General features: G+C 50.3%; 5 protein-coding genes across 7 annotated transcripts in view; 3 read left to right on the forward strand and 2 right to left on the reverse strand.

Annotated features, from left to right (window-relative positions):
* Window positions 1-2,564: 2,564 nt before the first annotated feature.
* On the reverse strand, window positions 2,565-17,827 carry Rgs14 (regulator of G protein signaling 14). 2 transcript variants are annotated; one of them, XM_021180855.3, is made up of 16 exons: window positions 17,780-17,827; window positions 17,364-17,579; window positions 9,254-9,275; window positions 8,885-9,063; window positions 8,489-8,581; window positions 8,264-8,407; window positions 7,835-7,978; window positions 7,590-7,701; window positions 7,166-7,278; window positions 6,171-6,374; window positions 4,326-4,402; window positions 4,003-4,129; window positions 3,831-3,912; window positions 3,676-3,722; window positions 3,480-3,594; window positions 2,565-3,252 (listed from the first exon to the last, which is right to left on the reverse strand). In XM_021180855.3, exons 2-16 carry the CDS (start codon window positions 17,406-17,408, stop codon window positions 3,113-3,115), a joined length of 1,644 nt encoding a protein of 547 aa, XP_021036514.1. In that variant the 5' UTR covers window positions 17,409-17,579; window positions 17,780-17,827; the 3' UTR covers window positions 2,565-3,112. The 2 variants fall into 2 exon arrangements, with proteins under 2 accessions (XP_021036514.1, XP_029340878.1); XM_029485018.2 differs by lacking the exon at window positions 3,676-3,722.
* An 8,640-nt stretch (window positions 17,828-26,467) lies between these two features.
* Window positions 26,468-44,793, forward strand: Lman2 (lectin, mannose binding 2). Its single transcript, XM_021179994.3, has 8 exons — window positions 26,468-26,884; window positions 27,021-27,139; window positions 35,974-36,091; window positions 37,257-37,336; window positions 37,507-37,668; window positions 37,778-37,892; window positions 40,223-40,342; window positions 41,632-44,793. The coding sequence occupies exons 1-8, from the start codon at window positions 26,683-26,685 to the stop codon at window positions 41,790-41,792; spliced, it is 1,077 nt and encodes a 358-aa protein (XP_021035653.1). The 5' UTR covers window positions 26,468-26,682; the 3' UTR covers window positions 41,793-44,793.
* Window positions 44,794-59,457: 14,664 nt separating this feature from the next.
* On the forward strand, window positions 59,458-63,297 carry Mxd3 (MAX dimerization protein 3). Its single transcript, XM_021180120.2, has 6 exons — window positions 59,458-59,570; window positions 59,794-59,899; window positions 60,421-60,450; window positions 60,580-60,694; window positions 62,582-62,771; window positions 62,876-63,297. The coding sequence occupies exons 1-6, from the start codon at window positions 59,501-59,503 to the stop codon at window positions 62,989-62,991; spliced, it is 627 nt and encodes a 208-aa protein (XP_021035779.1). The 5' UTR covers window positions 59,458-59,500; the 3' UTR covers window positions 62,992-63,297.
* A 211-nt stretch (window positions 63,298-63,508) lies between these two features.
* Window positions 63,509-66,915, reverse strand: Prelid1 (PRELI domain containing 1). Its single transcript, XM_021180119.3, has 5 exons — window positions 66,642-66,915; window positions 65,844-66,069; window positions 64,347-64,460; window positions 64,185-64,263; window positions 63,509-63,950 (listed from the first exon to the last, which is right to left on the reverse strand). Exons 1-5 carry the CDS (start codon window positions 66,731-66,733, stop codon window positions 63,808-63,810), a joined length of 654 nt encoding a protein of 217 aa, XP_021035778.1. The 5' UTR covers window positions 66,734-66,915; the 3' UTR covers window positions 63,509-63,807.
* A 63-nt stretch (window positions 66,916-66,978) lies between these two features.
* Window positions 66,979-68,182, forward strand: part of Rab24 (RAB24, member RAS oncogene family) — a 2,081-nt gene continuing 877 nt past the window's right edge. The window contains exons 1-5 of one of the 2 annotated variants that reach the window (XM_029468510.2): window positions 66,979-67,396; window positions 67,476-67,544; window positions 67,753-67,831; window positions 67,939-68,006; window positions 68,089-68,182. The exon at window positions 68,089-68,182 is cut by the window's right edge and continues 6 nt beyond it. In XM_029468510.2, coding sequence (XP_029324370.1) covers window positions 67,280-67,396; window positions 67,476-67,544; window positions 67,753-67,831; window positions 67,939-68,006; window positions 68,089-68,182 — 427 coding nt within the window. In that variant the 5' untranslated portion in view covers window positions 66,979-67,279. The remainder of the gene's footprint in view (window positions 67,397-67,475; window positions 67,545-67,752; window positions 67,832-67,938; window positions 68,007-68,088) is intronic. The other variant, XM_021180121.3, reaches the window with a different exon arrangement.

Genomic DNA, 68,182 nt, shown 5'->3' on the forward strand with positions numbered 1-68,182 from the left:
TCAGGTTGTTTAGATTAAAAAAAAAAAAAAAAAGATACAAAGGTAGCTAACCAGGGACCTCAGCAAGTTTAAGCTTCCCCCAGCAGGAGAAGAGCTGTTCTCCTGGCTCCTTCAGCTTTTACCCGGCCCAAAGTGTACAATGTATCATTGCGAAGACTCAGGGTTTTCTCGCAGGGAAACTTGGCCTGTAGGGTCCACCAGCTTTGGGGAGACTGCCCATCTCACCCTGCTCTCTCTCTGGAGCAAATGTCAGAGTCTTTTCCTGTATGTCCAAGGAAATTGGAGCAAAGTTCTGTGGCTGATAGGGAAAAGATAAAGATTGTCGAATGAGGATTGTCATTCAAGACTGTCCTGTGAGCCAAACAGCCAGTGTCTTCAGGAGTTCTGCTAAGCCTGCTTGGAAAATGTTATGGCTGGGCCTACTGGTTGCTTACTTTCCTCACAGGAGGGCCAAGGGAGGTCATGGGGGCTCTCAACTGAGTTTCCGGTCACCCCTCCAACTAGATGTATGGAATTCTTTCCTGACTGTGTGGCTCTAGGGGAGAAGCTAGAAGACAAAGGTGCTTATAGCATGAGAGGTTTGAGTCTCCATCTACACAGCCATGGTTAAGCCATCTGTGGTGGTTTGAATATGCTTGGACCAGGGAGTGGCACTATTAGGAGGTGTGGCCTTGATGGAGGAAGTGTGTCACCGTGGGCATGGCCTGCCTGGAAGCCAGTCTTCTCTGGTCTGCCTTTGGATGAAGATTAGAATTCTCGGCTCCTCCAGCCCCATGTCTGCCTGGATGCTGCCATGCATATATAGATGCATATATAGATGATAATGGACTGAACTTCTGAACCTGTAAGCCAGCCCCAGTTAAATGTTGTCCTTATAAGACTTGCTGTGGTCATGGTGTCTGATCAAAACAATAAAACCCTAACCAAGATACCATTGTTCCTTCAGGGTGCTAACTTCCCTGTGTGGATGATTAAATGACCCACGTTCCTGGGGGAATTTTGGGGAATTGTTCTTTGTTCTTGTTGGGACTTTAGGAGGATGGTGGATGCTGTTTACATCTTTCCCAGGGAAGCTATTTTAGCAACAGCAGTTTCTCTCCCTCCTCCACTCCTAACACCACACGCATACCCTAGCACTACACAGTCCCTCAATGCCTCTTGTTCCCCCATGCTTCCTTGAGCCTATTCCTGCCTACCAAGCTGGTCAGGGAAGCAGAGTTCTTGTAGTTGTGGGTTTTAGAAACCCACCTCACTGTAACAACCTCACGCTCCCAGGAAGAACTTACTGGCTTGCCTAAGGTAAAAGTCAGGAAGTGGCCACTTCAGGCATGGGTGAAGTGACAGGATGGCAACCACCTCAATCCTGCTTTCCTGTGTTGCTTTCTGTGCAAAGGCCTTTGTGCAGATGCTCAGAAGGTGGTAGAAGATAAGCCAATAGAATTGGGATTAAGATAAAATGATTCACTTATTTTTTATTTTATGTGTCTGGGTGTTTTGCCTGCATGTATGTCTGGGTACTATGCATGTATTTATGAAGTCTTTATGAAGGCCACAAGAGGATGTTGGTTGTTAGCTGCCAAGGTGGGTGCTGAGAATCAACCTCAGGCCCCTCTGTGAGAGGGGTCAGTGCTCTTAACCACTGAGCCACCTCTCCAGTCCCGGGGGATTAGGATTCTTATCAGAGTAGCTTTCGACAACAACCTCTGAGCCAAACTCTGCCCACGTGGAACGGAATATGTGGCTGGCCAGTCCTACGTCATCAGCTCACCCCAGAGCTCACCCTAGAAGCCTAGGAGCCCATTAAACAGTCAGATAAACTGAGGGGCTAGTTACCAGATGACTGAAACCCCCAGTGGAAGGCAGGGTGGGTCAGCAAACCCTGCTGCTCTAGCCCACAGATATTAGAGATAACAAGGAGCCAGTCAGATGAACAGGGAGAGTAGGAGAGGTCCTGGAGGAGGGACCAGCACAAATTCACCTGCATGCATGGCTCTGCCCTACCCCTCAAGCCATGTAGCTTCCTTCACACTTACTGCCCTAGGTGGGAACAGGTTGGGCTTCTCTCCTGGAGGCTGAGACTTTCTGAAAAGTCCTCCTTCCTTCCCTCCCTGCCTTACCAGGCTGAACCTAGAGATGGGCTACCTACCAGCCAAAGCAGAAGAGGAAAAGAATACACAGCCCAGCCTAGTTCCATCCAGGAGCTTTCCATGCCGCCTAAGGAGCCCTCCGTAGTGTACATGGAGATAACATTGTATCCCTGACAGAAACAGAACAGCAACAAAAAGGATACATTCATGTCCCACGTTTACTGTGGAGCAGCTGGGTGATGGCAAAGGCGCAGAGGTGGTGGCGAGAGGCTCATACCCTCTCCTCTCCATTCCATTCTGCACGCTCCCCCCCTCCCCCCGCCCAATCCTCCCTGTCTTCTCTAGCCTATGCCTTGAGAAGAGAGATTCTGAAAACAGGAAGTCAGGAGGTATACACTAAGGCTCCCCAGAACTTCCTGGCCTGACACAGAGGCAGTGGGGTAGTGAGAGTGGCATACAAGAAACACACCTCATGGCTGAATAATAATAATAATTATTATTATATAACAGTACCATATATCCAGGACAAACCCAGCTGCCCCAAGCCAACCATAAAATCCATATGTACAGTAGAGTCTGTGCATGGAGGGAGGGGTTGCTCACTATCACACCCAGGTCTTACTTATATTAACTCTTTAAGGAGGGGCCAGCCCCTCCTTCCTGCCCCCTGCTAAAGCCTAGAACAAGTTTAGGAGGCTGGCACTGCCAAAGTCACCCCTTCATGTTCACTATGCTTACGCCAAGGAACTAGGCCCACCTCCTCTTGATGGCCTACTGGGAGGAATGGGTAGGCAAACCTATGAGAGAACAGTTAGCTGCCCCCTCCTGGCCCTTTCTGGGGCCTGCCCATAGCAGAAAGGAGCCAAAGACACTCATGGTACAGACAGGGCATGCAGCGCAGACCCGTGGCATGCTTGGTTTGCCCAGGCACCATGCAGATAGCCTGGATTGTTACACAGGTGCCAGAGGACTGGGTGGGTGGTGGAGTCTGAAGGGCCCTCCCTGGGCCAAATAGTTGATACAGTCTATGGTGGAGCCTCCCGAGAGCCTGGTCTTTGGGAAGGAAGCTGCAGAAATTCTGGAAGGACCAGGTCCTCTTTGCGAAGAAGTCCTCTCTGGTCGTGGGCCCCGCTGCTCTGCACCCGATTCAGCAGCTCCACCAGGCCTGGAGGGAGCCACAGAGTCAGGGGCCCATACGGCCAAAGCACCTACACCAATGCTTCACCATTCTGCTGCCTGCTATGACGACAGCTTCCTGACTCCAGACTATCACTATACTCCAGGGTTTATGGTCTTTAGCCCCAGCCTTAGCTCAGGCCTCTCTGATGCCACCCTCCATGATCCTCAACCCACTTCTCTCATCCCATAACTCCCATTGTCCTCACAGGGTACCTTCAATGTCGCAGGTCTGCCGGTTCCCAGTAGAACTACTGGCATCTTCTACCAGCAAACTGGAGGACGATGGGGGAAGGTGACTGTCCTTGGTCTGGGTTCTTGGGAGGCATCCCTGCAAGAAAGTGGGGTCAGGGGCACAACTAGGAGGGGAGAAGCAGAGAGAAGGAAAGGAGACCCCAAGGCTCTCAGTTACCTGACTGCGGCAGGGGGATATGCTTCTGGCTTCACTCATCTTTGCATCTATAACGGACAGCACCACTGTTGGGTTTGACCTTCCTCTCAGAAGCCCCTCCTCCTGTGCCAGAGGCACACTGGGGAACCAAGTCCCAGGGTATAAACATCACTTACCTGGAGGAGTGTCCAAAACCAGTGTCTGTGAGGCCACTGAGCTCACTGGAGTCTCCAAATCCATGGACTGCATCTCTCCTGGCTACAGAAAGATGTTATCAACTTGAGGGCTTGACCACCAAACCTTCCCTACTGCTCTGGCTCTTTCTTGACCTCCAGCTCCATCACTTACCCTGTGCAGTACCACCTGATCCAGGCTCAGGCCATGCTTAGCCAGGATGGGCTGCAGCGCCTCTTGCAGACGCTTGGTGGGCTTAGCTGAGATCCGGACCACTCGCTCCAGGCCGACCAACTCCAGCCTGCACGGGACCCTAGAGCTGCAGACTGACAGAGACCCAGGCCCCTTTCCCCCAAATAAGTCCAGAGGGGACAAAGCTAAATGGGAGAGTGCAACAGTTTAGGGGTGGGGCTTTAGCCTAGGGGCAGAGCTCCTTGCCCAGAATGAGATCTGAGATTTGGGGACCAGTAGACTGAGATTTAGGGTAGGGCACTCACTGGAAGGTGATCCTGTTTTCCAGTCGCACTTCCTGATCTGCCAGCACGGTGCAATCCTGATCCAGGACCAGGGCTTTCTGCAGATGCCAGGCAGGGTCTAAGAATCCCCTCCCTCCACCCCAAACCACCCCCTGAGGATACCACCTTCATTTCCTCCTATGGCCACAGGTACCCTAAAGGTCAGAAGGACCAGCCCATGAATAACAGAAGGTGGAAGAGGCAGATGGGGTAAGAACCAGTAGGGTTTAAGCCTAATCAGACCAAAGCTAAGGGATCCTAAGAATGGAAGATGCTCTGGGCATGGTGGCATGGGCGTATATGCCTTTATCACCAGCACTTAGGAGGAAGAGGCTGATGGAGTTTAAGGCCAGCCTGGGCTACATAGCAAGTTTCGGGACAGCCAGGGTTACGTGGTAAGACCCTGTTGAAAAGAATGAAGAAGAAAGAAACGAGCAGAAGATGCTTGGGAATGCTAGATGAAGTTGGGAAAGAATATGGTTCAGGGAAATACAGGGATGTGGGCATGCAAGTTACTGGGGATTCTTAAAAAGGATGAAGCGTGGGTCCTGGTTCACAGAGTGTGTGCCCTTCCTTCAGGTATGGGAAACTCAAGCAGACCGTCTGCATACACTTCCCCTCAGCACTGGCCTTTGTTAGCCACTTGACTTTGTCTCTTGCCTCCTTCATGCCTAGGTCAGCCCCACCCACAATGCGCACATCAGACCAGAAAGATGTAAAGCATTTGGTATAGTCCCGACACATAGTAGGTATACAGACAAGCCTACTACGGTCTGTACCAGCATAGAAAGGGGGGGTGCTTAAAAGGGAGCGTGGAGACTCTCCCAGACAGTAGGCTGTGCTGAGCCACAGGCACAGGTGGGAGGTGGGTGGTGGAATTATATTTAGCAGGCACAGAAACCCATCTGGGCTGTTGGCAGCTGTTCCGGTGGTCTGAGAAAGTGGGCAGAGCGCCTCCCATTGCTGCCCTAACACCCCCACACCCCAGCTCCCTAAGCCTGTCCTGCAGACACCTCCTCCCCCCACCCTCTGCCAGGAATGTCCTCTCCTTACAGTTCCCCTTAGCTACAGTTCTCCAAGCCTTCTGGCCAGACGCACCACCTTCCCTGGAAGGGAATCTCCAGAGCTGTCACTTGTAATTGCCTCCTGCCTGGCTTACCTGCAGCCTGGGCTTAGCAAAACCCAGCCTCCCAGCCAGTTCTCCTCATAGACCTTGGCTGCCTCTTGGGGCTTGAATGACTTCCTGTCACTTCCCCTGGAGCAGCATTGCTCCCCTGGGGGCCCCTTACATGGTGGCACCCCCCTGGGGGGCCCCTTACATGGTGGCACCCCTTGGGGGCCCCTTACATGGTGGCACCCCCTTGCATGATTTTCCCTGGACCTTACAAGCTCCATGCTCATTCACACTCGGGGATTAGGTTCAGTGGATACTTCTGATGGCAGAGGTGAGGGAATCACCCAGTGGCAACCTCAGGGGTGGGGCCTGTGAGGATGGCAGTGTGAAGTGTGGGGGCAGGGGTGGAGGACCCTAGCTTTACCTCCTGGAAGCCATCAGAGAAGGATGATGGGGAAAGCTGGGAACCAGGATGGCGGGGTGGGTTTGTGTGTGCGTGGGATTCTTGTGGGATATGGATGAGTGTCTGAGAATGAATGAGGGGTTGGTACTGGAACCCCCGCAGACTTGGACACAGAAGGAATAGGTATATAAACAAGGTAGGAAGGGGTAGGTGATAGAGAATGGACTTAGAAATAGGGGCGCAGAGGATTAGGAAAAGAACCAGGTCATGATCAGAAAGGAGACAAGAGCTGGGGAGTCCGTGCTCGCACCTGTTCATTGCCCACCAGGTAGACCTTAATGTCAGGCAGAGAGAGGCCTCTCTTCTCACAGATGCCTGCCAGCATGTCTCGGATGGTGAGGCCAGGTCGAGCCAGGGCCAAGGAGGCCGTGCCATCAGGTAGATACACGCAGCAATACTTCCCCGGCCGACTTTCGCTCTCGCTCTCTCCACTTCCAAGGCTCTTCCGGTGACTCTGGTTGTAGGCAAGAATGGGCAGAGGCTGTACGTGAGGGCATGCTGGGACACAGGCATGTCCACTTGGAAGCAGGTAAAGACATGTCTTGCTCCGCAAACACACGTCCACTCAAATGTGCAGACACTCCACCAGGCATGGTGGCACATGCCTTTGATCCTAGTCCTTGGAAGCAGAAGTGGACAGATCTCTGAGTTCAAAGCATGCCTGGACTACAGAGTGAGTTCCAGGACAGACAGGGCTACCCAGAGAAATCCTAGTTCAAAAAACTAAAAACTAGGGGTGGGATGGAGGTACTGGGAAAGGGGATAACATTTGAAATGTAAATAAAGAAAATATCCAATTAAAAAAAAAACCTGTCTCAAAAAAAACAAAAACAAAAAACAAAATAAAAAACCAAACAAACAAATCAACGCTCCCTGCCACCTCCCAAAACCCAACCAAATCAACAAACAAACAAAAAACATTGGACACTCAAAGATAGGTCCCCTAACTAACCACACACATACAGGATACCCCGAGACCCCCCACGCACGCACACACACACACATACACACACACACACACACGCACACACACACAGAGTCAACACACAAATACACTCGCACACACACTTCTCCCAGATGAGCATGTGCATCCATGGTATATACAGAGACCACTCTATCTGGCACAGAGAGAAAGGGTGTGTGTGTGAGGGGATGGCTTTGTGGAGCAAGCTATGAGTGGAAGTGTAGCTGTCCACTGTGAATGCTGGAACCCATGAAGAAAGCGTCTCTCAAAGGCCGGCTCACCTCAGATTTGCTGCTCACAAAGGCAAGGAAACCCAGGTCCAGACTGGCAGAAGAATTCAGGGACCCTTGAGACTCTCGTCGCAGGGCCGAATTCATGGCTCCACCTGTCATCTCTAAGGGAAAGTCAGCCATGAAGAGACTTTCTTTCTCTCACCATCCCGCTGACTAGGCCCTCCCTTTGGATGGGCCTTGTTTGGAGCCATCCTTCCAGGACTTAAAGTGTGTGGGTCCCTGGGTGTGTCTCCGTGTAGCCAACTTCACGGGAGCACAATCTCCTTGAGAAACTAGGTGGTCTCAAGAGCCTACGTTTTGGGATTTGGGTTTTGCCTTATTGCAGACTGGGTCAGATAGGAAGAAAAGGGCGGTCCCAAAATTAGCCCAAATTTCCTGGCGGCATCATTCTAGGGCCAGCGCCTGGTCTCACCTCTACGAAAGGACTTGCGGAGAGGGCGGCCACAAGGGCCCTCAGCGAGTGGCAGCTGCCCCAACTCTTCCACGCCCAGCGGCAGTGACTTCCCAGGCTTCAGCTTTGGCTTCTGGAGACACAGGGACGACTCTAGTGCGGAGCAGCGCCCCAGCCCCCAACACGGATCTAGGTCTGAGGAAGACCCTTCCTGAGACTGTCCGCAGCCTTTGTCCCATCCCGTCCCCTGCCACCCCTGTCCGCACCTTCCTCGCTGTGTCCGGGCTCCCGAGGTGTGAGGAGCCAGGTTCCCGCAGGGGGCGTCCCTCGGCCTCCGCCAGCAGGCACTCTTGGTACAGCGGGGATTTGACGAAGCGCGCATAGCTGTCGAACTTCATCAAATTGAAGATCTGCTTGGCCAGCGAGTTTGAGTGGTGATTGGTATACCAGGAGAGGACAGTGGAGGGCTGGATGTTGGGTTCTGCCTGCATTTCTCCTGTCCCAGGTCCCACCCTAGGCAGTTCAAGCAGGGAAACCCCAATCCCTGCCTCCCCAAAACCTGTCATTTACCTGGCGTCTGAGACCCGCCCCTACTCTTGACTCCGCCCTTCAAGGCATTTGCCCCTTCCCTTTTGACTTGGATTCCGCCCCTGAGTCTGGGCCTGTTGAGTCTTCGTTCCCTTTGGTCCCCTCACCTGAAGCTGCTGTGCTCGAAACATATCTGGCCGGGGCTGGGCCAGCACCTCCTCACTAAGCCAGGCCTGCCGGTCGATGTTCACTGGGCTCAGCGCCTGGCTGGACAGGAACTCGTGGTAGATGTTGTGGGCCTCCTGAGCTAGCTAGGGATGAGGGACCAGAAGAGGTCAGGGGGTATGCCCCAGGCCCTAGTCCCTACCCATCTGTCCCATCTTTCTCTGCACCTGCTTGGTGTCACTGGCTGGGATCTGCTGGAAACGTTCGCAGGCTTTCCAGAAAGTTACGTTCTCTGCGCTGAATTCCTTCTTCAGGAACTCCTGACATGAGGAGAAGGGGAAGGAAGGCCTTCAGACACAGACTGGTTGAGGGACGCGTTCAAAGACTGGGACAGACATGGAGGCCAAGAGACCAGACAAGACAGACAGATGGTGCCAGCTCTGGGGTACCGGAAGAAAATAAGAAACAGAGATGAGGACAAGAAAGGAGAGTTCCCAGCTTGGTGATGAAGGAAAGGATGCCAAAGACAGGGACCACAGAGAGAAGCAGCACTCTGGCCAACCTGAACCCCCTTCCTGCAGTGGCACCCGCCCTCCCCCATTCCACCCTACCCCAGGGCTTACAGTGAAGTAAGCCAGACCCCGTGGGTCTTGCAGCAGCCGCTCAAAGGACTGGGCCCAGCTGGCCACAGGCTGCTCCTCGGTGGAGAAGGGGCTGCTGGGGCCACTGGGGAGGCTGTGGATGCTGAGAGAGCTGCCTCTGCCCTCACCCTGGGCCTGGGAACCTGCAGTGCTGGTCAGTTCTGCAGAGAGATGGATAAGTTAGGGTGAGCCTTTTGCTTCCTCAGGTGGGGCCCAATCCCCCTTGCAGGCAGGCATCTACTCTGCAGGTATGATTACCTGAGAGATCAACAAGTGGATGGGAGTGCCCACACAGTTCCACCTCCCTGTGGCTCCCTCCCTTGCTCCCTCATCCACAAATCTGTCACTCACCTCCATCTGAGACAGCCAGAACCTAGGAGAGACCCAAGGTAGAAGATCAGAGTAGAGCCCTATAAGCCCTATAACAAGTTGTTTTGTTGTTGTTTTGTTTTTGGTTTTTGTTTTGTTTTTTAGAGGCAGGGTTTCTCTGTGTAGCCCTGGCTGTCCTGGAACTCACTTTGTAGATCAGGCTGGCCTCAAACTCAGAAATCCACTTGCCTCTGCCTCCTGAGTGCTGAGATTAAAGGTATGCGCCACCACGCCGGGCTCCTATAATGAGTTTTAAGGAGCCACACTGGGCAGATCTCCAGTGAGCTGGGACTGTATTTTCTCCCTAGAGAGTATGGCTGACTGCCTCCAGATAGCCATTATTGCCTAGGGTTTTGTTCAGGTTGCCCTGGTCCCTTTCCATCATGTGGCAACCACTGTGTGCTGGGACTTACTCGGGGTTCTTTCTAGTGGCTCCTGGTTCCCTTCTTTCTCTTTCAGTCCCTGCAAGGTAAGCCCAGGTATGCTTGGACTTCAGACGTGCGTCTTCCAGTGGATACCGTCTGTAAGGATTTGGACACAGCAGCTCACTTGCTATGCCAATCTTGTGTTTGAGGGAGGAGAGATGTTTCTGTAGCTAGTGACCTCATTGAACTGTTTCTCTGTGGAATGCTCATCCCACCCTACCGTGGACACGGCATGGGATACTGGTTTTTGTGGCACAGAACAGAGCCCATCAGACTTTGATAGAGTGACCAGGAGGACCCTCCTGACGTCCAGGTTCAGTAGATCCAGAATGGGACTCGAGGCTCTCTCTCTCTCTCTCTCTTTCTTTCTTTTTCTTTTTTCTTTTTTTAATAAGGCAATAGCATTTTGTTCATTGAAAATATTTATAAAGGAAAACTTGAGATTAATTTGTAAGACTGCTCAGTGATAGTCTTTGTAACTAATATAACCAATGATGGAGTTTTTAATATGCTGGAATTTTTTTTCACAGAATAAACTACTTTTTGTAAAATATTATCATACATTACTGTGTGTGTCTTAAATGACAATTCTAAGACAGATTTCTGAATTTCTTATGTACATAGGCACACCTTAGATATCACAATTCTAAAGTTTAGGCACACAAACAGATTTCATGCCTCCACACCTGGACTTTCACTCTTTAATTGAAATTGCTTATATATTAACAAAGACAGCCAGCGTCCCTTTCCTTAAAAACAAAGAGGCAGGGGTTGAGTGTAACCATCCACCAGCTGGTTTCCTGGACTACTTACAGGGAGAGCCAGAGGCCAGCACATGTTGACTTTGGCTGCTATGCAAATATCTAAAAGCAGTTTTCAAACTTCAAAGGCTTTCCAGGAAATAAACATTCACAGGCAACTTGAGGGAAAAAACTCCCAGCCCCTCAACGTTCATATGGGGTCTGTGACTGAGTCAATATAACCTGTCACCTGACTCCATTACACCTGTTATACACCTGTACAGTGTGTGTGTGTGTGTGTGTCCACGGGTACTCAAGAGCTACCATCAAAATCCCACTGTGAGGTACAGACTCTACTTGGCCAGCGCTCATTTTTAGTTTGTAAAGTATTTAATAATTTTACAAAGAGAGAGAGAGAGAGAGGAAGAAGAAGAAGAAGAAGAAGGAGGAGGAGGAGGAGGAGGAGGAGGAGAAGGAGAAGGAGAAGGAGAAGGAGAAGGAGAAGGAGAAGGAGAAGAAGAAGAAGAAGAAGAAGAAGAAGAAGAAGAAGAAGAAGAAGAAGAAGAAGAAGAAGAAGAAGAAGTAGTTGAAATTTGATTTGAAAACCTTTTGGATATTAATTTTATAATGACGGGTGATTTCAGGACATGTGGACATACACCCAGGCTCACTGCACTCAGAGAAGCCCGAAAAGCCCCAGCAGATGCTACAGGGCAGCTGAGGATGGCTGTGAACCAAGTTGATGTGTTGCAGGAGTCAGCACAGGACACAGCCCCCAACCAGGCAGGCGAAGGCTCTCCATTTCTAACAGGCTTCTGGGTCACTCCGTTGCTGGTCCAGGGGCCTCAGTGTGAGTATCACTGTCATTCACACCAAGTCCATTCATTCTCTGCTACAATATACTATACTAACCCTGCCTTCTCTAAGAACCCGAGTCATTGGTGAAACAGAACTCCTCACCATCACCTTGAAGGCGTTCTTGCAATAGTTTCTCTTGGTTCCTTTCCTGCCTCCCAAGAAGCTTCCCTGTTCCGCTGTAGACCCCTGCCCACACAGGGTGGGCTGTCCCCTTTCCTGGATCTTTCTATTCTGGGTCCTTTGTGCCCCTCTAACATCTAGCCCCAACCAAACTCAGCTGGCTTCTGGCCAATACCTGTCTCCAGATACCCCATAGGCCATTCAAACTTATCCAGTCTCAAATAGACACTCCTCTGTCCCCACTGTAAACGTCCTGAAACAGCTTCCCTGTATCCTGTCTTCCTTCCATCATTTAGATACCTGCACCTCCACTCTCCTTACCTCCTACATTTTGCTAGGTCCTGTCATAGAAACTACCGTCATGTCCCTTCTTTCCATCCCACTGGAAGCAAGCATGAGAAAGCCTCCCCTTCCCTGCTCTCCACTCTCCACTCCTACCCTCGGAGCACCTGGGTCATGTGGGAGTCAGGGCTGGCCTGCGGGATACTGTAGGATATTATTTGGCCTTCAGGGGGAAAAATAAGTTTAAAGGGGTCTCGTATGTTTAAAAATGAAGAGATTCCCACAGGTTCCATTTCTCTCTCTCCTCTTTAGGAGTGATGTGAAAAGTATTGTGAGCATCTTCTCAGAGTCGAATCCTTGGCCGGCCCTGAGCAGCCAGTGGCCGCCCCTACAGGGTATTCTCATTCCCCTCAAGGGATTCTGGGGCCAGTCAGATACATCTATGTTTGTTTGTTTGGTTGGTTTTTGGGTTTTGGTTGTTTGGGAGGCAATGGGAAGCAATCAATGCCTAGATTGTGTGACTTTAAATTTTGGGCTCTGTGACCCTGGGAAGGACCCAGGCATGCTTTTTACTTTAGTCTGTCCTCTCTAAAAGTTGGGCAAACAATGATCCTGAAAAGGACTGCTTCGCTCCAGTGAGTTAAACACACAGAGGACGTTCAGAAACACTTTGTGGTGTCTAGTAAATGTTCTAGAACATTCCAGATGCTGTTGCTGCATCAATACCCATGGCCAATGCCACTAGGTGTTTGGGTTTATTACCGTGGCAGAGGACAAAGGGCACAATTGTCTGAACTCGCAAGATAAAGATTCAGATCCTAGCTCTGCCTTTTTCTTGTTTTACAACCTTGCACGGGGGTTGAGCAAGAGAAAAAGTTTGCAATTGCCTGAGCTGGGTGTAGGACTAGCTCCCAGCACATCACGCTCTGGGAGCCCGCCCCCCTCCCCACACTGAGTCTCGCACTCCTCCAGATGTTCCTCATCATTACAGCCTCTCCCCTCCAAGGTCTTCACTTCTCTCAGCCGAGGGAAGCAAGTCCTGATTCCTAGGGTAGGAGGTCTTCACAATGCCTGAGGTCCCTAGGCAGCCTGCTATTTTCTTCCCCAACACCTGCCTGCACCCCACTGCTGCCTTCCCCCAACCCCAGCTGCTCCAGAGCTGCAGCTGTGCTCCTAGCTTCAGAGCCTGAGCTGTGGTGCCCCAAGCTTTCTGGTGCAGTTCCCCATCTCAGTGCAGGACTCTCTTCAAGGATCCTTAGGCTTTATAAAGCTGGCCTCCCATCCCAAGTCAGCCTGGCCTTTGTAGGTAGCTCGCTCTGGGCAGGAGTCCTTGACAGCCAAAGGCACTGGAATTGAAGCCAGCCGCACTAGGATTTTGTTTGGCTTTCAGATTTATTTCTATATTATCTTTAATTAACTATGTTCTTCAGTAGGGCTGGCTTCAGGTTTTCTCTGGGCCCTTCCCTCCCCACTGTTCCACCCTGGATTCAATTCCTTGCCTGCCTCAGTAGGATTGCTGTTGCCAAGTTACAGCTACACCCCTACCTGTACCTGACTAATGCACCACCCCTCCATCATCATTTGCCTCCTCCTCGCCTCCACCCTACACTTTATCAAACTTCTATTTTTCCCCACCCCCCTGCTTCCTGTTTTGCTGTTTCCTCTACCTGGGTACCTGCTTCTGTAGCCTCCTGGCACTGCTCCTGGATTCCTATCCATCATCAGTTGTCCCCAAATGCTGGTCTTCACCATTCCCTTTATACCTACTCACCCCTGAGCCCCTCATCCCTGGTAGGTAGCTCCTGGAGGGGAGGTCTTGTTGGGAAGGGAGTCTATCTGAAATCCCTGCTCCAGGGGCGCCCTCTATGACCCTATGCTTAAGCAGTCTTGACTAAGATGCTGGCCCAGGCACCAGGTTCTTTGTTCCAGCTTCTTTTGTTGAAAATGGAACTGGGACAGAACTGGAAGAGGGATAGGAATCTCGAGCCGGGGGAAAAGGAGCCTGATTCCTGCTCAGTCATTTGGGAATCTGAAATAGCTGGTTTTACTTGAGCCCATTTCTCCCAGGGGAGTGCTAGGTTCCGATTCCCAGCCTCTGGGGGCTGCTGGGAGGCTAAAGAGGGCAACCTTAGTCAGAGCACCATCTATGGCAAAGTGGGGTCTAGAGCCACAGCTATGACTTACACAGGCTACAAGGCAAGGAGAAGTGAGGTTCAGTGGTGACCCTGATTCTCACCTCTGCTCGAGGAGCCTTGCTGAGTGAATGAAGGAAAAGGGGAAGAAAGGATGAGGAAGGGTGTGGTGGCCGGTGACAGTCCCAACCCATACTGGGCTCTGGCTTTAGTTTGTCACGCTTTATTCTTAGGAAGTGGCTCCAAGGGGACTTCTGGTACCTGAGGACACTGGGGAGGCCACCTCGAGTTTCCTGATCCAGCTGTGTTACAGGCCACATGTATTCTACCTTTTTACTCCACCTTCAACATCTCTGTCTCCTGCAGCCGAAATCAATGACCCTGCTTTACAGGCAAGGAACCTGAAGCCCAGACAAGTTATAGAGTTGAAAGGGGGCAGAGATACTATTAGATGCCAAGCTTGCCTGTCAGTGATGAATCTGAAGATTTTACCATGTTTCTCTATGCTGCTTCCATACACGTATTTGAAACAGGATCTCCCTCTGTAGCCCTGGTTGGCCTGGCACCCCCTCTGTAGCCCTGGCTGGCCTCTAATCTCCAGTGGCTCCACCTGCCTCTGCCTTCAGAGCATCGGTATTAAGGGCACATGTCACCACGCCCAGCCTTGTCACTTCCCTTATAGACAGGAGAGCTTGGAGGTCCAGGGCTTGTAGCCCTTGGGCACAAATGGGTGAAGTCAATGGAGGCGAGGCCCAGGAATGCCCTAGAGGATTCAGATCTCAAGGAGAGAACAATCTACTATCAGGCTATCTCTCTCCCTTATCTCGACTCTTCCTCAAACCAAAACTTTATTCCAGATTTGTCACCCACGTGCTGGGTGCCTTCCCAGAAGTGAGCATGTGACCTGTGGTCTTGTTTCACTCTGGGGATGTCTATACAACCCTAGGTACCGGATCACTTCAGCCTGAGCCAGCTCTGTAGAGCTTTCTCCACCACATGCCCTTCTATAATGTACCCCCACACTGCCATCCCTGACCCTGAGTTGGACACCAGGAGCGTGCAGGCACATGGATCTACTCATAGGTCTCTTTGCCAGAGTGTGTCGGGGGACCAACTCTGAGTGTCCAGAAAGAACTATGACTAACCCAAAGTTAAACTCACAGACTCCCTTGGGGCATAGCCCTCCACCACCTCTGTACATTTTCCTATGTGCAAGTATCCCCCCGGACCACTGCCCCTGTAGCTTGTATGTGTTTTAAAGACCATCTTCTACAGCATTAGATGTTAATGGAGAAGATGGTTTTCCTTACCAGCCTCTTATCAGCCTTTCTCCACTCATGACCTACAGCTCTTCCAAACCAGAAGTGTGTTTCAGTACTCTTCACTCATGTCTGTCATGCCTCGCTGACTGGTGCTAACTGGGGACTGGGACCTGGGTCTTAAGGGCTCAGGGTGGGACGACCCAGAGGAGCCCCTGAGTGAATGCACAAGCCAAGTGACAGCTGGTACCGAGAGACGATTTCTCTGGGAGGGGTTAGGAGCCTCTCTAAGTGACAGCTGACTGCCAGAAGGATGAGGCTCATGATTGACAGCGCCTCAGCAAGGAATGGTGGGGGATGGGAAGTAACCAAAGCAGGGCAGTGCTGGGGGGGACTCAGCGGGTGTGTGCAAATGGTGACCCTTCTGCTCGACAGCATATTGGTTTTGTTCCTCCGAGCCTCCCCTGTGAGATAACAGCCGGACACCTTGCCCACAGGCCCCTCTCCGTTCACATCTACACCATTGTTGCCAATGCCTGTCTTCCCATCTCTGCCCCAGCCAAGTATGGCCTCACAAAGCTGCCCATTGTCCAGCAAGTGGACATCTGTGAACCATGAGGTTTCAGGGATCATACAGAGGATTCAAAACGGATCCAAACAGGACAGAAATAAACATATGGGACAATTGCCACGAGGTTCTAGGGCAGCTGTGGGCTTGGCAGGACTCAGCTTGTACTGTCCTCTTTATTCTGAATGACTTGGATAGAGAAGCCACCAGCTGACACAGGAAGGACAAGCTGGGTCTATCTCCAGCCTTCTCAGCTGGCGTGTGGTTCTGGGTTCTGTCCCAGAAGCATCAATCCATCTACTCTTTGGGGGAGGGCCTGGGCTATTTCTCCTTGACCCTGTGGCCAAGTCACCTAGAGAGGAGCAAGCCAAGTGCCATGCCCACCCAGCGTGGGTGCAAGGGGGGTGGGCTCTCCAAGGACTTTCTAAGTTGGGTTGGTGACAGAGGAAGTAGGGTGGGGGCTGAGCCAACTTTTGGAATTAGTCCCCCTTCCACCCAAACAGCATGGGGCTGTCAGCAAAGGGCTTCTCGACAAAACATGAGAACTAACCTTGGGAACTGGAAGGCAGAGGTGGGAACTGTTTAATGAGATAGAAGATTCTTAAAGAGGGGATGAAAGTACAGGGGCTATCTGGATGAGAGTACAGGGGCTATCGGGATAACCCTTCCATGGCCTTTACAATGCTCAAGTGTCTCATATTCATTATGGCACTCAGCAAACAGGACATTGATCCGTTTCTATTTCATTGTACAGATGACGAAACAGGACAGGATCTTTCTTGGAAAAAGACAGCAGAGCTAAGACTGGATCCTCGGTCTCTCTGGATCCCGGGTGATTCTGAACCCACTGGCTTTCTCCCATGGTTCCAGGCTGGGGCCTTAAGATAGAGGCTGCCAGGACACTGTTTGGTCCCCCTGGACTTAGTGATCCTGCTAGGTGAGCCAGGTCCCTAAGGAGAAAGGGGAGGCTCAACACAGCCTGTCCCATTTGGTGAATGAAAGAAGAGCCAGAAACTTAGAGACAACTCTAGTCAGGAGTTAAACAGCCTGGAGAAGGTCTAATGGGTTAGGGCTGCAAGCAGGGCATCCTATACTAAGTTGCACACACACACACAGACACACACACACACACACACACACACACACACACACACACCTTTCCTGGAAGCTAGGAATAGAACAGACAGAGCTGATCTTCCCGTCCTGCCCTAACTGATCCGTCCTGGGCTGCCCAAAGAGCACTAGTTCTGGCAGGCTGCCTCTGGAGCAGGTTGATGTAGTGATCCAGCAAGGGCTGCTCTTAAAACCTTATCTTGGGCACTTAGAGCGTGAGGTGAAGAGAGGAGGGCTGAGGGCCAGAGACATAGGGCTTGGGAAGTTTTAGGAGTGGCCACTGGATCTCCAGGCTACTCTCTAAGCAGCTTCAGCAATCCCAGGAGCGGATGAGGGAGCAGCAAGTCCAACCTGCATGTGGAACCAGAGACCTACACCTGCTGTGTTCTGGACTAATCCCTGGGGTTGCACCAGACTCCTAGCAGGGCATCTGGAAGGGTCCTAGGGTGACAGCACCAGGTCCCAGTGCCAGCAGCTGTCTGTACCCAACTTCTCCAGCCTGCTCCTCTGCAACCCTGCCGGGTGTGCCTCCTGGACTCCACCCTGGGTGTGCCCACCCCCCTCCTTGTGGCTTTGGCTCAGAGCCCACACTCACCATGCGCCCGTTGGGGACACCCAAGTGCTTGGGCTTCCCTGGCATACCGTCGTTGAGCACAGGTCCCCTCCACGGGGGGCCACCCACCACAAGGATCTCGGAAGCACTCTCTTGGGGTGGCAAGCAGGCAGTGGAGAGAGAGAGCTCTGCTCCTCCGGGCCCTTACATCCTGAAACACCAGCTCACTACCTCTTTTCTCTGCCACAGGAAGTGTCTCTATAGAAACCAAACCACAGAAAGAAGCAAGGTCTAAGAGAGCGAATGTCTCTTCCTACTCTCATACACAGACACACACACACACACACACACACACACACGCACGTTCATGCACACACACATGCCGCCAACGCACCCTCGGTTGCACCCCATGCAAGCATCAACAGCCAGCAGGAGCCTCCTTTTGCCCAGCGAGGTACCTGGAGTGTTCAGTCTGAAGGCTCCAAGGATGTGTCAGCATACTGAAGTGCATGCTCATACAACTAGACACTTGTGGAGCAGGCAGTCTGGTGGGGGGGGGGGATGCGGTGTTCCATGGACATGGGGCATGTGTTCCGAGTCCTAGGCATCCACAAAAGTGCATTGTTCACTACTCATTTACCTTCTATGTCCCAGGCTTATACATGCTTAACAACCCTAGCTCAGGCAGTTTGCATGCGGAGACTACTGTCCCTAGGCTGTCATCTGATGGCCAGGTGAGCAAAGAGGTAATCACATCACCTGTGTGACCATGCATGTGGGCATGCTGTGTCACGAGGGCACCTGAATCTTCAGATGTACACACTCAAAGCTGGGCAGGGTAGCACATGTATGTAATGCCAGCCCTTGTGAGGCAGAGGCAAGAATAACATAGTTTGAGGTCAAACTTAGTTACAAGAAACTCAATCTGGATCTATACTATGTCTGTATCTATATCTAAATGTAAACAAAATAAGATAGATAGTGTATAGTGCCTTGGATGGGTGCATTTGATAGGCATGCCTATGTATAGTCAGACATCCCAGGGGCTGGGTATGCACACATGCACTGAAGGGTAGGAGAATGGATTGGGTATATCCATACCAAAGAGGTAAATAAGCCATACTCAGTAGAAAGCCCACCTCTGTGCAGAATTGTCTTAGCTCAGACTCTATAAGAAAAATACCATGTCCAAAAAGCAGGTGGAGCTCTTTGAGTGCAAGGCCAGCCTCATTTACATATCAGCCAGGACTACATAATGATACCAGGTCAACAAACAAACAAACAAAGGAAAACAAACCAGGCTATAGAGATGGCTCAGTGGATAGAGCACTGGCTACTCTTCCAGAGGTCCATTCCTAGTCACCACATGGTGGCTCACAAGAGGACCGGATGCCCTCTTCTGGCCTCTGAGGGTACCAGGTATGCAGGTGGTACACAGACACCCAGGCAGGCAAAACGGTCATACATAAAAATAGTTTTTAAATTATTAAGAAAAAAAAAATGCCGGGGGCTGGTGAGATGGCTCAGTGGGTAAGAGCACCCGACTGCTCTTCCAAAGGTCCAGAGTTCAAATCCCAGCAACCACATGGTGGCTAACAACCATCCGTAAGGAGATCTGGCGCCCTCTTCTGGAGTGTCTGAAGACAGCTACAGTGTACTTACATATAATAAATAAATAAATCAAAAAAAAAAAAAATGCCATGAGCTGGGTGGCCGGGACAACAGATGCTCGGTTCTCACCATTCCAGAGGTGGCACGTCCAGGCTCAAGCCCTGACACTCTTGTGCTCTGACGAGTCATGGCTTGCAGACGGCCATCTTTTTGCTGTGCCCACGTGTCAGAAAGCAGAGAGTCAGGGAGCATACTGTGTCCTGTCCTGTTTTATAAAGGACACTTGTCTCATCATATCCGGTCCCTCTCCTGCGTGATATACTTTCCGACCAAAGGTTCTACCTCCAACATTTCTGAATATTAATAAAATGAGTGGTTAGCCTTTCAATATGTGTAAAGGGAAGCATTCTTTGAAAAAGTTTGTTCCTGGGCTGGAGAGATGGCTCAGTGGTTAAGAGCACTGACTGCTCTTCCAGAGGATCCTGAGTTCAATTCCTAGCAACCACATGGTGGCTCACAACCATCAGTAATGGTGTCTGATGCCCTCTTCTGGTGTGTCTGAAGACAACAATGGTGATGCACTCATATGCATAAAATAAGTAAATCTGAAAGAAAGAAAGAAAGAAAGAAAGAAAGAAAGAAGGAAAGAAGGAAGAAAGAAAGAAAGAAAGAAAGAAAGAAAGAAAGAAAGAAAGAAAGAAAGAAAGAAAGAAAGAAAGAGTTTATTCCCTAATTAGCTTACTGTATATAGGTACATGATCATGCTGTGGCCCAGAGGCCAGAGGTTAACTTTTAGGACTTGGTCCTCTCCTCTCACTACCTGGGTCCCAGGGATAAAATGCAGAGACCATCAGGCTTGATAGCCTAAGGATGTGTGTCCTGGCTGGATATGGAAGATGGTGAGACCCTAGAGGATCTTGGAGCCACAGGAGGAGAGAAGCAGGGTCTATGCTCTTGTGCATGGGGACGTGACATCCATCAATCTGGATCGCCGGCTTTGGATGATTCAGAGAGCCCTCAGAAGTGAATGTGGGACCAGTGTCCATACCAGAGTCCATCTGTTATATAGCATCGACCACAACTGTAGTTTATTTACCTCTTTCTGGATACTTTGCTCCTGCCCCCCCCTCACCCCAGGGAGGAATTTGAATTGTGTAAGGTTGGGGTTGCGTTAAGGGCTGAAGAGTAGCAAAGATAATCTTATTGAGGCTCATATGGACTGGGGGTGTAGTTCATTTGGTAGAGTGCTTGCCTAACATGTATGAAGCCCTAGGTTCGGTCCCCAGCACTGCAGAAAACTAAAGTATGATGATGCATGACTGTAATCACAGCAATAGAGGGTATTTGTTACATAGCCAACTTAGGCTAGTTAGGCTACAAGTGACCTTGTCTCAAACAAACAAACAACTGCTCATCTACAGCAGTTCATTCCTACAATCCCAGCACTCAGGAGGCTGAGGCAGTAGGATTGTCAAGATTGCCAGTCTGGGTTACTAAATTGTTCATGAAACTAGAGAGGAAGCTTGGGCTTGTGTAGAGATGTGTCAAGCGCTGGATTTGATACCTGTGATGGTTTGTATGTGCTTGGCTCAGGGTGTGGCCTTGTTGGAGTAGGTGTGTCACTGTGGGTTTAAGACCCTCACCCTAGCTGCCTGGAAGTTAGTGTTCTGCTAGCAGCCTTCAGATGAAGATGTAGAACTCTCAGCCCAGCCTGCATCATGCCTGCCTGGATGTTGTCATGCTCCTGCCTTGATAATGGACTGAACCTCTGAACCTGTAAGCCAGCCCCAACTAAATGTTGTTTTTATAAGAGTTGCCTTGAAACACAAAAATCCCTTAAAGAATTATAGGAAAACACAATCAAACAGGTGATGGAATTGAACAAAACCATCCAGGATCTAAAAAGGGAAGTAGAAACAATGAAGAAAACCCAAAGGGAGACAACTCTGAAGATAGAAATCCTAGGAAGAAATCAGGAACCATAGATGGGAGCATCAGCAACAAAATACAAGAGATGGAAGAGAGAATCTCAGGTGCAGAAGATTCCATAGAAAACATTGACACAACAGTGAAAAAAAAAAAAACACAAAAAGGAAAAAGGTCCTAACCCACAAATTATTAGGAAATCCAGGATACAATGAGAAGATGAAACCTAAGGATAATAGGTATAGAACAGAGCGAAGACTTCCCAACTTAAAGGGCCAGTAAATATCTTCAGTAAAATTATAGAAGAAAATTTCCCTAACCTAAAGAAAGAGGTGCCCATGAACATACAAGAAGCCTTCAGAGCCAGGTGTGGTGGTACACGCCTTTAATCCTAGCACTTGGGAGGCAGAGGCAGGTGGATTTCTGAGTTCGAGGCCAGCCTGGTCTACAAAGTGAGTTCCAGGACAGCCAAGGCTACACAGAGAAACCCTGTCCAAAGGGAAAAAAAAAAAAAAGCCTTCAGAACTCCAAATAGACTGGACCAGAGAAGAAATTCCTCTGTCACATAATTATTATCAAAACACCAAATACACTAAGCAAAGAAAGAATTTTTAAAGCAGACCTACCAGAATTACACCAGACTTCTCTCCAGAGACTATGAAAGCTAGAAGATCCTGGGCAGATGTCATACAGGCCCTAAGAGAACACAAATGCCCGCTCAGGCTACTATACCCAACAAAACTCTCAATTACCAAAGATGGAAAAAACAAGATATTTCACGACAAAACCAAATTTACACAGTATCTTTCCAGTTCTACAAAGGATAATAGATGGAAAACACCAACACAAGGAGTGAAACTACACCCTAGAAGAAGCAAGAAAATAATCTTTCAACAAACCCACACAAATGTAATTCCACCTCTTCCAAGAAATATAACAGGAAGTAACAATCACTTTCCTTAATATCTCTTAATATGAAAATTAATATTACCAACATATCCTAATCCATTGAAATTCAAAAATATGAGGAATTAGAAATTTGTGGGCTGTCATCCCGTGGTCTCTCTAATTTGGTAAGTGGAGAAATAGGTCCAATATTGTACAATCCATATACACTTTCTGCTTGTTTGTATGTGACAGTGTCTTGCTGTGTACTGCATGATGGTCTTGAAATCATGCTTCCCCCATCTCAGTCTCTCTATTAGTAGGATTGTTTATTTGATGTTTTCACACTATACTATGGTTTTCAGAACAGTTTCCATATTTCAAAATTATTTATACAGCCAAAAGAAGCGTGAAAAATTAATTTGGGAGGTGGCTTGTAAGAGAACAACAAAGAGTGAGACTGAATATTTTGTTTGATATTTATAATTATTGTATCAATTTTGAAGAAGAGGACCTTATAAGTTACTCTTTTCCTGAGATGAATACTTTTCAACATCATCACAGCCAATGAATCAGAATCTTACCCTCACCTAACGTCTGTGCCACCTTCCAAGCAGAACCATTGTTCATTGAAACAGTTGATGAATGACTTGATGGCTAGACCATCTTAATACACACACCATTTCTTGTTTGTTTGTTTGTTTTTCCGGTTTTTTGAGACAGGGTTTCTCTGTGTAGCTCTGGCTGTCCTGGAACTCACTCTGTAGACCAGGCTGGTCTTGAACTCAGAAATCCGCTGTCTCTGCCTCCCAAGTGCTGGGATTAAAGGCATGCGCCACCACTGCCCGGCCCACACACCAGTTTTTAAATGACTGTAACCTGTTCCCTGCAGGCTGAGAATGATGACAATCACTAAAGTCAAATAGCTTTGACCATAGCAGGAAATCTGTATCCAAATAATCGTGCCTACAATTCATTCCTTGGCACAGCAGAACTGTCAGCTCTTAGCTTAGCTACTATGGAGGTAAAATCCTTTGGTGATGTGAGGGACATTGAAGTACAGCCTTATTACAATGAACTCCAATGTCCAAAAATTGTTCTTATTTTGGGTTTGTACCACAGTAAGAGCCAAGATTGTAAAGCTCTACTAAAAACAAAACAAACAAACAAACAGACTTTATCTATTTATGTTCATTTAATAACATGTCCATCATTTTTTTTAGATTTATTTATTTATTATATATAAGTACACTGGAGCTGTCTTCAGACACCAGAAGAGGGCATCAGATCTCATTACAGATGGTTGTGAGCCACCATGTGGTTGCTGGGATTTGAACTCAAGACCTCTGGAAGTGCAGTCAGTACTCTTAACCGCTGAGCCATCTCTCCAGCCCCCATCATTTTTATGATTGGTATAAAATATATATTGTGTTGAATATAATAAAAAATTAGTTCAATTAAAAAAAAGTTGCCTTGGTCATGGTGTCTGTTCGCAGTAGTAAAACCCTAACTAAGACACTGCCCAGCCCTAGAATAAATGAGTGAATAGCATGCCTGTGAGAGAGCTTATGTGACCTGCCCCCAGTCTGCCCATCTGCTGTGCCACGGACCCAGGCTGCATTCAGATTTCATGGGGTGCTTTACGGTATACAAGGTCCTCTCCTAACAAAACTTGCTTTGGTCTTCGTGACCATTATATGAATGCTGCTGCTCATGGCTCCCGTTTGATGGATCAGAGGACAGCGCGCTGTCTGTCCATCTTCTTATATGGCACCCTGCTCACCTTTCTTCTGTGGACAGGAAGCAGACAAACATGAGTTCTGTTGCATAGCTTGCTTTGTCCTTTTTCTTCAGTTCAGGACTCCAGCACTTGGAATAAGCCTTCCATATTCACTTACACCTCACAGACATGCCTAGCGATCTGTCTCAAAGGTTACTGTAAATCCAGCCAAGTTGGCCGTGAAGAGCAACCATTATACCATCTATCCACCACACTTCCCAATTCCACAGTGTTGCTTGTTTGATTGAGACGGAGTCTCCAACAGCCCTCAGGTAATCTCAAGATCCTTATGTATCAGAGGATGACTGTGGATTCCTGACCCTCCTGCTTCTGCTTCCCAAGGATGACAGGAATATGCTACCATGCTCAGATACCACAAACTCCTCGTCTGTTCCATTGTGCTTCTTTTTCAGTTCCCACCCTAGCTCTGCTGCCTCTGCTGAGAGAGACTTCTCAGACAAACCCTGGATGAGCTCTTCCTTGTTCTTCACGACCCAATGACAGGTTCTAGAACAAATAGACTTTCACCAGCCAATTATGTTCCAGGTGCACTTCTCTACATTCTTGGGACTCGGCTGGGACTGTACCTGACAAGCTCAGCCCTCAAGTGAAGTTTAGTGCAATGCGGTATGAGTGCAGGGAAATCTCTGAAGAGGGTGCTCGTTAGGAGACAAGAAGCAGGGGGGCCTTTGTTGTACAGGTATGTTCTCTTTCTATATATTTATGTGCACACACATGCACACAATATATATTTATAAACATAACCCTCATATCAACAGGATCTAGATCTGTGTTTTCAACTAATCATAGATGGGAGATATTCAGAAAAAAATGTTTCTTGTCTTAAATAGGGTTACTATTGCTGTAACCAAAAACAACTTTGAGAAGATTGGGTTTATTTGGGTTACAGTTCTACATCACTGACTGTTTATCACTAAAGAAAGTCAGGGGGCTGGTGAGATGGCTCAGTGGGTAAGAGCACCCGACTGCTCTTCCGAAGGTCACATGGTGGCTCACTACCATCCGTAATGAGATCTGACTCCCTCTTCTGGAGTTTCTGAAGACAGCTACAGTGTACTTACATATAATAAATAAATAAATCTTAAAAAAAAAGAAAGAAAGTCAGGACAGGAACTCAAACAGGACAGGAACTTGGAGGAGGCAGGAGCTGATACAGAGACTGTTGAAGAGTGCTGTTCACTGGTTTGCTCAGCTTTTTAATAGAACCCAGGACTACCAGCCCAGAGATTGCACTACCCACCGTGGAGTGGGCCTTACTGCAGCATCAATCACTAATTAAGGAAATGCCCTATAGCCAGATCTTTTTTTAAAGATTTATTTATTTTATATGAGGACACTAACACTATCTTCAGACACACCAGAAAAGGGCATCAGATCTCATTACAGATGGTTGTGAGCCACCATGTGGTTGTTGGGAATTGAACTCAGGACCTCTTAACCATTGAGCCATCTCTCCAGCCCTATAGCCAGATCTTATGGAGGCATTTTCTCAACTCAAATGCTCCTTCCTTTCAAAAGACTCTAGCTTGTGTCACGTTGACATAAAACTAGCCAGCACACTTCTGCCGGGCGGTGGTGGCACACGCCTTTAATCCCAACACTTGGGAGGCAGAGGCAGACAGATTTCTGATTTTGAGGCCAGCCTGGTTTACCGAGTGAGTTCCAGTACAGACAGGGTTATACAGAGAAACCCTGTCTCAAAAAAACAAACACAAAAACAAAAACAAAAACACAAACAAAAACAAAACTAGCCAGCACACTTCTTACTGAACCCAAACTTTTTTGGGGGTTTTCTATCAGCATCACTATTACATAAGTGTTACACGTAATCTAGAGATGATTTAAAGTATATTGGAAGCCATGCATGGGCTGGAGAGATGGCTCAGCGGTTAAGAGCACTGAGTGCTCTTCTGTAGGTCCTGAGTTCAAATCCCAGCAACCACATGGTGGCTCACAACCATTAGTAATGAGATCTGGTGCCCTTTTCTGGTGTTTCTGAAGACAGCTAGAGTGTACGTAGATTGTAATAATAAATAAATCTTTAATAAAAAGTCATGCATAAATAGCACATGTCTTTAATTCCAGTGCTTAGAAAGGAGAGGTGAGTAGATCTCTGTGAGTTCAAGGGCAGCCTGGTGCAGTAAGTACTCCTTCTAATCCTTGGTCCATCTCTGCAGCCCCTGAAATCAGGATTTCTAAGGTAAATTTAACTTCCTTTTTTTTTTTTTTTTTTAATAAAAAAAGTCCTGGCAACTAAACTTTTTCCTAAGTAGATTAACAGGTACAATAGAATGCTGTCTGGGTTAGAGACCACAATGTTCGACTATCCGGAGCCAGCTGTCCTGAGTCCCTCCACAGACACTTGGTGTGTCAACAAGAACTGACACTTTTTGGAGCCAGATGACTTCTGGCCTTCCCTGAGGTTCCAGGTCAGAATCTGATCTGCTCCTCCTGCTTCTGACTGTGGAGTCACTGCTGGGGGGGGGGGGGGGTAAGGGGGGGAGGGGAGGTAGAGGAGGGGGGGTTAGAGGAGGTCCTCAAATAACTGGCCTCTTTTAAGTCTCCAGAGGTGTGGTACTAGCTTGAGGTGGCCTAAAGGATTTGCCCCACCCACCGAGTCCAGCCAGGGTGGCGGTGAGAATGGATTCCAGGCTTTCTATTTCACTCCAGTGAGGCTTTCCCACTGTACTGGAAAGGTCACTTCAAAGTCACCATCTTTTCAGTAGCTTAGGACTGAGGGTGCTCGGGTTGCACAAGCAGCCCGCGAAACTACAAGTTCCAGCATGCTCCGCTTCGAAGACGCCGCTCGCTTTCCCCAGTCCCAGGAGAGACCTCTGCTTTTCGTTGGCCTGCGAACCTAACGTGCTGCTCCATGATTGGTTGGATCCCCTTGTCGCTCATGAGAACCCTCGGCCGTGGCCGGCTGTCAGGCGACCAGGAACCTCCAAAGTTATGGAGCCGCGCTCTACTGGGATAGGAGGCTGGCCAGCCAATAAGGCTGCCATCCCGCTGGCGGCGAGGCTTTCCTTCTTAACTCTCCGGTGATCCTAGTTTGGAGGGCTTCCGGCCGGAGACCATTAGAGAAGACACCCGGAAGGCGGAAGTCTTAGGGCGGAAGTGGCCGAGAGAACAAGGAGAATGGCGGCCGAGGCCTGGCTTTGGCGCTGGGGCTGGGGCTGGGGTCAGCGGTGCCCAGGGAGGCCTGGGCTTCCTGGCCCCGGCCCGGGCCCCACGACATTTCTACATTTACTTCTGTTGCTGGGGCCGGTGGCTGCGGATATCACCGACGGCAACAGCGAACACCTCAAGCGGGAGCACTCGCTCATCAAGCCCTACCAAGGTGAGGGAGGCCTGTAGCGGAGGGTGAGGACGCGGGCCGGAGTGGGATGGAGGAGGACATGGCCCCTTCTATCGCGCCGCGCAGCGCAGTAGATTTCTGGCGCGGCCCTCTGAGCCATGTCCGTCTCTGCCCACAGGGGTTGGTTCCAGTTCCATGCCGCTCTGGGACTTCCAAGGCAGCACGATGCTGACGAGCCAGTACGTGCGCCTGACCCCGGACGAGCGCAGCAAAGAGGGCTCGATCTGGAACCACCAGGTGAGGCTCTCCCAAGAGGTTGAACATGACCGTTCACTGACACAGTAGTCCCTGCCTCGTAAGCAGCCAAGTTTAGTAGATACACGTGCCCCCTTTTTTTTCTTGCCCTGCCGATTTTTCTGTCCTGGTCGCACAGATCGTTCAGAGCGACTTGTATAGTTACTGTGTGTCAGAAACTGTGCGTGAATCAGATTTAGTTCTCAAACAAGGTGTTTGGAATGGTTAGATTTCGTGACTTTATGCTGAGGTAGTATATAGCCACTGAATAGAATAAACAGTATTTCAACTGATCTTTCCTATCTCCACTCTTATCAATTCCCTTGATACACCCGATGCCTCCTGATTAGCAATGGGAGAACCCCCTTCAAGATATTAAACAATCCTAGTTATCTTTCTCTGTGCTAGGTTGAGAGTCTTGTTCGCTATATCTACACTGGACTTACTGGCTGTGGCCTTTGCCTTTAGAGAGCAGGGACCCAGAGACGTTATTGCCTTGGTGTGGTAGCAGTGTTGTGCAATGTCTACACCAAGGAGTGTAGGTTGGCCAAGGAGAGAAAAGAAGTGATTTAGGGATAGGCCATGGCTTGAAAAGAAACCTGCTTCTCTCTAGCCTGCTTGGTCTAACCCTCCCTTCTCCCTCTACTGTCAGCAGTGGCCTAGTTTTCTCCATCACTGTATCCTCTTGGTCCTTCTGGTTGATTTTGCCATTAGTTCTGGGAAACTATGCTGTCCTTGTGTTGCCTCACTGGCTCGTCCCCACAGCACCTCCTCTCTCCCTGCCTCCTGCCTCCACAGTGCTGCTAGGGGCACCTGTGGTTACCCTCTTCCTTCAGCTTTGGCTCTGTCCTTAGAGCCTGAGCTCTCTCATGAATGGAAAACTACATTCTCTCAGCACAGCGTGTCCCTCGGTGACTGACATCTCCAGTCATCCTGTCAGTTTGTTCCAGCCTGTCTGTATGGTTGCCTACTTCCCTCAGGGGCTTTGGTCTTGCTCACTCTGTCTGGGACAGTGCCTCCTGGTTTTTCGTGACTGCTTCTTGGTTACTTCCCAATCTGTTACGTCTGCGTTCAACTGCCACGCACACCAAGTGCTCAATTAAACTTCATGTCCCCAAGTCGCAGTCTGTCACATCATTCTGGCTAGGCTTTTCAGATACTTTTTTTGTTCTTCCCTTTTTATTTTATTCTGTGGTGCCATAGGTTTAACCCAGGACCTATGCATGCCAGGCAAGGCACGCGTTTCACTCCTGAACTGCACGGATAACTGGGATGCTACTTTTCTAGGTGGTGATGTAGCCTTGTGCTTTTCACATAAATGAGTTAAATATAGCATTACATTTTGTTTTGTAAAAAGCAAGATAAAAATATTGGCCAGGTGATGGTGGAGCGCGCCTTTAATCCCAGCACTTGGGAGGCAGAGGCAGGCGGATTTCTGAGTTTCAGGACAGCCTGGTCTACAGAGTGAGTTCTAGGACAGCCTGGGCTATACAGAGAAACCCTGTCTGGAAAAAAACAAAAAACAAAAACAAAACAAAACAAAGTGGATGGAGAGCATTTATAGTTCTTGAGAGAAATTGCTTGGAACTCTTAGAAGTTTCTATTTAATGTTTTCAAAGAAATACATCCTACTGACAGAACAGCAAAGGTGATTTCTCCAGTTTTGTTTGTTTGAGTCTCCCTCACTTGTATTCCATCTGGGAGAAGCACTGGCTGAGCAAACATTTCACGAGTACCCCCTGCCTTCTGAGCTTCCAAGTGCCTAATGTCTGGAACACAGGGCACGGAAGGCTGAAGAGGCCACTCTGCTTGTGTCGGAGTGTGTTTTGTGTGAAAGGCAGCAGCGTGGGTCTTAAGCTTCTGAATTGTTGTTACTGTGCCGGTTCAAAATTGTGTATCCCCTTCCTCTTTTTTTTTTTTTTTTTTTTTTGGTTTTTCGAGACAGGGTTTTTCTGTGTAGCCCTGGCTGTCCTGGCACTCACTTTGTAGACCAGGCTGGCCTCGAACTCAGAAATCCGCCTGCCTCTGCCTCCCGAGTGCTGGGATTAAAGGCGTGCGCCACCACGCCCGGCTCCCCTTCCTCTTTTTAAAAGTCGATGCAGAGGCTGGGGATGTAGCTCAGACTGAGGAGGCAGCCCAAGGCTGAGGAGGTAGCCCAGACTGAGGAGGCAGCCCAAGGCTGGGGAGGCAGCTCAGACTGAGGAGGCAGCCCAAGGCTGGGGAGGTAGCTGAGTGGGTATATAGTGTTGGCAGCACAAGTGTGGGGACCTGAGCTCAGGTCCCTTGAACTTAGGTGAAGAGCCTGGTGCCTGGCTGGCTGTAATCCCAGCCCTGAAGAGACAGAGACCAGAGGCTCCTGGAGCTTGCTGGCCAGCCTGTTAAGGAACTCAAGGTTTAGAGAGAGGGGGAAACTTTCTTTAAAATAAGGTGAGGTGCTGGAGAGATGGCTTAGCAGTGTAAGAGCATTTGCTGTCCTTGCAGAGATAGTTTTTCTGTGTGCCTGAGTGTGTGTTCCTAGCACCCATATTGAGGGCCTCATAACTGCCTAAATCACTAACTCCAGGGTATTCAACATCCTCTGACATTTTCTGGCATCTGCACATACATATAAATAAAAATTAAAAAAAAAAAAAAAAAAGAGCACTCCTTCCCCTGAAGAAATTGTCTTGGGCTTAAATATCCACAGAAGGCTGAGAGGGACAGTTAGGTGCTTGTCTCGCTCGGCCCTGGGTTCATGGGTTCAGCTCCCAGCATTGAAGAAAGGCTTAAAGGATATTGTCTCCTGAACGCCAGATAGTGCTGTTTTATAGCAAGACTGCTTAGATGGCACTTGTCTATACTGTCAGCACTCAGGAGGCTGGGAAAAGATGACTGCTGAGAGTCTGATAAGGACAGCCAGGACTACACAGCTACACAGAGCTATCTCTGACGGGCGGGGGGGGGGGGGGAGGAAGGAGGAAAAAATGAACCAAACAAATAGCAAATAAAAAATATGAATAAACTCAAACTGAACACCAGGCTCTGTTTTGTTTTGAGATGGTCTCATGGCTCTGGTTGGCCTCACATTTCCTACACAGCCCGGGATGATCTGGAATTCCTGATCTTCCTGCTCAGTTTCTCACTTGCCGACAGTACAGGCTGTACCACCGTGTGTCAGTGCACATTAGGGTGTGGGTGTGTGTGTGTGTGTGTGTGTGTGTGTGTGTGCTGCAGCTGTGTGTATATGTATGTGGAGGCCAGAGGTCAGCCTCAGATGGTGTTCTTCAGGGACCGGCGACCTTGGTTCTTGAGTCTCACTGTCCTAGAGCCTGCTCTTGGCCGATGAGTGCCGGCATGCCCCTGTCTCCTTCCCAGCACTGGGAGCACACCTGCGTGGCGCCAGGACAGGCTCTCTTTACTGTGGGGTCTGCAGCCAAGCAAGTCCTCATGGTTTGCAAGGCAGGCACTGTACTCAGCTGGCTATTTCCCTAGCCCACACTATGTGTTTTGATTTTATTTTAGAAATATAGCTAGCTCTGGCTGGCCTGGAACAATAGCAAGGTAGACCAGGCTAGCCTGGAACTCAGATCTGCCTTCCTCTGACTCTGGAGAGCTGGAATTAAAGGTATGTGCTGCGGTGCCCTGCCTACCACCTTATTTTTTGAGACAGGGTCTCTAATTGAACCTGGAACTTGCCATTTCAGCTAGACTGTCTAGCCAGCAAGACCTCAGGATCTGCCAGCTCGGTGCCTGCAGCTCTGGGCACCCTGTGTCTGCTTGTACGTGGGTGCTGGGATCCAAGTGTGAGAGCTTGTGTCTGTGCAGCAGGCACTGTGTGCCCCGAGCCACATCTCACCTCAGCACCACACACTATGAACAGCTGCTGTGAGATACACATCCCTGTGTGCAGCCTCTGAGACAGAAAGTGTTTAACTTAATACACAGAAGGACTTGTAGTAGAGCAGGGTAGCCTGCCATACCTGGCTTTTGTCTGTTATTTTGTGAGGTAAAGTCCTGATTGGCCAAGTGATTCTCCTGTTCCAGCCTTCTGAGTGGCTGAGACTACAGATGATAGCCCTGTACTGACCTCTTCTGATTGACTTCCGAGAGGCAGGGGATAGCAAGTTTAAGGCCAATCAGCAACTTAGCAAGCCCTTATTTTGAAGATTAAAAAATAAGAACTGCCAGCCGGGCAGTGGTGGCGCACGCCTTTAATCCCAGCATTTGGGAGGCAGAGGCAGGCAGATTTCTGAGTTCAAGGCCAGCCAGGTCTACAGAGTGAGTTCCAGGACAGCCAGGGCTACATAGAGAAACCCTGTCTTGAAAAAACAAAAAATAAATACATACATACATACATACATTAAAAAAAAAAAAAAGAACTGTTGAGATGGTTCGTCAGGTAGGAGTACCTGCTGCTCAGGCCTGGCAACTTGCCTTGGATCCCCAGAGTCCATAGAGGAAGGAGCACACTGACTCCCAGTTTTCTCTACTACACAGTCATGTGTTTTCCACAAATAATGATAGATAAAGGTTAGAGGCTAGAAAGGGAGTTCCAGCAAGTGTTGTGCTCCTCCTTAGGGAAGAAACGGGCTGTCTTGACACTGCGTTCATCCCAGCACAGCAGCAGTGAATGAATGGATGAATGAATCCAGAGCCTAGATTTGGATTTCATCTCACTCTGACATATCAGGGTCAGCCTTCTCTCTTACTGGTTCTCATTCCCCCCCCCCCCCCGGTCTGGACATTTCTTGCTCATTTTCCCTCTTTAAAAATTTCTTTTGATAATTCCCTTCTAGTTTTTTTTTTATGTGCATTAGTGTGTTGTTGCTATTTATGTTTGTGCTTCTGTGTGTGTGCAAATGTGTACAGGTGCCCCGTCAGATCCCCCTGGAACTAGAGTTAGGGGCAGTGACGGGTGTTGGGTGCTGGGAACTGAACTCAGGTCCTCTGGAAGAGCCACTGCTCTTTACCTGCTCAGCCATCCCTCCAGCCTCTTGTTTTTCAGTTTGTTACGGTTATCCTGGGCAGTAGGTGCCCAGAAGGCAGGTGCTATAGGTGTCGAGCGCTTAGGAGGCAGAAGCAGGAAGTTTGCTTGCTCAAGCCTGTCCTGAGCTACATGCCAAGACCCAAGACCCTGTTGTAAAGTGACAAGGCTGGGGGTGCCCAAAACCTGGCTTGGACCTACATACGACACTGCAAAAATAACCCTCTCCAAACAGCACACGCTCGAGCACACACATGCGCAAACACACACACACACACACACACACACACACACACACACACTCTGCCAGAATCTAAGGATAATGTGTGCCTTTGCTTTCTCCCGGGACAGTGCTGGGCCTTAGATCTCTTAGTTCATCCTGTGGCCGACCTTTACTTGAATCTCTTCTGCCACGAGCTGTGCAGTACTGTGTAGCCAGCTATAGGTGCGAGTTCTGAACTGATGGCTCACTCGTCTTTCTTCCTGAGCCTCTGACTTTCCGTGTGGATCGGATCACTTTCCTTCTCCAGGAAGATGGAGAGACACTGAGAGGGCTGCTTGCCGTTTGTGCTTCTCCTTGTTTTGCTTTCCTTGTCTGAAATTGTCTGCTGCTGACTGTTAGCTCCTTGAAGGGGATCTGGTACTGGTTTAATTTCTGGTTGCATCCTTCTGTAATGAAGGAAGTAAGGAGGGGTAAATTTCACAAAGAGTTAAAGTTTGGAGTCTGAAAGGCCAGATATCAGGGTACCGGCTCTGAGGGCTTCCACCGCCTTCACCTCAAGACACAGGACATTATGAAGTTGGGTATGCTGGCATAGGACTTGGGAGTTATAGGTAGGGAGATCAGGAGTTCAAGGCCAGCCCTTGGTATAGATAGTGAGGTCTAGAGCAGCTCGGACTCTCTGAGACTTTGTGTTGTCTCAGGACCAACAAAAACAGGCTGGAGAGATGGCTCAGTGGTTAAGGGCATGCTTTGCTCCTGCAGAAGGCCTGAGCTTGCTTCCCAGCAACATTAGACAGGACACAACAGCCAGTGTAATCCAAGCCTCTCACTGCCATGACAATAAAGTACATCCTTTAAAAAAACAAATAGAATCACATTGGAAATACGTGAAAAGGAGAAAGCACAGAGAGACTAGGAGTGACCAGTACCCACCCCTGGGTGTCCTCAGAGAGGTCACCTTTTTGAGCAGGTTTATAGTGTCCGGATGGAACCTAGGCAAGCGCTACAACCACAGCTCTCAGTATGCCACTCTTAGGATGGGGCGTACGCTCCGTTCGCATCCAGAATGTAGCATGTCGTTATTCTCCTCTGGCTGTAGAACTGTTGGGGTTTAACAGATCTCTGCTGCTTTGGTCTGGTCTCGTGTGTCTCAATTTGGAATTGAATTGTTTATACCTTTTACTCTGGGATCTTACTGTCAATTCTGAATCTTTTCTCTGCCCCCTGCACCATTTTTGATCTTTGTCTGAGTAACCTTGGATATATTTATTATCTCTTCATCTGTTGCTAAGTTTCTCCCTTATGTTATCATACATTGTCCTGAATGTTGTTTCTTAGTGAGTTTAAGAATACCACTAACCTGCTGAATACTCATAATTGTCCTTGGACTCCTTGGCTGTGGTTACTGGGAGCTCAGTCTGTGCAGCCTGTGCTTTCATGGGTTTCAGTCCCACCTTGTCCCTTTGGTGTCTGGTTACTTGTCATCCCTGCTGAGATTGGCAGAGTCACTTAACCCTAATTCCTGGAAGAGGACCCACCATGAAGCTGAGTCCCTCCCTCTAGTATCCTTTCTTTTAGATTTTAGACCCAACTCAGACAAGGCCTCTGTCTCCCTCGGCAGACCTTGGGTCAGACTCCTTGTCCTGTCTTTGTGGCTACCTGTCACCATCTCTTAGCTGCCTCTTCCCAGTCCATGGCTGTGCCCAGACCAGTGAAATTCCAGAACTGGGGAAGTTGTCACACAGGTACTTGCTGATTCCTGTTCTGTGGCCAGGGTGGGTCCCCAGTGTCTGCCAGTTCACGAAGCTGATGAATCAGTCAGTGCACCAGCCACACTGCCTGTGGTGGGACAGAGTATATTTTAATTTTTTCATTGAAATGCTCCTGGTTACAGGAGAAATGTTTCATTGTGCTGTCAAGTTCCTGTTTGTCTTCTGTTCCCAAGCCAGGTCCTGTTTCCCTTTGGGAACTGTACAGACAGTGACAGGACCATCTCTAATTGAACACCTGGGGAGAGTGTTGTTCATGGCTAAGAACACAAAAGGGAGAGACACTGGAAAATTGGCATCTCAACCTTGAGGATCAGGAGTTGGAGGGTGGGCTTGATTTTTTTTGTTTGTTTGTTTTTTTGGTTTTTCGAGACAGGGTTTCTCTTTATAGCTCTGGCTGTCCTGGAGCTCACTTTGTAGACCAGGCTGGCCTCGAACTCAGAAATCCGCCTGCCTCTGCCTCCCGAGTGCTGGGATTAAAGGCGTGCGCCACCACGCCCGGCGAGGGTGGGCTTGAAAGTGCAGAAATGCTTTGTGGGGAGTGGATATTTTCCTGGGTGTCGGGCACACAGCCCTTTTCACTCCTTCTGTGGTGCCTCAGATGTTGCCATGGCTGCTGTCAGCCATGCGGGCCCCCAGGTTGCCGGCTGTGAGGATGGGCTTCTGATGATGTTAGGTTGTTTGTGTTGGTTGCTCCTTCTAGCCAGCCCATCTGCAGTGGGCTTACAGCATCCTCATAGATAGACAGGCTCGGGGTGAGGGAGAGGGACAGCTAGGTTTCTGTCTTAGTCAGGGTTACTATTGCAGTGATAAACGCCATGACCAAAAGCTGCCTGGGGAGGAAAGGGTCTGCTTTTCCTTACAGCTTTTAAGTCCAGGGTACCACAGGTCATTCTGAAGGGGTCACCCTCAGCCCTCAGTCTACACTGCTCTCCTCCCTTGCCCTGCCTGCTTGTCTTTCTCCCAGCACCCTGGGTTTTGCATGGCTACCATCTCATCCTTTATTCTCCCAGGCTCTGTGGGTCCAAGTCCAGGTGCTCTTGACGTTGGCATTGTTAAATAGCTGCATCAGACCGAGTGGGGTGCGGCAGCTCAGGCCTGTAATCCCAGCACTCAGGAGGCTGAGGCTAGCTATGGGTACATAACAAGGCCCTGTCTTCATCACTCACACACACTTAAAGAGGAAGGAAAGAAGGAGGGTGGGAGGGAGGGAGGGGGGAGGGAAGGAAGAAAAGGTGGAGGGGAAAAATGGGCTAGGCAAAGTGGTGCACGCCTTAAATCCCAGCATTTGGGAGGCAGAGGCAGGTGATTCTCTGAGTTGAGGGGCAGCCTGGTCTACAACATGAATTCCAGTTAAACAGAGAAACCCTGTCTCAAAAACAAAAAAAGAAAAGAAAAGAAAGTGGTGGTAGGGGCTGGAGAGATGGCTTAGCCGTTAAGAGCACTGACTGCTCTCCCAGAGGTCCTGAGTTCAATTCCCAGCATCCACATGGTGGCTCACAACCATCCGTAATGAGATCTAATGCCCTCTTCTGGTGTGTCTGAAGACAGCTACAGTGTACTCACATACATAACTTAAAAGGGGCTGGTGACCCTCTCTACTGTTCTAGGACAGGCACTCAGCTGAGGATGATAAAGTTGGGTGGAGGTTATATGCTGAGGAAAAAGGCCTGGGTTGGCAGAGGCTGAGAGCCTCAGAGAGACTAGAGACAGCATCTGGGGCCAGTATCACTTAAGGTCCCATTGCCTGACCCCTGAACCTTGAAGTGATTGCCTGGTTTAGGTGGGGTGGGGAGTAAGGTGTGGAACTGAACAGGCCAGGCCCTGCTCCAGCTTGCTTGAAAGCCTTGGTATTCTGAGGGCCTCTTTGCTCCCTTTTCAGCCATGCTTCCTTAAGGACTGGGAAATGCACGTCCACTTCAAAGTCCACGGCACAGGCAAGAAGAACCTCCACGGAGATGGCATTGCCTTGTGGTACACCCGAGACCGCCTCGTACCAGGTGAGGAGGGGCACTGGCTGCTGGCCCACCACAGCGGTGGGTGGCCCTGGCAAGTGCCTGCTATGGTCACTGTGTGCCTCTGCTGGAGACTGCTGCTGACCAGAGACTTGCTCTGGAGGGGGTGGGAGAGCCTTTGGGGCTGTCTACCCCCCACCCACTCACTCACTCACTCCCACACTGTTTTAACCAGTCAGCCTGTTTACTATTTTTAGGTTTTTAGAGACTTGGACTATATATCCCAGGCTGGGTTCATTAGCCCAGGCTACCTAAAACAGGAAAATATTCCTTCTGCCTGAGACTTATACCACCACACCTGGCCATTTCCCTATAGATTTTTAGAAATATTTGTGTGTGTGCACACGTGCCCATGCATATCATAGCACCTGTGGAGAGCAAAGGGTAGCTTGGTGTAGTCGGTTCTGTCCTTCTACCTTCATGTATTTTCTGGGGATGGAACTCAGTCATCAGGCCTGGTGGCAAGGGCCTTTACCTGCTGGCCGTTCATGGGTCCATTCTGTCATTTTTTTTTTCTTAAAGATTTACTTATTATAGATAAGTACATTGTAGCTGACTTCAGACACACCAGAAGAGGGCGTCAGATCTCATTATGGGTGGTTGTGAGCCACCATGTGGTTGCTGGGATTTGAACTCAGGACCTTTAGAAGAGCAGTCAGTGCTTTTAACCGTTGAGCCATCTCGCCAGCTCCCATTCTGCCATTTTAAAAGAGCAACACAAAGACTATCACACAAAGACTGTGCAACCAGCAAAGTGTAAGGCGCTGCCTCTGGGGTCCTTGCAGAAAATTTGCTGCTTGTAGCTTCAGGTGGCTCCATACACGTGTCCAAGATTGGGCACTGCCAGTACCTAACACTTGCCTTGGTGGCTACCGTCATAGTTAAGGCCTCAGTCTTCATTGCTGTTCAATGGGACTTTGCTATGGCCCTGGCTGACCTGGTATCATGAAGCTGAAGCTGTCCTTGAACTCATGGCACTAGTACTGAGCCTCAGTCTTGAGTTCTCTGTCCTGAGAGGCCTGGGTCCCTCCCCACCTGCTTTGTCCTTCAAGGGTCCTTCCTTCCTGGGTGGTGTGCCAATGGTTGGACTTTCTTTCTTCTGCCTAGTTCATCTCTATTGATCCTATTCTGAAATATCTCCTAATTCCAGGGCCTGTGTTTGGAAGCAAAGACAACTTCCATGGTTTGGCCATCTTCCTGGACACGTATCCCAATGATGAAACCACTGAGGTAGGACCCCACTATCCTCTGCAGGACAGGCAGGCGAGCAAGGGCTGGGCTGCTGGCTTGAGAATGGGGACTAGAACTTGGCTGTGGTTAGCCTAAAGTGTCCTCCAGGGGCAGGGTGGTGGTGCCCACGGGCTGACAGGCATGAAGTAACCAGCGTGTGTCGGTTCCAGCGTGTGTTCCCGTACATCTCGGTGATGGTGAACAACGGCTCTCTGTCATACGATCATAGCAAGGATGGACGATGGAGTGAGTTGGCAGGCTGCACAGCTGACTTCCGCAACCGGGACCATGACACCTTCCTAGCTGTACGCTATTCCCGGGGCCGCCTCACGGTGAGCAGGCATAAGGGGGAGACCACTGGGCCTGTGCTGGCTCCACAGAGGCTCCAGGAAGTGGTGGACTGGGGCCTGGGTGTGAGCTTGACCTGCCCGCTGACTGCAGGTGATGACTGACCTGGAAGACAAGAACGAGTGGAAGAACTGCATCGACATCACGGGGGTGCGCCTGCCCACCGGCTACTACTTTGGAGCCTCTGCTGGCACCGGCGACCTGTCTGGTGAGTGTGTGAAAGGATGCTCTCAGCAGTTAACGGCCTCCCTTCTCTGCAGGCCTTCCTCATTTCCCACCAGCTGTAACTATTGGTGTGCCCCCTCGGGCCCAAGCAGTCAGCTGGCCTCTTTATCCTGTATCTTTAGGTGAGAGGAGACTTTGGATCTAGGTATTGTAGCTTGATGGATTCCTAGTACCAGGTCTATAGGGACACAGGTGTGTTTAGTCTCCCCTCAGCCACCCCTCTGAACATCGCCCCTGCCCATCAAGGTGAAGGGGTGTCCCTACCTTTCTAGTTGCCTGGGATAACACACCTTGGTGTCACCCTGGACCTTGTCTCATGCCACTGCTTATTCTTTGAAAAATCCCACTGTCTGTCTTTCTCCCTGCTGCATTCACACTGCCACCTCTCACTGGCACCCACATGGTGCCCCTCCCTCCTTCCATACAAAGCACCCTGACATTCTGTCCCTGGTGCCTGGAAAGTCATCTCTGTGCTCAGAACTGTAATGGCCGCCATCCCAGTTGTTATGCCAGGCCCCTCCCCATGCCTCCACCCTGCCTTGGCTTCTCCCTGTGCTGAAGGTGACTCAGCTGCCCTGTCCTTTCTGCGTGGGACCTGGTCATGTCTTTAGTGTCTTCCTTAAGTGTGAACTTGCCTGCTTCCCTCCTTTAAAACCGTTCCCTTCTACAGTCCATGATGTCTCCCCCATCTCTTCCCCAGCTTTGGTTTCTACATAGCTTGTCTTCGCTATGTCATTTCCTATGCTTCCTGGTTGTGGTCCTGTCCCTCCACTCCCCACATTACAAGTGGCTGTGACCCAGTCTACTAGTGATGTTTAGAAAGGCCACAGCCCTGGAGCCAGCTCCAGCTGACCAGAACTAGGCTGTGATGTGCATGAGCTCGCAGGGCTTATTCATCCCCAGGATAAACTCTTAGGGACTGAACTGTCCCCTCTATCCAGAGGCCATGTAGTCCCAGAATGTCTGTTGTTGTGGTTTCTCTTTAAAGTTCCTATACCCCCACTTCACTAGTCAGCAGACTCGTGTCAGTAATGGGCCCAGCATGCTCTTGCACTTTCCTGTCCCCTGGCTTACCTGGGATTTCATCTGACAGTGCTCCCATATGTCTTCAGGGGGTCTTGATAGAACAGATGGCTGTCTGTGGCAGGTAGTTATTCCATAGTGCTGTTTGGAGTGGCCACTTGAAGAGACAGGCGGGCACCAGGGTTTTTATTGGGGGGAAGGGAGGGCAGGGTCTCTATGTAACTTCAGCTGACATTCTCTGTGTAGATCAGGCTAGCCTCAGTCTTGGAGGTCCACTTGCCTCTGCCTCCTAAGTACTGAGGTCAGAGGCGTACACCACCACACCAGCCACTATTTTCTTAGGTGATGACTTCTTTCGATTTTCACATAACTGAAATCAAGGGAAATTTCTCCAAGATAAGCAGAAAACGGCAGAGCCTGGGTGGCAACCAGAGTCTGACTCGGAAGTTGGCTCTCAAGGCTCGGCCCTCTTCTTCACGGGTCTGTATGCTCAGTGTCAGACACCAGGGGCCTGCCCACCCTGGCCACCAGCTGCTTGTTTATGGCTCCTTCCTCCTCACTGCAGCTCCTGTCTCCCCACCCCAGAGAACCTTGCTTCACACACACACATTAATGGATGTGTGAGTCTACGTGTGGAGTTGACTGGCCGGGAGCCACATGCTGGATTCAGTGCCTCACCTCTGAGATATTTGGAGTATCTATCATGCCTGTGGTGGTGGTGAACATGTCCTTTCCAGGTCTCACTCAGGCATAGTTGCTGATGGCTCCTTTTTCTCTGCAGCCTGTGTGGGGGTCTGACAAGACCATAGCGCTGCTCCTTCTCTTGGATGTATTGGGATTGTGAAGCAGCCCTAGAACGGTCACAGTGGCCCTCATCTGCTTTCTGGTTTAGTTCACATCCTCTGCTTAGCAGCGTGTCACGCACTGCATGGCATTCGTGCGCCCTGGCCATTGTGGTGGCTCAATGTGGACACTGCTTCGATTTTACAAAGAAACTAAGCCTTGAAGATCTAGATCATCTCCAACATCATAGTTAATGCTTTCCTCTCTGTTCTGTCTTCTCTCTCTCGGGGACTGCCAACTTCTCCACACCTAGGCTTGAACCCTGGCTTTTACACATACTAACTTAGCATTGAGCTACACTCCAGCCCGGGATGCTGCCTGCCCAGGAGAGGAGACTGCTGGGCAGAAACCCGCTGTCCCTGGGCTGGCCCTTGTGAGGCTGAGGAAGCAACTTTCCCTGGGGAGGGCAGTGGCCATGTCGTGAGGTGGGACCCTCTCTGCCCCTAGACAACCACGACATCATCTCCATCAAGCTGTTCCAGCTCACGGTGGAGCGGACGCCTGAGGAGGAGAGCATTGACTGGACCAAGATCGAGCCTGGCGTCAATTTCCTCAAGTCCCCCAAAGGTGTGTGTGTGTGTGTGTGTGTGTGTGTGTGTGTGCGTGTGCGTGTGCGTGTGCGCGTGTGTGCAGCCCCGCTGCTCCTGCCTTAGCTGGGCGCTGGCCTCTGGCTCTGTGGCTGGAGGCCCGGAGCTTGGTCCAGGTCGGCTTTGGTGAGTGTTTGAGTAAAGAATGAGTTGATGTCTTACTGTGTGGATCCTGCTGAGGCTGACACCTTGTCACATGCGTGAGTGGCTCGTGTCCACTTCTTCCTGTGCTAAAGCGTGGTCAGTCAGGTCCACATGGACATAACATGCCGAGTCTCCCTGCCACGCCAGCTTCTATGAATGCTTAGGAGCTGACTCAGGTTTGCTCTGCCAGAAAGGAAGGTGGCAGTTGGCCTGTAACCCAGCCTCGGTTCCCTCCACTGGCACAGTTCTGCCTCACATTTGCCCAGCGTTCTGGGTAGAAGAAATAGGCACCTGGATTTCTTTCCATCCCTCAGAGCCACAGCCTGCTAACCATGGATCCCCTGAAAGTATAGGCCCCTATCTGTCTTTCCAGCTCTCTAGGAAAAACCAGAGCACACTGTTCTTTGTAATTTTATCTGTGTAGCCTGGGCTGGCCTTGAACTCACTGTGTAACTGACAGTGATTGTTGGCCTTTTGAGTCTCTTGCCTCTACCCTGGGTGTAGGAATTACAGGCGTAGCTACCAGGCCTGGTGTTTGATATCTCACAGTTTTTAAACTTTACTGTTACTCTGTTTAATTCTGTGCAATCAGCCTTGTGTGTGTGCCTGTAGTGGCTGGAGGCCTTGGGTGCCCTGAAGCCGCAGTTACGGGCAGTTGTGAGCCTCCTAACCTGTGTGTTGGGAAGTGAACTTAAATCAGTATGGACTCTGAACTCCTGAGCTATCCTCCAGCCGCAGATTTTAGAGCTAAGTTAATGCTGCCACATAGTACCGTTTGTCACTCTGGCTGTTGCTCCCAGAAAGCTGATGGCTTCACCCCACCTGCATCCCCGGGGGCCAATCGAGATGGCTCATTTGTTCACTCAGTGAGTGGCTGCTGTCTCCAAAGGGACTGAGCAGTGACAGGCCTTGGGGACCTGTGGAAGCTACAAGGCTAAGCTGCTTGTAGGGGAATCGTGCGGCCTCTGAAGTACTAGCTCGGAGCTGGGTAGATTTCATCTGACCCCTGCCCTTTGCGTGTGCTGTGCTGGGTGTAAGCTGGAGTGCCCGTCTGTCCAGTTCTACCGAGCTACTGTGAGGCAGCCCCTTCATGCTTTGTATGGTAATCTTTGTCTTTTTCCATAGACAATGTGGATGACCCCACTGGAAACTTCCGAAATGGGCCCCTGACAGGATGGAGGGTGTTCCTGCTGCTGCTGTGCGCACTCCTAGGCGTTGTCGTCTGTGCTGTGGTGGGCGCCGTGGTGTTTCAGAAGCGCCAGGAACGGAACAAACGTTTCTACTGAGGCCGGTCTGGCTGGGAAGGGCCTGACCTTGGGCCAGGGCTCTTATGTGAACTTTTTTCTACTGGGATTGTAAAAACCAACGAACCTTATTTCTTAACTGTTTCAAAGAAATAATTAAAATATTTTCATACATTTTGCTTCTTGCCCAGCTGAGACAGCGGGCAGGGCTGGGGTCAGGGTTTAGCATCCCCACAGCTGGGGGGTTTTGCTCCATCCCAAGGCTTGCTCTCAGGAGCAAGCGAGTCTGTATTTGGGGCCCAGGTGAGGCCCTGTGTATGGGATGGCTACTTAGGGTTCCAGGCAGGGTTCTGAGGCCTGCGGCAGCAAATGGGATTTGGGATTCTGGACCTCCCTGTAGCTTTTTACAAAGGAAGACCTCAGCCAAGGCTGGAGGACTGTTCAGTAGGGCCAAGGTGTGACAGTTTACTAAAAGGAGCCCGCCTCGGCCTCATGCCTGTCCTAAGGGCTTTTTCACATCTGGTGATTCCCGGTCCCTTCTCTGGCCTGCAACAGACCTAGAGCAGGAGATGGTGGCTGTCACATTGCCATTTGGGGAAGCATGACTCTCAGGTCAAGCAGGACTCACCCCATTTTGCCTGGTATGCAGTGTTTTGGGAATAGGGTGCTGTACACACAGGCACTGGGGACAGAGGGGGCAGTGACAGAAATCTTGAGATTGAGGTGATCTGGAAGGAGCTGCTGAGCCAGGAATGGAAGACAGCTGGATGGCAGTGCTACTCCCTTTGGGCGGCTTGAGGGGACAAAGCCAGGGCTGAGTGGAAAGTGGGCGATACCACAGCCAGCTTCTGGTCTCTGCCACCCTCTGCAGTCCAGCTCTGGGGACTCACCAAGTCTGCTTCCTTCCTTGCCATCCCCTCCCCACACAGTCAGTCAGTGCTTGGTCTCTTACCTCACAAGCAAAGGCTGCCATCCATGCAGTGCGGCATCCTCAGTTCGCTTTGTTGATGCAGGAAGTGAGTGGTGGAAGCCCATGGAGTGAATGCGGCTGTTTTGTTAGTACCACCGTCTTCACCTTCTCTCAGCAGAGCTGTTCGCTGAGCTGCTAGGAGCCATCTGTCCTTGTCGGAAACTGTTCATGTTCATGTGTCCAGAGGTAGTCACAGCAGCTGCCAGCTGCAGCTTGCTCCCAGGCTTATGAGCCTGTCACGGAGCCTCAGGAACCCCCTCTTTCTTTTTGACACATTGCTCTCTAAGCATGCATTGCCTATTTGCCGGGACACCACGTGGGGTGTGTCCAAGCAGTTATGTGCTGCATGACAGCAGGCCTGGGACCTGAAGCATCAGGCTTCTGTCGTCAGGAAGCAGCTTAGTTCCCGTTCTAACTTGGCCTCCCTGATGTCCCGAGTTATTAGCTACATTATAATCAAGATTTACCTTTGTGTATTAGAGCCACCTTAGCAGCTGCTGTAGCATTGGGAGATAACTCAATAAAACACTTGTATGACAGTACTGGCGGCTGATGGTCTCTGGGGCTCACTAGTCTAGTTGGGGACTTCCATGCCAAAGGAGGCACATGGCATTCCCAAAGATCACACCCAAAGCTGTCCTCTGGTCTCCACACACATGGCATAAAACAAAACAAAACAAAACCCTGCTTTCTCCATATTTGGCCTAGTAAATCTTGTAGGGTAGGACCAGGGCAGGGTCTGCAATGAACCTCAGATGCACTTAGTGAGTCTGTTTAACCTTCCAGGAGGGCCCTCCATCCGTCATCACACAGCCTCTCTGTACTTGTGAAGAACTGTTTCTAAGTTCATCCCCAGAGTTGTCTGTCTGCACACAGGAATGATTCCACAATTAGTTTTTTTGTTCTATGTTCCTAAAAATGGCCTTCCTTCATCAACACTGAAGCACAAATGTGTACCCTTCCTTGTATCTTCTCTGCAGTGCTGGAAATGCAAACCTGTCAACTCACGTGGCCTCCTTTGTCCCCTCCCCACAGAGATGATGGTTGTTAAAGTGTTCTTTAAATTGTGTATTTTAAAACTTTGTTTTGCTTTAAAAAACTTTTAAATGGTGTTTGGATGTATTCCTCAGCTCTTCAGGCAGCAAGGCTGTGTCCTGGACATGTAACCCAAGATGTCGCCCAAGATGCCTTCTGCTGTGCACACTGGTGTCTGAGCTCTTGGCACCTTACCAGACTGTCAGATGGCCTCTGGCAGTGCTTATACCTGGTGCAGCCTCCAATGTTCTTGAATTGTGTTCTCACACATCATGAGAAGTTTGGGTCTGCAGCTTGTTCCAGTTTCGCTAGCCAGAGCTACGTTGCATTCTGAAGAGAATTTTTCTCCCCTTCCCACCCCCACTCCCACAGCAATTCTGCTGTGTGGTTTTCTGCGCCAGGCTGGCAGTCTCTGCTCACTGGTCACGTGCATCCTCTGACGCTTTAGTTCAGACCCCTGTTACTGATGTTGGGGAATTGTTATTTTCAGCCTCCTGGTTTGCAGAGGTTCCTTCCCACATGCTTGGCTTCCTGATTTGCTAATGACGTCATTTGATGTGCCATCTGCATTTAAATGGCACGTATTAATCTTTTCCAAAGATGATTTTCCTGAAGGTTTCTAACTTTGGCCTTTAAAAATTTGCACTTTGTTGAGGTGGGTCTTATGGAGTGCTGATGTCATCGCCCCTGCTGTCTCCACCCAGTTGTGGCCAAGCCTTTCTGCCCTGTCCCTTTCTCTTCTCATCAGCTGGGATGCTTCTCCTCCCAGATGCTTCCAGCAAGGGAGGTCATGTGGACCTGTGGCTCAGGAGAACCAGAGGACATAAGGTGTGGAAGGTCTCCTCTTCCTGCCTGGACTGTGGTAGGACCCTGGGGGTACAGAAGCAAGCGCCTGTGACAGGGCTGGAGAGAGCACATACCTGTTAGATAGGAGGCCTCCAGGTCAGCACTGAAGCCCTGCCTCAAGCCTTAGATTGTCAACTGCTGGGGTTTTATTTTTGTGTGTGTGTGTGAAAGAAATAAATCCCTATTTGTTCAGACTAGTGTGAGTTGTGTGCTCTGTTACTTAATCTGGAAACAGCCTAGCCTCTCCCCCTGTCCACCCTGGCCTCCAGCTGATACGTGCACACAAGCAGCTCCTTTAAAGTCACTTCCTAAGTAAGCCTCATGACCCGAGTTGAATCCATTTGTAATGAGTGTCATCCAGTCTGGGACACACAAACCCGAAAGGACAAGGGAATCAGAAGATGAGGCTGTGGAGGAAGCCCAGACAGCTTTATTCCTTTAGGATGGGTGGCTCTGGCTTTGGTATTGCATAGGGCTCCTGGGTCTTCCCTTCCCCCAGTGGTCCAGTTTAGATACCTACCCCAGTGTCTCCCTGGCCATTTCTCCTCACAGGCTTACCGTGAGGTCTTTCTGGATGGCTTCTAGAGAAGGAGAAAAGACATTTAACCATAAAATTATAGTGAGCCTGTCTCTCTGGGCAGTGGCCACTCTAGCTAATTCCTGCTGAGAAGGGGTGGTGTCTGGGGTGTCTGGGATCCTGAGGTTGGTGCATGCTACTGTGGTAAAGTTGTGACAGGCATTAAGTTTCCAGGTAAAAACCTTATAGAAAGTGCAGTCTGCATGCAGCCCATAGAGAACGCCACACTGTGAAATAAATATTTTCCTTTACTCCTTGGCTGTTTGGTTTTCTGTTCTGTCAAGAGTCAGGGACCAGGCTGGATCGGGGAAGGGGCTTTGGAAGGCATTTTGGGACAAACATGCTTAGATCTGAAGCAGGAGAGCCAAACCCCATCTTCAAAGCCAGCTTCTCAGTGACTCAAACAGCACAGGACAATTCACTGTCTACACAGCAGGTATTGTTCCTCTGCAGAACTGACCCTGGTGGTTTACACTGGGCAGGAGACCGACGAGTGGCTGGACCAGAGCTCCTTGTAACCAGGACAGATCTGTCCAGGTGAGGCTCATCGTGCAGCGGGAACAGGGAAAAGTTCTCCTGAGTCTTTAAGCCTCATGTCCAGAGTGACTGGCAGTGAGCACCCGTGGTCAGTGAGGACCGTGCTGACAGAAGTGCCTGTCTTTACTTGTCCATCACTAGAGATCCCCCCTGCCTAGACTTGGGGTGACGATTTGGAAGCGTGTTCCCCCAAATCAAGTTTGTGTCTGTCTGCAAACAGAAGCAGACAATTTAAAAAGCGTGATGCCCCGGTTTTCTTTGGAGCCCTGTAATGAGAAGGCTGTGAGTGCCTGGGGGTGCTGGGTCCCTGCCTCCTAAGAAAAGGAAGTCAGTGCTTTCTGCTTGTTTGTTTAAGAGTGGTGGCGCATGCCTTTAATCCCAGCACCTGGGAGGCAGAGGCAGGCAGATTTCTGAGTTCGAGGCCAGCCAGAGCACTGGGGACAGGATAGGCAGTAAAACTAGATGCCACCTCAACTCTGTGGGAGTGAGGACGCAGGCAAACACCTACCTTCTCAGAGCATCTGATGCTAGAGCCCTGGCCTGCCGCAGGCCACCCCAGCCGGGGATGGGGGTCCCTGGGATAGTATTTGGCTGTGACAAACAGAAACAAATACAGAGGCAGTTTGAATCTGAGGGTATTTTGCAGCTCTTGAGCAAGGGTTTTATGCATAGAGAAACAGATGTTACAACTCTGAAAATAATAGTGAAGCAGTATAATAGAAGGGACATTGCAATAATCATTTGGTACAGCAAAATATAAAATACAAAATCATCCAAATATTACAACCTCAAAAAGGGTGTTTTCAATAAAACAGCCAGGTAGAACAGACATTGTTATGATCATTTGGTGCATCACAATATAAAAATCATCTAAGGCTAGTGGCACATTTCCAAGAATAAACTAATGAATTTTTTTTTTTTTTTTTTTTTGGTTTTTCAAGACAGGGTTTCTCTGTATAGTCCTGGCTGTCCTGGAACTCACTTTGTAGACCAGGCTGGCCTCGAACTCAGAAATCCGCCTGCCTCTGCCTCCCAAGTGCTGGATTAAAGGCGTGCGCCACCACGCCCGGCTAACTAATGAATTTTTATGATCAGTTATTGTTTAAACATCTAGTTCCTGTTTTTCTGTATATTATCAAAGCATAAATTTAAACTGTTTTTATTATTATTATTTGTTGCGGCCTGCCCGCAGTCCACAACACGAACGGTTCAACTGAGAATGGCAGTTCGCTGAAAAGAGAGGAATCTAGACGGGGCGGAAGAAAGAATGGAGCTAAGACAACATCCTGATCAAAGCTCAATTTTACTATTTCCAGACACTCAGTTATAAAGGAAGGGGGAGGGAACCCAATATCCCGCCAAGTAACTCAGGGTCCAGTAGCAGGACGAACACGTGTGTGCCTCCAGGCAGCAAAGGCAGGTTCCAACAGTAGGCATGGCAGGACGAATGAGCCGGTAGCTCCACCCTTGAGCAAGCAGGTTCCAGGCTGGGGGAAGGGAGGCCACAATTATTATTATTATTATTATTATTATTATTATTATTATTATTGTTTTTTTCGAGACAGAGTTTCTCTGTGTAGCCCTGGCTGTCCTGGAACTCACTTTGTAGACCAGACTGGCCTCGAACTCAGAAATCCACCTGCCTCTGCCTCCCAAAAGCTGGGATTAAAGTGCCACTACTGCCCGGCTCTTTTTTTATTTTTGTTTTTTTTTTCTAATTGTTTTTATTTAAGGCTTTCTTAACAATATACCAAAGCCTATTTCCAATGACACATGTAGGCATATAAAATATTATTGTTGGAAAAGTTTATATCTATCAATACTATCTTATACATGATTTTATAGCCATAATACTTGTTTAAGATCATAGCCTAGGGGCTGGTGGGATGGCTCAATGGGTAAGAGCACTGACTACTCTTCTGAAAGTCCTGAGTTCAATTCCCAGCAATCACATAGTGGCTCACTACCATCTGTAATGAGATCTAATGCCCTCTTCTGGTGTGTCTAAAGACAGCTACAGTGTACTTACATATAATAATAAATAAATCTGAAAAAAGAAAAAAGATCTTAGCCTAGGGGCTGGCAAGATGGCTCAGCGAGTAAGAGCACTGACTGCTCTTCCAAAGGTCCTGAGTTCAAATCCCAGCAACCACATGGTGGCTCACAACTACCCGTAATGAGATCTGACACTCTCTCCTGGCACGTCTGAAGACAGCTACAGTGTACTTATGTATAATAATAAATCTTTGGGCCTGAGAGAGTAGAGTTGAATGGATTGAGCGGGGCAGACCAGAGTGAGCAGAGGTCCTAAAAATTCAATTCCCAACAACCACATGAAGGCTCACAACCATCTGTACAGCTACAGTGTACTCACATACATAAAATAAATCTTAAAAAAAAAAAAAAAAAAAAGATCTTAGCCTAGGCTATCAGGAACATCTCATATATAGGAAAAGGAACAGAAAACATAAAAGAGATAATTTGAGGGGTGTGTTGGCGTACGCCTTTAATCCCAGCACTCAGGAGGCAGAGGCAGGTGGATTTCTGAGTTCGAGGCCAGCCTGGTCTACAGAGTGAGTTCCAGGACAGCCAGGGCTATACAGAGAAACCCTGTCTCAAAAAACCAAAACCAGGGCTGGTGAGATGGCTCAGTGGGTAAGAGCACCCGACTGCTCTTCCAAAGGTCCAGAGTTCAAATCCCAGCAACCACATGGTGGCTCACAACCATCCGCAACAAGATCTGACTCCCTCTTCTGGAGTGTCTGAAGACAACTACAGTGTACTTACATATATTAATAAAATAAATCTTAAAAAAAAAAAAAACAAAACCAAAACAGATAAGTTGCCAAGAGAACTACAACTTAATGATTTTTCTTCTGCAAAGAGTTCCACAACTAGTTCTAGCAGGTCTCCCCCTGTTGACGTCTATGGCCTCAGTCTGTGGAACTTGTCACACAGATCCTACTGGAGTTGGTGTGGCACTGACCCTTAACCCTTTGTTCTCCTGCCCTTATAGTAGTGTGGTAGTTTGAATGTGTTTGGCTCAGGGGGTGGCACTGTTAGGAGGTGTGGCCTCGTTGGAAGAAGTGTGTCACTGTGGGTGTGGGCTTTGAGACCTTCCTCCTAGCTGCCTAGAAGCCAGTCTTCTGTCTGCCTTTGGAACAAGTAGAAGTCTCAGCTCCTCTAGTGCTGTGCCTGCCTGGATGCTGCCATGCTTCTCACCATGATGATAATCGACTGAATCCCAGAAGCTGTAAACCAGCCCCAATATATGTCTTTTATAAGAGTTACCTTGGTTGGGGCTGAAGAGATGGCTCAACAGTTAAGAGCACTGACTGCTCTTCCGAAGGTTCTGAGCTCTATTCCCAGCAACCACATAGTGGCTCACAACCATCTGTTGCTCTCTTCTGGTGGGCTGGAAGTCACCTACAATGTACTCGTATACATAAAATAAATAATTCTCAAAAAAAAAAAAAAGTTACCTTGGTCATGATATTTCTTTACAGCAGTAAAACCCTAAGACAAGTAGTGAGTGGCTTCTCCCACATCCACTGCAGCCCTCCCGCCACTGCAGCCCTCCCGCCACTGCTCCTGGGACTGCTCTGAAAGTGCACCTTTAACTGACAACACTTGGCAGAAACTGTGACGTGCTCAGGAAGCACGGGACCCTGTAACAGCCTGCCAAGCTTCACGCCGCGGGAAACCCTTCCACAGAAGGATCTGCTGGAGTGTGGAGATGGTCTGCCCTGTCTGTTAGCTCCTTAAGGAGTCACAAAGTCTGATATCTCCCACTAAAGCCCCCCCCCCGTTTATATTTAGGCCCATGTGCAGAAGATGATCCAAGATATCTCAAGGGTTAAACACAATCCAGGGACCCTTTGCATTTGTAACACAAAAGAAGACAAAAAGGAGCCGGGTGTGGTGGCCTTCTGATTTCTAGGCTAGCCTGGTCTACAGAGTGAGTTCCAGGACAGCCAGGGCTACACAGAGAAACCCTGTCTCAAAAACAAACAAACAAACAAACAAACAAATAATAAAAAAAGAGAGAGAAAGGGGGAGGAGCCAGAGAGAAGGCTCAGCAGTAATGACTGCATGCTTCCAAGACACCTGGGTTTGGTTCCTAGCACCATATGGTAGCTCACTACACCTGTAACTCCAGCTGCAAGGGACCCAACACCCTCCCTGGCCTCTCTGGACACCAGGTGCGTGACGCCCAGACGTACATGCAGGCAAAACACCATACACATAAAATGATAAAACTGAAGAAAAAAAAAAAACAACCAAGATATACTGATGTCATCCAGATCTTGGGAACCCGTGTGCTCTCCTTCCTCCTTGGTGACCGTGAAAGAGGACAAGTCTGTTTAGGATACTTGCTCCACCTGCCTCTTTTTTTTTTTTTTTTTAAGATTTATTTATTATATGTAAGTACACTGTAGCTGTCTTCAGACACTCCAGAAGAGGGAGTCAGATCTTGTTACAGATGGTTGTGAGCCACCAAGTGGTTGCTGGGATTTGAACTTTGGACCTTCGGAGGAGCAGTCGGGTGCTCTTACCCACTGAGCCATCTCACCAGCCTTCCACCTGCCTCTTTAATACCATGAGGCCTTAATGAATTCTGAATCCTCTAGGATCCCACGTTCAAAAGCTTTGGAGTGAAGCTTCCCTCCCTTTGACCCTTTCCCCTCAAGTCTGTAAGCAAGGGCAATCGAAAGTTCACAGGGTGGGTAATTTACCACAGGGACCCTTAATCCAGAGTGAGGGACACTTTTCCTCAACTTGTTTTATGTGTCAGAGAAACTACAGAGTAAAACATGAGGAGACATCTGCAGTGGGGCAGAACTACAGAGTGGAACAAAAGAAGGGACATCTGTGGCAGGGCAGAAGATGAGATGCCTGGGGCGGGGTGGGGCAGAAGGAAAAGCAGCCGGCCAGGAGTGAAGAAAAGAGAAAACCAGGGCTGGAGATACCAGAGAGCAGGTATTAAGACAGTGGGGCCCCCAATTATAAACTTCTGCCCCAACGAGCCCTCAATTCCACCCTCCCACCCAGCAGGCTGGCTCTCCTTTTCTGTGGCTGTTGCTGGCAGAAGCCCATCCACACCTGGCCCTGGGCTTCTACATCTAACATGAAGTTCTAGCCCCAGCTTCATGCTACAGGATCGGCTCTCACCCTGTGGGTCATGACCCCTTGTGGGTTCAATGACCCTTCCACAGGGGTCACCTAGGACCAACACATATTTACATTATTATTATTCATAACAGTAGTGTCTTAGTTAGGGTTTTACTGCTGTGAACAGACACCATGACCAAGGCAAGTCTTATAAAAAACAACATTTAATTGGGGCTGGCTTACAGGTTCAGAGGTTTAGTCCATTATCATCAAGGTGGGAGCATGGCAGTATCCAGGCAGGCATGACACAGGAGGAGCTGAGAGTTCTATGTCTTTATCCAAAGGCTGCTAGTGGAAGACTGACTTCCAGGCAACTAGGGTGAGGATCTTATACCCACACCCACAGTGACACACCCATTCCAACCAGATCACACCTATTCCAACAAGGCCACACCTTCAGATGGTGCCACTCCCTGGTCCAAGGATATACAAACCATCACAAGTAGCAAGGTTACAGTTATGAAGTAGCAATGAAAATAACTTTATGGTTGGGGTCACCACAGCAGGAAGAACTGTACTAAAGGGTCGCAGCATTAGAAGGTTAGAACCACCACTCTATAGGCACAAGACTGGGAAAACCAAAGTTTCCTTTAGAATCCAGTAAGTAGACTAGGTGTGGTAGTCCCGCAAACAAAAATACCAAGTAAATATATGAAACTCTGACACATAGAGTCCTCATTTTGTCAAGAACTATTGCGGTGCCCTGAGCTTAAGCAAGCCTCCCGCCCTGGGTCCACAGCAAATGCTCTTGGTGTTTTCTCCCCCGCTCCCCTCATTGGCTTGGGAACCTCCAGAGCCCAGTGTCCCTTGAAAGGCCAGCAGAGATATTTGTACATACAACAGGGATGGAGAGGAGAGGGGTGGAGAACCTGTGTTGGAAAAGGACAGGTCTGTGGAGGGGGCATCCACCAGACAGTCCAGTTAAGAGAGACCCTGTCTGCAAATTCACACCCCCTCTAAGGTCACCCACAGTGACAATGCCTTGAGGCAGGGCATCCAGAGATCCTGTTGAGAGTGCCAAGGAAGAACAAGGACAAACTTCCAGCAGCCAGGTGGGTTCCAGACAAGCAGCCAAAGCCTGTCAGGGGTGCCACAACCAAGGAAGCCTTCCTACAGAGAAGGATCTTTCCAGGGGGACTCACTGGGAGCTGCCTGTCTTAGTTACCTTGCTACTGTGATAAGACCATGACCAAGGCAACTTATAGAAGAAAGTGTATTGCTTGACGTGGTAGCACACACCTTTAATCAGACTGGGTAGGCAGAGGCAGGAGGATCTCTGAAGGTTCGAGGCCAACGTAGTCTACATAGGGAATCCCAAGGCAGCCAAGACAATATAGTGAGATCCTGTCTCCCAAATAAAAAGGATTTTGGGGGGGCTTACAGCTTTGGAGGGCTATAGTCCATGACCATCACAGCAGGGAGCAGAGCAACAGGCAGCCATGATGCTAGAGCAGTTGCTGAGAGCGCACATCTTCATCCACAAGCTCAAGGCAGAGCAAGTCAGATGGGGAGGCCTGGGATTTTGAAACCTCAAAGCCCACCCCCAAGTGACACACCTCCTCCAAAGCCACACCTCCTAATCTTTCCTAAACAGCTTTCCACCAGCTTTGGACCAAGGGTTCAAACACATGAGCCTCCGGGGGCATTCTCACACAGCCCCACCCCACCGTCTTGAACGTCAGGCAGGCCCTGCCTCAAAGCAAACTAGGAGTCACTTTTACCGGAAAACCCCCAGACTTGAGGCTTTGCGTACATTCTAGAACAGCTCAAGGAAAACAGTTACAAAAGCTGAGCGAGTCTCCCCTTCCCACACAACCCAACCTCCAGGCGCCCACACTTGGCTACACACAGATCAAGCTGGCCGCAGGGTGAGGACTACAGCTAGTGTTTCCTACTTTGTGGGTTCTTCTTTCTTCCTCCCTTTCAACCCCCTAACACTAGACAGGAAAGAGAGAAATATAGAGGGGAAAGGAGCGATGTCATTGTTAAATACATCCTGCTGTTTAGGAGCATTCAGTTCCTTGCAAGTTTGAGCTCTGCCTTCAGGAGAGCTAGTTTCTTCTTTGTTCACAACTACTTAACAGACAGTGACCAACAGCAACCAGTGACCAACCACCAGGCCCCTCTCAGGAACCCTAGCATGTATCTGAAAACTTGCCAGGAACCCTAGCATGTATCTACCCTCTGAAAACTCCCCAGGATTCCAAACATCACAAAATCGCAGAAACTATCTGCAGCTGGTAAAATCACAGCCCTGCTAGAGCACGAGGCAAATCATAGTCAGCTGCTGTGGACAAAATGAAGCAGCCCCACGTCCCACACCTGGGATTAAAATGAAAACATATTATTTCTCTGGGTTTTTTTTTTTTTTTAGATTTATTTATTTATTATATGTAAGTACCCTGTAGCTGTCTTCAGACACTCCAGAAGAGAGTGCCAGATCTCGTTACAGATGGTTGTGAGCCACCATGTGGTTGCTGGGATTTGAACTCTGGACCTTCGGAAGAGCAGTCGGGTGCTCTTACCCACTGAGCCATCTCACCAGCCCTTTCTCTGGGTTTTTAAAAAATTTATATATTTTTTAGAGATTTATTTATTTAACGTATATGAGTACTCTATCTGCGTGTACACCTGCATGCCAGAAGAGGACACCAGATCACATTCTAGATGGTTGGGAGTCACCATGGGGTGAGCAGCCAGTGCTCTTAACACCTGAGCCATCTCTCCAGCCCATTCTGTAGTTTTTGGGTTTGTTTGTTTGTTTGTTTGTTTTTTGAGACAGGGTTTCTTTGTATAGCCCTTGCTGTCCTGGAACTCTGTAGACCAGGCTGGCCTTGAACTCAGAAATCCACCTGCCTCTGCCTCCTGAGTGCTGGGATTAAAGGTGTGTGCCACCACCGCCCAGCTCCATTCTGTGTTTTTAAAAGAAACCCAAATTGTCTCTTACCAATTTTGGAAGCTCTAGAGCAGAATGACCTTCCCCTCGCAGCTTTCCAGGTAGGTGTCTGCAGTGTCTGCCTCTGCCACTCTTCCTCCCCAGGAAGATGAATGGTCCTGGGGGGGGGGTCCAGTTTGCTTGTCTCTAGCTTGGACTGCCTGGTAACTTCAGCACAGCCAGAAGACATTAAAGCTCTGGTTCTCCAAGAGCACAGCTCCCTATTCTTCTTACTCAGTGGCGACAGGGGATGACTCGGGGCGGGGGTGGGGGTTTGTGGTGGGCACTGTTGAGCAAGAGGGACCTCCAGTGTGTAGGGTATGTCAGGGCCACTTCGCCACTTCTGGGTTCTTCTGCACGATTTTTGGCCAGAGATATGACCTTGAGTGGAGTTCCAAATGAGAGGCCGCAAGAAATGTAACTGTGCTGGTCAGCGGGGGGTGGGGTGGGGGGGAGAGAGACGACCGATGGACGGACAGGTGTGTGTGTGTGAGACTGAACCCTTCCCTGACCTGCAGGCACAGACAACTGAAGACTGAGCCTAAAGTATCTTTACCCTTTGGGATGGAAGGAAGCAGGCAGTCTGCAAGGCAGACAGGTGTTTGAGAGCACCCCTGAGTTCTCCCCTTTCTGCTGTTGGTCCTGTTTATCCACCTCCGTGCCTTCTTAGTGTTGATCCTCAAAATGTTTCCCTGGCACAAGAAGGCTATGTCTCAGGAGGCCCATTTTCACACAGTGCCCATGTGGGGAGGAGGGATGGCATCCTAAAAGTTGTCCTTTGCCGGGCGTGGTGGCGCACGCCTTTAATCCCAGCACTCGGGAGGCAGAGGCAGGCGGATTTCTGAGTTCGAGGCCAGCCTGGTCTACAAAGTGAGTTCCAGGACAGCCAGGGCTATACAGAGAAACCCTGTCTCGAAAAACAAAAACAACAAAAAAACAAACAAACAAAAAAAGTTGCCCTTTGATCTCCAGAGGTGGCTGTGGCATCTACATGCCTGGGTGTACACACACCTTTTTTTTTGTTGTTTTTTGAGGCAGGGTTTCTCAGTGTAGCCCTGGCTGTCCTGGAACTCACAGAGACCGTCCTCTGAGCTCCGGAATCGAAGGCTTTGCCACCACCACCTTGCCTGTTTTACAAAAATAACTTATTTTTATTTTATGTGCATTGGTGTTTTTGCCTGCAAACATGTCTGTTTGAGGGTGTTGGGTCCCCCTACGTCACACACTATAGCATTGGCCTAGTTTGCTTTCCTGTTGCCGTGGTAAAACATTCTGACAAAAGGCAACTTGGGGGATGTGAAGCGATTTATTTCACCTTACAGTGACCATCCTTCACTGAGAGAAGACAGGGCAGGACCATGGAGGAACATTGCTTACTGGGTTGCTCTCCATGGTTTGCTCAGCTACCTTCTTACACAGCCCAGGCCAATCTGATGGAGGCATTAAAGGAGACCATCCAAGGCGGAGGGGCCGTGGTGTCAGACAGGAAGGGATGAAGGAGCAGGGAAATGTGGATGAAATAGGTAAGTCTTGGCTCTTGTTTTGCAAATGGAACTTCTGGCCCCACACATCCTAGACTCTACCATGAAGTTCCATCCCCAGCTTCAGGAAACATTTCTTCTCCATATGTAAAGCTATTGGTGTAACTCCGTGGGTCAGCTCACTTCTAAGAACATGTGAGATCCCAGGTTCAATTCCCAGCACATGTACACGTGAGTGCACACACACAAAGTCTAAAATAATGTGAGTTAGGAAGTGAAACATGTAGAAATAAAGTATAACATCACGGGGAAGAAAGGCTGTCAGGGAGCAAATGGAAGCATTATTTACTAATCACACACACACACACACACACACACACACTGTGGCTTATCCAAGGTAGATGGTGATAATCCAAAGATGTGTATTTCCTGAGGTCATCATTTAAAAGATGGTTTTCCAGGCTGGAGAGATGGCTCAGCGGTTAAGATCACTGACTACTCTTCCAGAGGTCCTGAGTTCAAGTCCCAGCATCTGTAAGACTCCCGAAGCTGGGCCTCTACTCAAGTCCGGGGATGAGCTGGCCAGAACCTCAGTGACCCGAGAGAAAACCACACCTGATGCAAACTGCAAGAGGTTTTATTATCAGCTAGCTGAGGATGAAGTCCCTCTGCCATGCAGGGCAGGGGAGTTTGACCCCAAGCGGTGACAGTAGGGGGCTTTTAACTGCTAGCTGAGGAATTGGGAGGAGAGTTGGGAGGAGTTGGGAAGAGTTGGGAGGAGTTGGGGAGAGTTCTTCTCTTCCCAGTGTCCTTGGTGAAATTTACAAGGCAGGAGTGGGGAGTGAGTTCTTTCTGAATTTTTATCTCCTTGGTGTCCTCAGCACAGGAAGGCAGGCATCTCTGGTTGTAAAGTATAGAAACAAAAAGGCTTTTTGCTGGCTATAGAGGACAAAGAGCTTCTTTCTGGCTGTATTTTTAGAGATCAGGGAAAACAAGCTTGGGGAATGTCCAGGGGCTTTACCTTCCAGGGAGAAACACTTTAAGTTGGGGTCTCACACAACCACATGGTGGCTCGAAACTATCTATAACGAGATCAGACACCCTCTTCTTGGGTGTTGAAAGACAGCTACAATGTACTCATATAAATTAAAAAAACAAAATCGGACTGGAGAGATGGTTCAGCAGTTAAGAGCACCATTGCTCTTCCAAAGGTCCTGAGTTCAAATCCCAGCAACCACATGGTGGCTCACAACCATCTGTAACAAGATCTGATGCCCTTTTCTGGAGTGTCTAGAGATAGCTACAGTGTACTTACATATAATGAATAAATCTTTATAAAAAACAAAATCACTGCATCAGGCTAGGGAAATGGAGCAACTAGATGCTCTTTCAGAATCTAATCTAGGTTAGAGTCCCAGCAACCACAGCGACCCACAACCACCTGTATCTCCAGTTCCAGGGATTCTGACTCACTCTTCTGGCCTCCAGGGCATCCGGCACACACATGGTACACAGACATACATGGAGGCAAAATACTCAAAATTAACAATCAAAGTCTACTTGAAAGAGGCACAGTTAAAAGCTGCAGGAAGTGCCACTGTCCTGTGCTATCCTGACAGGCTGGGGTGACATTCCCAGGTAGCCTCAAGCTGGGTGCTCCTGTCCCCCCAGCACGGATGCTTTTCTCAGTCCTGTGTGCCTCTGCTACTGGGCCACAATCTGGTCGAAGAGGTGACCTCAAGAGACAAAGGACCATTGGTGTTTTTAGACAGTGCAAAGGAGGAGAGAGGCCTGGGGCTTTGCTGGAGGATGTGGCATTTGAGTGCATCTGGTATAGGCAGGGAGTGGGGGAGGGCAGGATCTGTGTGCTACGAGAGGAGGGGCACTGCCCAGCTCCAGCTTGAACCCAAGGGCTGTTGGAGCCACTGCAGGTTGTACCAGGCATCAGTTCTACTGCAGTAAGGGGGAACTCACTGAAGGAGTCCAGCGTCTTAGTTAGGTCCCCACATCTGCAAAGAGGACTGCAGGGTCCTGGGGACAGGGAGACATCAGGACTATACCCTGAGCAATCTGTAGCAGGAGATGGAAGGCCTTGGGGATCCAAGGCACAAATCTATTTGGACATTAGTATCTGACAAATTGTGACAAGGTAAGACAGCCCACTCCAGCCTGGCAGTGGTGGCGCACGCCTTTAAGCCCAGCACTTGGGAGGCAGAGGCAGGCATCCGCCTCTGAGTTCGAGGCCAGCCTGGTCTACAGAGTGAGTTTCAGGACAGCCAGGGCTACACAGAGAAACCCTGTCTCGAAAAACAAAACAAAACAAAAAAAAAACCCAAAACCAACCAACCAACCAAAACCCCCAAATCAGCCCCCAACTTCAACCAACCAACCAACCAACAAAAAGACAGCCCACTCCAGTGACTATGGCTGACGGGGAAGTGGATCCCCAGACATCACAGGACCCAGGGGATCTAGGAACAGAGGCTCTTTTAGGTCACTGGAGCATCTGTTGGGCCTGGTACTTGCTGGAGCTTCATCGCCACACCTTGCCTTTCCCCCTAGGAAGTGTAACTCCTGCCTGATCCATATTCATGGGAGGTCTGAGGCCAGGCTGACTTCTAACAACGCCCTTCAGCCAGGCTGTTACCTATAGCTCCTAGGATGACGTTTCTGGGATGATGTGGCCTCCTCAGTGCCTGCCTTCCCTCTGCTGGAGCTTTCCTTGGAGAACCTTTTGTCTCCGTCCTGTTCTGAGGCCAGTCTCCTGGGTAGCAGATGTATGATGTCTGTGCCTGCACTATGCATGCTGTCTTAGAGAAGTAAGCTTATGTACTCACTGGCTACACGGTGCTTGCGTGAAACCCGGGCATTTGGGAACTGGAAGGAGTATCAGGAGGTCGTCATCATGGGTTAGATAGCAAGTTTGAAGCTAGATTGTTGCACATGAGATCCTGTGTCAATTCGCTCCTCCTTCTCTTCCAAGGGGAACTCACAAGAGCCTGACTGCTGACGGGAGCTGGGCAGACCTTCCGGTGTCTCTCTCCATAGCCACCGGGCCTTTGTTTCAGTCTACAAACTGTTACACAGTAGCCGCAACTCTTGGATTTAAAAAAAAAAAATGGTGATTTCCCTTGGGAAGGCAGCCTCTTCCGAAGGGGCCTGATTGGCACGTGACTGTGTTTACCTAAGGCCATTTGTTCATAGTGCCCCCTCTCTGGTCCACTTGACTCTCAGAATGCCCCATCATTCCTGACTCATAGGTATGGCTACCCCTAGTGGTGCTCCTCCAGGAGCCTCCACCGGATGGCTAGCAGAGCCTTGTTCTAGATGCCACCCCGCTCCCCAGGGGCTGTCTGGTTGCAATGGCCCTAATGAGAGACCGATGCCTGCTTGCTGGCATTAGCTCCACCACCGCAACGCTGTCTCACGGTACGCAAGTTGCCCTCACACCTAGCAGCGGCCGCTGAGAAGCTCCAGGACCCAGGGTGAGACGGTGTGTTTCCTGCCCTGGCTTGGGAAGCGATCAACAGCCGACGTTTTCACGACGACATTAACCTCCCTGCGAAGGACCGGAGAGCTAGGAGGGATTCCCATTCGAAGACCAATGAAGGGCAGATGCGGGGCGGCCCGTACCGTGTCCTGCGTCCGCGCCCCCAACACAGGCGCGTGCGCATCGCCGTGTCTCGCAGCTCGCCCCCGCCCTCCTCGTCCGGGTTTTCAAATTTGAAACCGGCAGCTTTTCCCGCCCGAGTCGGGGCCCCCGCGGCGGGAGAAGGCGGGGCCGCGCGCCAACCAACCCAATCTCCGAGGCTCGCGGCCCGCCCCGAGGATGTGGCCGGGTCCCGCGCGCACGTGCAGCCCAGGCCGGCGCCTGCTAGGACCCGCGCGATTGCCTGTCGCAGGAGTGGGGCAGCTTGCAGCGCCCCGTGTCCAGGCTGCCTGGCCCGGCGGAGGGTTCTTCCCTAGAGCGCAGAGCGGCAGCCCAGTTCAGCCTGGGCGGGAAGAGGCGGGATGGGCTGGGCAGGGCGGGGCGGACGCGGTTCCCATGGGCGGGGAGGGGGAGGAGCCAGGGCGGGGCGACCGGGGGCGGGGCGGGCCCTGTGCTTGTGGCACCGTGTCAGTTACATTGAAACAAAAGTGGTAGGGCGGCTGACAGGGCCAGCATCCCTAGCCCGCTCATCGTCGGCTGTCGCCGACATGGAACCCGTGGCTAGCAACATCCAGGTCCTGCTGCAGGCAGCGGAGTTCCTGGAGAGGCGCGAGAGAGGTGAGGACAGACCCCGCGCGCGGGCTGAATTTGGCTCCCAACCTGGAGGGAGCAAGGCTGGAGGGCTGCTGGCGCGCTGCCGCCCGCACATCTATTGGAGTTCGCAGGCAGCCGGGCAGGGAGTGACTGGGGAAAGGGTCCTGGCGCCAAAAGCCTTTCCTTGACTACGCCGTGCCAGGGGCTCCAGCTGACGGGCTGTGTTGCTGTGTTCTCTCTCTGGCAGAGGCAGAGCACGGTTATGCGTCCCTGTGTCCACACCACAGCCCCAGGGCTGTCTGCAGGAGGAGGAAGCCACCCCTGCAAGCTCCTGGCGCGCTGAACAGTGGGCGGTGAGCAGGGATGGGGCAGTGTAGGGAGGGATGCTGGTCCTTAGCTGTGCCATCTAACTCTCTTCTCACTTCCTTGTTTGTTCTTCTGGCCCAGGTACCCTGCTCCATCCGCCTTTTCTACACACACATACACATCACACAGGTCATTCACACTCCTGAACTGTCTCCACTACAGGCTTCTGCTTTTCTGTTCTTTTGCATATTCTGTTTCTTTAAAATAGTTTTCCCTCCACTGATTTCTCTGACAGGCTTATTTTTTGATCAAGTGTCACATCTGTCCAGGGAGCCTGTCTTGCCTGGCTATCAGGGGGGAGACCCCGCAAGTACCTGGGCAAGTGTCCTGTATTTTTTGGTGTGTGTATCTGATTCCTTTAGTCACTGGGGTGTGGTGTCCTAAAGGAGCCCAGGCCCTCACGAAAGGCTTCCTTGGCACAGCTATCTGTAGTGAGGTCTGAGCTGCACAATAGCCTGGGGTTGAGGATTTGCACAGTACCCTCACTTCATCCCCTTGGCATTTGCAGGTCTGTGCACAACGAGCTGGAGAAGCGCAGGTGAGTCCCAACCTGGCTCTCAAAAGTTCCCGGTCTCAAGACCCATCTCTCTCAGACCTTTCCTCCCTTGCCATCCCTCTGGCTAGGGAGGTGGGGCTGGTACTGCCCTCCAGACTCCTTCCCTTGCAGGAGAGCCCAGCTGAAGCGGTGCTTAGAGCAACTGAGGCAGCAGATGCCCCTGGGAGTTGACTGTACCCGATACACTACACTGAGCCTGCTGCGCCGGGCCAGGGTGCATATCCAGGTGAGGAGCTGTCTCTTGTCTCTCTGCTTGGGAGACAGTGTGGTCTTGTGGTGTGGATGGCCTGGGTGCAGGGCTGCCTCCATTCTGTGGGACTTGAGACAATCCCGTTTTGTTCCCGAATCCATGTAAAGGAAGAGAAGCAGACAGCAGGGCTGTTCTGAGGCCTTGTAAATGTTCCTTTTGTTGTGGGTAGTATTACTTAAGTCCTAGCTGTGAGACCTTGGATGAGTCTGTTTCCTGTTGGGTTCAGCAGGGAGTATCCGGCTGGTGAAAATACTGTGTTAAGCCCTGCTGGTTCCTAGCCTCTCCTCCTGACTTACTCCTCAGGGCTTTCTGGTTTGGGTTCTGCTGGTGTTGTTGAGTCGGGGGAAGCCTGGAGGCAAAGGACAGTGAACTAACTAGCTGGTTGGACTTGGCCTTGCTGCTGCTCGGGTAGAATTGCAGGCCCCCTGGTGGACAGGAGTGGGTATGCAGACACCAAGGCCTAGGCTGTGCCAACCATGTGGGCGTGTTAGAAGCTGCCTTGGCAACAGAAGAGGATGTTTCCTGCTTTCTGGGCCCATGTGATGGAAGGAAACAGACTGAGAGCGCGTGCGCATGCACACACACACACACACACCTCTGAGAGCAGACTAGGGGCAGAATCAATCAATGCCTGTCCTGTTTATCAGAGTTTACCATACACGGCTCTGTTAGGTTCTATTCAAGGGCCCGGGTAGTCAGTGCCGTTGCTATTCAGCACATATTTGCACTGTCACATACATGCCTGCCTTCACCTCCAAGTGTCCTGGTTCTCACGTAGGCTTACATTTCTCCCATGAGCTTGTCTGACCTCATTTTCAGGTAGATGAGCGTGCTACCCAGAGGGGCTGGCTGGCTGGCACCTGGGCATTAGCCCTTTCCTTGGGCAGCATCTCCTGAGTGGTCCTTCCACCAGGCTGCCTGCTGCTCTGCATGTACTGAGGCCAGCTCTAGCTGGGATCCCTGACAGGACACAGCCTCACTTCCTGCTTCCTGTGAAACTCAAGCATCCCTAATGCAGCCTTGCTTTTCTGGGCTCCAAGTGGTCCCGTGACAGCTTGTAAAAGCTTCTCTCCTGGCCTACCAGAGACAAAGATGGACTATGCAAGCTTCCGGGGGTCCCTCTGCCTTGATGGTATCCAGTCTTGTAGTTTAGTCTAGGTGAGGGCATGCACCTTTGTACCGTGTGCTGAGTGTTCTGGCTTATTCTCCCCTTGGTTTAAATCATTTGTACGGGTTAAAGATCAAACCTAGGGCCTTGCACGTGCTAGGCACACCTTACCCCCGAGCTGCATCTCCAGCTGCTGTTTCTTTCTTGTTGAGTATCTGCAAGCAGGCTTCAGCCCAGTGAGTCTATAGTCCAACAATCAAGTGTAAAGAAACGGAAAGAGGCCGGGCAGTGGTGGCGCACGCCTTTAAGCCCAGCACTTGGGAGGCAGAGGCAGGCGAATTTCTGAGTTCGAGGCCAGCCTGGTCTACAGAGTGAGTTCCAGGACAGCCAGGGCTACACAGAGAAACCCTGTCTCAAAAAACCAAAAAAACGAAAGAAATGGAAGAGACCACTAGACAGTGCTGGGTCTGACCACAGGTAGCAGTGGATGGAAACCTAGGTGTGGCCACATCCTTCAGTTTTGCTTGTCAGGATGCTACAGTCCCCAAGTTTGTACTGACATTATATTCTCCATTGTACTATGTGACTAGGCCCTAAAGACACTTGAGATGGGGGTACCCTATGGTCTGTACTCATCTAGACAGTTCTTTGTATATTGAAGGGCAGGAGGTGGTAGCCTCTGAAGGTCATAAAGCCACCCTGGGTGGGGCCCCGTGGCTGCCTGACCCCAATCCCTGCTCCCGTGGGTTCTGCAGAAGCTGGAGGAGCAGGAGCAGCAAGCCCGGCGGCTCAAGGAGAAGCTTCGCAGCAAACAGCAGAGCCTGCAGCAGCAGCTGGAGCGGCTCCAGGGGCTGCCGGGAGCTAGGGAGTGGGACCGGGACCGGCTGAGGGCAGACAGCTTGGACTCTTCAGGCCTGTCCTCTGAGCGCTCGGACTCAGACCAAGGTGTGGTGAGCGCCCTGGGAGGGGTGAGGCTGGGGCGGGGCCAGTGGGGAGCATGGCTGGCTGGAGGGAGTGGATGGCTGAGCCAGACTGGCTTCTCCTTGCAGAGGATCTGGAGGTGGACGTGGAGAGCCTGGTGTTTGGGACTGAGACAGAGCTCCTACAGAGCTTCAGCACTGGGCGGGAGCACAGCTACTCATACAGCACCTGCGCCTGGCTATGATGCCCACTGCGGCCTGTACTCTCCTTGGACTGAGCCTGACAGTCAGTGGCCCCCACACAAGTTGGCTTAGAGCCACATGTTGAAGAGACTATAAAGCCACAGTGTGGGAGCAGACTCCGGACTCCGCTGCACAGCTTGAGCCTGGGCCACCCTCCCTGTCCCCCAGGGAATTTCATGTAGCACTTGGCCCTGCTTTGCTGCTCCCCACAGGGACAGGAAGCCTCAAAACTTCTTGTTCCTGGGCAAAGCCCCAGGCCTCTTCCCGTATATACTGCACAGTATTTTCATTAAAATCCTCTTTTGTAAGTTCCTGTCCATGGTTTTGTCCCAATGAGATGGAGGAAGTCCCAGCCACAACTGGAAGAGAGAAATAAGGTCAGTAGCTGGCAAACAGGGTCTTGTGAAAGGCAGTGCACATCTGACAGCGTGGAGGATGCTCTGTGGTCCTGATGCTGAGGCAGAGTGCTGTGACGTGCCTGAGCTCCTGATTCAAACCAAAGCTATCTGACTCCAGAACTGGGGCTAATCAAATCATGTGTTTATTGAGTGCCTGTTATGTGCTAAATATTGTTCAGGGTACTTGGGACACAGCAGAGAATAAAACAAGGAGCCCTGCCCTCTTGGAGCGTACAGTCTATCACCTGCGCAAGCAGTGACCTTGGGCAAGTCACTGCACCCCTCTGCCCGGCAGACAGAGCTGGGTGTGGTGCAGATGCTGACCAGGACAGGGCCCTGACCCACCACCCCAGACAGCAGAGAGGGCTGCAGGTTGCTCTTTAATAATCACGTACACTGGGGAGAGGGAGAAGAAGCGAGTTAAACGAGCTGCCGCTGCTGCTGCTTGGTGGCGGCCTTGTTGGCCAGGTCCTTGGCCTTCTCTGTAGCTGCCAGTGCGGTCTCCTTTGCTTTCTCTTTGGCCTCTTTGGCTGTCTCAACAAGGGTTTTGGAAGGGGCCTCACCTGTGGCAAACGACAGGGTCTGGCTTCAGACAATGCCTGAAAGACCCACCCAAGCCCTGGTCAACCACAGCAGCCATTATTGATGAGTTCTTAGGAATGGAGTTGGTGTCCTGTTTCTTGACCCTCCCACCCATCCTTCATAGGCTCACTTAGGAGTCTCATTGGTCAAGGACCACTCCGGCTACTGGGAGTGAGGGTTTCTCCAAGTCCTGACACAGTGTCCAGGGCCCTCACCTTGTAGCTTGGCCAGGATGTATTCAAAGCCCTTCATTGTCTTGGTCACATTGCTTTTGAACCGGGCAAGACCAAATTCCTGGCAGGAGAGGGAGAAGGATGGGAGAGTTGCTCAATGACCCAGAGCCGAGCCCCGCCCTGCCCCACCGCGAAGCCTCTTACCTGGACAGCTCTGGAGACGCCAAATAAGCTAGAGGAGACCCAGGCTTCCCGACGGATTTCGGTCCAGCCGCTATTGTCAGAGTTCACACAGTAAACGCATCGTTCCTCCACCACCTTCGAGGGAAGTTGGGCTGAGCACCTCAAAGGAGCACCCTGTGCTCTGCTCACTTGCACGCTCATACCCTGTCTCTACCCTGTGCTCTGCTCACTTGCACGCTCATACCCTGTCTCTACCCTGTGCTCTGCTCACTTGCACGCTCATACCCTGTCTCTACCCTGTGCTCTGCTCACTTGCACGCTCATACCCTGTCTCTACCTTGCTACCGTCCCTGCCTCCTTCACAAGGGGAAGCAATGACAAAGTTCTTCCCGTTATTGTATCCAGAGGGAGGCTGCTCTGCCTCCGTCACCTCTCTATTGACCCTTTCAAGTAGAACAGTTTCTTGGGATCAGCTGCTATTCCAACCCGATCTTGGGGCCTCTGGATCTAGATGTGAGCAGTGTTTCTCGTCTGCCTTCTACCCTCTCCTCTTTGAACTTCCTGGTACTGCACGTGCGCGCGCGCACACACACACTCCAAAAATAATGACAGCTTTCATTAACAAAGGGCACAGCAGCCTCCTGAAGAATGTGAAGTAGTCACAAACTCGTCACTGTGATATCTACCAAGCAGAGCTCTCAGCTGAGGTGACTTCAGACAGTGCTGGGCAGGAAAAGGTGCCTTACTCACGGATTGTGAGTGGCACATCTTTATAAAGTTTTTTTTTTTTTTTTTTTTTGAAACGCACAATTTCCACCTCTCAGGCTTACAGAAGCTGAGAAAGAATCATCTAGAAGCTTGAAGGTTATTCACACTGTATGAACATTCCCAAACATGGGTTTTCAAGCCTTCCGAAGGATCCAAGATCCATATAATGCACTTCCTCAAATCTCATGCTCAAACCGAGGCACACCCCAGTTATCTCCACCTTCATGCGACTCCCACATGAAAGCCACAGCCTCCCTTTCTCGATCAGCATCATTTCTGAAAGCCCACCCCGATATGTATGCACGCATGCATGTCACCAACTGACTGCTCTGGGCACAGCACCTGTAACAAGCTTTGAAAAGGGGTGTCAGCCAGGCAGTGGTTGGTGGTGCACACCTTTAATCCCAGCACTTGGGAGGCAGGCAGGTGGATTTCTGAGTTCGAGGCCAGCCTGGTCTACAAAGTGAGTTCCAGGACAGCTAGAGCTGCACAGAGAAACCCTGTCTCGAAAAAAAAAAAAAAAAAAAAAAGAGAGAAAAAAGAAAAGGGGTGTCTATCCCCACCATCTGAGAGCCAAGGGACAGTCCCAGAGAATCTGACCAATCGAAAGGGTAGACCAATCTAAGGGCAGAACTCTTAGAGATGCAGCTCATTGGTATTTTAGGCCTGCCTCTGGCCACAGAAGTTCCCACAACTCTCTTGCCTGAAATCTGAAGGGCAACTATTTTGAGGGACCAAAGGAAGTCTCACCATCAGCCGGGCATGGTTGATGTTCCAGGTGAAGGTGGTCATGGTCTGATTCTGGGGGTCCACAATAGAGTCCTCCAGGATGTACACGGAGTGAGCAACGTTGGCAGGAAACAGTCGCTCTGCCCAACGTGGCATCCTGTTGGTCTTGGTCAGGAGTCTCCGGGACAGTAGCTTCTGGTCGGGGGTCACCTCCCGGTGCACTATGTCTTCGGTTAAGACATGTTTGCTGCAAGAATTAACGATGATTCTCAGGAGCCTGCTCTTGACAACATGTCTACTGGTTCCTATTTAGCGCCTCCAGGTCATGGCTGCCTGCAATCTTACGGAGTGATCTGTGCCCGGGTTCAGAATTAGAGTACACAGAACCTATCCCCGGGCAAATTCCAACTCCCTCCTCCACCCAACATGGATTCTGTGGCTCTCCAAAGCGAGCAAAATCTCAAGAATTATACCACTAGAGAGCGCCAGCAGCAGGTAAGTAAGCCATCCTCAGGATTTCTGGCCCCGAAATACCGCTCAACTCCCGTACTGCCACCTCTTCCTGTTTCACCACCTTTGGACCGCAAAATAGAAATCTAGAGCCCAATATAAATCACAATCTAGACAATCTTCTTCGAAGACCTTGGAGGCTTGGCCTGATTCTAATCCTATAAGGATTTTGTGCTATAACTGTGGCCACAGTTCTGCAGATCGCCCACATCGGACCCTCTGTCCGGTCTTTCACAGCTCCACTATTGAAGGACAGCCTAAGGTCCGATCTCCAGAGGAAGGCGACTCGCTCTACCCAACGCCACGTACCTATAGGGATTCGGGTACCGTTGCCAGAAGGCAGCGAACACTTGGTCCCAGGAACTTCGGAGCACGCTCTGGCCCAGGAAATACTTCACCATCGTCCCGACCCGGGCGGGCTCAGCACCCGTGCAGCATCAGGGTGAAGAGCCCGGGGGTGGGGGTGGGGTGGGGGGAACGTGGCTAGGCGCCCGCCCGCCAGGCTCGCAGCTCAATCACCGCGGCGCCGCGCCCAGATCCCTACCACCGCCATCAGGGGTTATAGGACTGCACGACGCTTCCGGCGCGGGACGCATAGGATCGGCTACTTCCGGCGCCCGCGTCACGTGACCGGGCGTCCCGCCTCTTGGCGTCCAGTCCCAGCGGTGCTGTTTGGAGTTAGCTACGAGGACCTCAGATTCGGTCGGTAACCCCGGCGCAGCGGAGCTTCGGGCGCAGCGGCGGTCGCGCGGGTGAGCACCGCAGGGCTCTGCGGCGCGGTGGAGGGAGCTGTGCGCGTCCCCGCGCCGCGGCTCTGCAAGGGACGGAGCGCCCCGGGCCGAGGCGCCAGGGGCCTGCGAGGTGCGAGGCCCTTGGGGTTGGGGTCTGAGGCTTGGGCTCTGCCTGGGCCGCGCGGACCCTGAAGTGGGTGAGGCGGCCCAGGGAGCATGAGCGGGCAGCGCGTGGACGTCAAGGTGGTTATGCTGGGCAAGGAATACGTGGGCAAGACGAGCCTGGTGGAACGATACGTGCACGACCGCTTCTTGGTGGGGCCCTATCAGAACGTGAGTGCCCCCCTGCGGAGCAGGCATGGGAGGAAGGGGACCGGCCGGTATTCGACACTTATCTCTTCCCTGGTTGTAGACCATCGGGGCTGCTTTCGTGGCCAAGGTGATGTGCGTTGGAGACCGGACGGTGACTCTGGGTATTTGGGTAAGTCCCTTGAGAACAGAGTCTTGTGCAAACCTGTCTCTCGAATTTAATGTCTTGCCTCTTAAACCAGCCAACTGGAGCCTCATAGAGGTCGTTTTTCCTTCCTCACACCCATTTACTCGTCTAAAAAAAGGAGGGGGCTTGTCTAGAAGATGGGGCCTATTTTGTAGTCTTGTGAAGGAGCTTATTAACTCCTTTCACCCCTCAGGACACAGCAGGTTCCGAGCGCTACGAAGCCATGAGCAGAATCTATTACCGGGGTGCTAAAGCTGCAATTGTCTGTTATGGTAAGGGGTTGGATTCTGGCGTGTTCAAGTAGTAAGGGTTAGGTTACAGGCCAGCATCAGAGGGAAGCCGCTGATCTTTATGTCTCTCTTGTCTTACCCTTACCAAGACCTCACAGACAGCAGCAGCTTTGAGAGAGCCAAGTTCTGGGTTAAGGAGCTGCGCAGTTTAGAAGAGGTAGGTGGCCAGATCTCACAAGAGTAGGGATAGAGACTGTATTGGTCTGTGGAGATAATCTCAGCCTTGTCTTCTGCTACAGGGCTGTCAAATCTACCTGTGTGGCACTAAGAGTGACCTGCTGGAGGAAGACAGGCGGCGCCGTCGTGTAGACTTCCACGATGTTCAGGACTATG

This window comes from Mus caroli, unplaced genomic scaffold, assembly GCF_978045245.1.
Source record: "Mus caroli unplaced genomic scaffold, Mus_caroli_1 scaffold_15, whole genome shotgun sequence".
In the NCBI taxonomy this organism is placed as follows: domain Eukaryota; kingdom Metazoa; phylum Chordata; class Mammalia; order Rodentia; family Muridae; genus Mus; species Mus caroli.

Coding starts and splice junctions, on each gene's coding strand:
- Rgs14 (XM_021180855.3), bottom strand. CDS start 17,408: ATGCCAGGGAAGCCCAAGCACTTGGGTGTCCCCAACGGGCGCATG. Junction 6,375..7,165: donor TTGTGAGCAGCAAATCTGAG/GTGAGCCGGCCT, acceptor GCCTACAACCAG/AGTCACCGGAAGAGCCTTGG. Junction 3,723..3,830: donor GGTTTTGGACACTCCTCCAG/GTAAGTGATGTT, acceptor TGTCCGTTATAG/ATGCAAAGATGAGTGAAGCC.
- Lman2 (XM_021179994.3), top strand. CDS start 26,683: ATGGCGGCCGAGGCCTGGCTTTGGCGCTGGGGCTGGGGCTGGGGTCAG. Junction 37,337..37,506: donor CCAATGATGAAACCACTGAG/GTAGGACCCCAC, acceptor TGTCGGTTCCAG/CGTGTGTTCCCGTACATCTC. Junction 37,669..37,777: donor ATTCCCGGGGCCGCCTCACG/GTGAGCAGGCAT, acceptor CGCTGACTGCAG/GTGATGACTGACCTGGAAGA.
- Mxd3 (XM_021180120.2), top strand. CDS start 59,501: ATGGAACCCGTGGCTAGCAACATCCAGGTCCTGCTGCAGGCAGCGGAG. Junction 60,695..62,581: donor GGGCCAGGGTGCATATCCAG/GTGAGGAGCTGT, acceptor TGGGTTCTGCAG/AAGCTGGAGGAGCAGGAGCA. Junction 62,772..62,875: donor GCGCTCGGACTCAGACCAAG/GTGTGGTGAGCG, acceptor TTCTCCTTGCAG/AGGATCTGGAGGTGGACGTG.
- Prelid1 (XM_021180119.3), bottom strand. CDS start 66,733: ATGGTGAAGTATTTCCTGGGCCAGAGCGTGCTCCGAAGTTCCTGGGAC. Junction 66,070..66,641: donor CGGTACCCGAATCCCTATAG/GTACGTGGCGTT, acceptor TAATTCTTGCAG/CAAACATGTCTTAACCGAAG. Junction 64,461..65,843: donor TCAACCATGCCCGGCTGATG/GTGAGACTTCCT, acceptor CTTCCCTCGAAG/GTGGTGGAGGAACGATGCGT.